The sequence below is a fragment of the Hyperoodon ampullatus genome, assembly GCF_949752795.1.
Source record: "Hyperoodon ampullatus genome assembly, chromosome: 6".
NCBI lineage: Eukaryota > Metazoa > Chordata > Mammalia > Artiodactyla > Ziphiidae > Hyperoodon > Hyperoodon ampullatus.
The window spans coordinates 116,377,528-116,449,616 of NC_136919.1; the positions used below are offsets into that span (position 1 = coordinate 116,377,528).

At 43.4% G+C, this 72,089-nt stretch overlaps 1 long non-coding RNA gene across 1 annotated transcript; it reads right to left on the bottom strand.

Moving 5' to 3' along the window:
- Positions 1-16,520: 16,520 nt before the first annotated feature.
- Positions 16,521-20,091, bottom strand: LOC307055026. The gene is made up of 3 exons (XR_013810965.1): positions 20,048-20,091; positions 17,028-17,087; positions 16,521-16,623 (listed from the first exon to the last, which is right to left on the bottom strand). It is a non-coding gene; the product is annotated as an uncharacterized lncRNA (long non-coding RNA).
- Positions 20,092-72,089: the final 51,998 nt, after the last annotated feature.

Genomic DNA, 72,089 nt, shown 5'->3' on the forward strand with positions numbered 1-72,089 from the left:
AAAAATTTCACAATTTGTATGTAAACACAAAAGACCCTGAATAGCCAAAGCAATCTTGAGAATGAAAAACGGAGCTGGAGGAATCAGGCTCCCTGACTTCAGACTATACTACAAAGCTACAGTAATCAAGACAGTATGGTACTGGCACAGAAACAGGTAGATCAATGGAACAGGATAGAAAGCCCAGAGATAAACCCACGCACATATGGTCACCTTATCTTTGATAAAGGAGGAAGGAATGTACAGTGGAGAAAGGACAGCCTCTTCAATAAGTGGTGCTGGGAAAACTGGACAGGTACATGTAAAAGTATGAGATTAGATCACTCCCTAACACTATACACAAAAATAAGCTCAAAATGGATTAAAGACCTAAATGTAAGGCCAGACACTATCAAATTCTTAGAGGAAAACATGGGCAGAACACTCTATGACATAAATCACAGCAAGATCCTTTTGGACCCACCTCCTAGAGAAATGGAAATAAAAACAAAAAGAAACAAATGGGACCTAATGAAACTTAAAATCTTTTGCGCAGCAAAGGAAACCATAAAGAAGACCAAAAGACAACCCTCCGAATGGGAGAAAATATTTGCAAATGAAGCAACTGACAAAGGATTAATCTCCAAAATTTATAAGCAGCTCATGCAGCTCAATATCAAAAAAACAAACAACCCAATCCAAAAATGGGCAGAAGACCTAAATAGACATTTCTCCAAAGAAGATATACAGACTGCCAACAAACACATGAAAGAATGCTCAACATCATTAATCATTAGAGAAATGCAAGTCAAAACTACAATGAGATATCATCTCACACCAGTCAGAATGGCCATCATCAAAAAATCTAGAAACAATAAATGCTGGAGAGGGTGTGGAGAAAAGGGAACACTCTTGCACTGCTGGTGGGAATGTGAATTGGTACAGCCACTATGGAGAACAGTATGGAGGTTCCTTAAAAAACTACAAATAGAACTACCATATGACCCAGCAATCCCTCTACTGGGCATATACCCTGAGAAAACCATAATTCAAAAAGAGTCATGTACCAAATTGTTCATTGCAGCTCTATTTACAATAGCCCGGAGATGGAAACAATCTAAGTGTCCATCGACAGATGAATGGATAAAGAAGATGTGGCCCATATATACAACGGAATATTACTCAGCCATAAAAAGAAACGAAATTGAGCTATTTGTAATGAGGTGGATAGACCTAGAGTCTGTCATTCAGAGTGAAGTAAGTCAGAAAGAGAAGGACAAATACCATATGCTAACACATATATATGGAATTTAAGGGAAAAAATGTCATGAGGAACCTAGGGGTAAAACAGGAATAAAGACACAGACCTACTAGAGAATGGACTTGAGGATATGGGGAGGGGGAAGGGTAAGCTGTGACAAAGCGAGAGAGAGGCATGGACATATATACACTACCAAACGTAAGGTAGATAGCTAGTGGGAAGCAGCCGCATAGCACAGGGAGATCAGCTCGGTGCTTTGTGACCGCCTGGAGGGGTGGGATAGGGAGGGTGGGTGGGAGGGAGATGCAAGAGGGAAGGGATATGGGAACAAATGTATATGTATAACTGATTCGCTTTGTTATAAAGCAGAAACTAATACACCATTGTGAAGCAATTATACTCCAATGAAGTTGTAAAAAAAATCCAAAATAATAAATAAATAAACAAATAAAGTCTTCAAAGTCTTTAACTGTAATAAATTAATCAAATTAATTAAAATAAAAATTAATAACTCTTGTAATACAAGCTTTTTAGATGCAGGAAATCTTGACTTGAGTTCCAAAACTATGAAAATGTCTATTATCTTAGTCTATGCAGCTCTCCCTAGAGGATAAAAATAAAGTATTTTTTTCCCCTGATTATCTTAGCTCAGAGTTCCAAATATGTAAAATAAAGCCTTTCTTAGCTAGAATATTTCAGTATTGGTTATTCAGTAGTCATAGCAGTAATAACAAAGCCGAACAAGTTAACCATGGGTAGGAGGATAAGAAGCAAGGACCTCAATCCCTGGGAAAGAATTTTTTTTTTTTTTTGCAGTACACGGGCCCCTCACTGCTGTGGCCTCTCCCACTGCAGAGCACAGGCTCCGGACGCGCAGGCTCAGTGGCCATGGCTCACGGGCCCAGCCGCTCTGTGGCATGTGGGATTTTCCCGGACCGGGGCACGAACCCGTGTCGCCTGCATCGGCAGGCGGACTCTCAACCACTGTGCCACCAGGGAAGCCCTGGGAAAGAATTTTTGAAGCAGAGGAGGAGTAGCTGAGTGAAGACCTAACATGTTGAGTTTTATTCTCAGGCTGCAGATTCCCCTGAAAGCATGCAGTCCATGTAGATTCCTGAGTCTGAGCTCAAACCAAGAAGTTTCTTCACCTGGTGTTTTTGGGGGGTTTTGTTTGTTTGTTTTAGGATGACTTACCCATGCTTGAGTTCTTAATTTTGGTTTATCTTTAAGTTGGCAATATGAAGCAATTTTTCTCAAGAAGAATGCATGGATATATTTTGTGAGCTCTACATAGCAAAGAATGTTTTTGTGTTAATTTCTCACACAAACAAAGTTTACTACATAAAAAGTTCTCAAAAGAATGCTAGAGTTGCTGATATTTTATGTTTTTTTGTGACATTCACTTTTGCAAAAGAAAAGTCTGTGGACAGTCTGGTTTTGTTCCCTTTTAGGACACCAGTTTTGAAGCCCAAATTAATGTAGAAGATATTTTTCTTTATCCTTGTCATTCTAAATTTTTCCAGGAAGTGAGATGCTGTTTTCAGAGCCTCACTTTGAAATACGATGATTCTTTTCTATGTACACACAATGCCTTTTTTCAAAAAAGATTGTCTCCATTTCATCCTTGATCATTGCTTCTGTTTGAGGTATTCTGTTTCTTAAAGAGCCCTAGTAAACCGTGGGTTGGATCTCTAAACTCTATCATCCATATTGATTATCTTAATAATCCCTCACACTTGTCTTTTTCTTTCTGTTTCTCTAGAACTTTTCAGATTTTTTCTCATGTCATTGATTTAGCTTATCCACTGTATCAGCTCTATCCTTTGCAGCTTCAAATGAAGGTTTTCATGTTGCTTTGATTACCTTCCTGATCTTAAGCTATCGTTGATGGCAATTAACCAAAAATCCTGAGTCAATTCAACTTACACAGTAAGGAAATCTATTATTTCATGTAACAATGATTTCTCAGACCATCAGCTGGATATTAGCATGACGTACATGGCTCCTGACCCAATTTCTATTATCTTGGAAGTCATCATCTACTCTGTCTTTGCTGGACTTAAATGGAATCCTTACCCCCCTCCACTGCCTATTACTTTGATTTAATTATCCATTGAAATACCTGAAAGGATATAATCCTGGAGACCTGCCTCCAGGACTTCCTGTCCCTGACTTTGCCGATGGTATTTCCTTGAGGGCACTGATTGATTGTTCTTTCTAGGATGCACCAGGATGCAAAGCATGTTCTTCCCCAGCATCATCTCTCTGTCTCTGTCTCCTCTGTCTCTGTCTGTCTGTCTCTCTCTTTTCCTGTTCGTCTCTGGGAGTGGCAGTCACGGTATGGATGTGCTCTGAACTGTAGTGATACCCGGTGAAGATCAAGGGATTGGAATGGTCCTCATGCTGCAGGAACAGGCTACTTCCAGGAACAGCCTTAGAGAGATGGCTTCACCATTCACTGGTTGGTTCGAGTCTTGAGTTTTTGATCCAGGATGAGGACTAAAGAGGCACATGCCCTTATTCCAAGCTGGCAGCAGGCTGAGCAGCCTGCTCATTAATTTACTTTCAACATGATTCCCTCGGCCCTGATCTTAGAAGACCCTCCTCCCAAATTCAGATATTGGGTTGATTGTCAGTATGAACTGATGATGATTGGTAAGTTTTGGTCTTTTTCTGTGTCTATGTAGATACAGATATCTTTATCTGAACTTGCACTAATCAGAAAATATGCTACTTTTTGAAAAAATAGTCACCCAAAATCCACTATCAAAATCTGAACTCAGGGAGGGTGGGAGGGAGGGAGACGCGATGGGGAAGGGATATGGGAACATATGTGTGTGTGTGTGACTGATTCACTTTGTTATGAAGCAGAAACTAGCACACCATTGTAAAACAATCATACTCCAATAAAGATGTAAAAAAAAATTGTAAGACCACAGAAAACAATGCTACATGTTGTTTATGGTTACATATATATGCATTACATGTATGAAAACTGGAAAAAAAATCTGAACTCTACTGCAAGAAATTGGCATGCCTGGACCAGTGAGCACACTCAGTAATCCTGAGCCTGGGTTACAGGGTATAGAGAGCTATCATCTTCCCCACCCTGTCCTAGGGATGAAGCCCTACATGATTTCCATGTTAGGGTCCCCAGGGCACCTGGGGGCACTAACAATCTGGGTCCAGTGTAGACAAAAACTTCAATGCTGTTGACTTGTTATTTCATTATAGACCCACGTTGCTGTACATGTCCACTGCAGGGTGTAGAGGGAACACATAATTGTAACTGCTATGGCTCAGAGATATTGTAAATATATGTCCCACAAAGAGACCTAATAATGAATTCATTAACTGTTATGTAACTGAGGCTTTAAAATGCTTTATTTTTTTTTCAAAAATTCTTAGTGGGTTTTTATGCTTAAGAGTATCATGGTGGGTTTTTTTGTGGTTCTTTGTCTTTTCAGAAAAAAAGTAGTTGAGGTTTTAGGTGACCAGGGAAGCATTATTATGTTTCCCACTTAAAAAAATAAGGCTACCACTCTTTAAAAAATTGTCATTCAACACATTTTCAGGAAAGAGTGAGTTTTAGATATCAAGGGATGACTGTATTTCAGCGGGAAGTAAGAACTGGGTCGGCGCTGCTAGCCAGTGTCATTTTCCTCTCCCTTCTTTTTTTATTTATTTTTTTTTTTGTGGTATGCGGGCCTCTCACTGTTGTGGCCTCTCCCGTTGCGGAGCACAGGCTCCGGACGCGCAGGCTCAGCGGCCATGGCTCACGGGCCCAGCCACTCCGCGGCATGTGGGATCCTCCCGGACCGGGGCACGAACCCGTGTCCCCTGCATCGGCAGGCAGACTCTCAACCACTGCGCCACCAGGGAAGCCCTTCCTCTCCCTTCTTGATCTGCTCTGTTCCCCTCTCCCTTCCTGGTGGTTGCAGGTGGATGGGCCCCAGTTGTTGTCTCTGTAATATCTTGGAACTCTGGAACTATATTACTGTCAACCTTGTCTCTAATGACTGACCCCAGCAGCCGGTGTTACTTCTGGTGGAGGCGTCTACAGGCCAAGCATGAGTAATAACTAATGGTGGTCGGCAGATTGCAGTGAGGAACTGATGCAAAGCAAAGATTGGATCAGTGCCTGTAGGAAAGGAAAGACTCCCCTACCCTCCCCTGCACCTCTTCTTCTCTCCCTCTCTCCCATCTCTCTTTCTCTCTCTCTCACACACACACACACACATGCACACGTGCTGTTCATGCTACAAACAGCAGCATAAGGGGTTAAATAACATTAAAGAAACAAATCCATTTTCCTCTTTTCACATCCTCCAGACCTGGCAGCTGGTAAAGATGGCTCTCACGGACATCATGTGTCAGTGATAACTCAAATGATCTCATTATTTCCTCATCAAAATAGCATTTTCTAACATCACTATTGGCAGAAACCAACTTTAAAGAAAAAAGAATAAATGAATCCAACAACATCTGATTTATTTCTTTTAATCAAATACCCTGACTTAGACCAAAGTGATAACAGATTTTTGCATCCCCTTCCCACCCCAAAAAAACAACCATCTTATTTTTGAAAACTTAGGGATGGAGTAAAGTGCATTTGTTTGTATATTAAGTATTTGCAATTATTTATTAACCCAGGGATTGGCAAACTACAGGCCAAATCTAGCCCACTGACTGTTTTTGTACAACCTGTAGGCTAAAAATAGTTTTTATATTTTTAGATGACTGGGAGAAAGAAACTAAAAGAAGATGGATATTTTGTGACATGTGCCAATTATATAAAATTTAGATTTTGAAAAAACTTCAGATTTTGATGTCTCTAAATAACATTTTATTGGAACCCAGCCATGCTCATGCATTACATATTGTCTATGGCTGTCAACTCAGCTACCTTCTACATCCTCCTCTAGGAGGAGCACACAGGACCATCTAGACCCTTCTCTACCACACAGGAGCCTAGAAACCCATGCAGGGTGGACCTTTCTCTGTCCTCTCTGTCTAGACCTTTCATTCAGCCCTTTCTGACTCACCATGTGGATAGCATCATGTGAGAGGTAGCAGTTCTCTGGGACTTGACATTTCCCCCATCTGTACCTGGAAAGTGAGGAACAAAGCCACTGCTCTGAGATTTCCCAAGCCACCTGGACATGTAGAACATGGTCCCCCTTCAGGGGAAGAAGCCAGGACACAAGTGTCTGATTATTTTCTCTCCTGACTTCCTGTCTGGTCAGCATCTCCCTTATGAAATAACCTGAGTTCTCTACCTAAGGCGTATGTGTCAAAATGCCAGCTCTAACCCCCCAAACATAAAGAGAGCTTTTAAAATTCAGAAAATAAACATTTTCTCTCTCCATAAAGCCTGGCTTTCAAAACTATAATTTCAATATGGAATCAACAAAGTCAGCTTTTGAAAGTCAAAGTTCATCAATGGCCTTTTTATTCCAGGCACTACCCACCCTCACCTGTCCTGCAGTTTACAGCTTAACATCCATGGTGGAAGGCCGTGGGGAGACATGATTTACAGGGGTATGAAAAACATGTCAGTTTAATATTTCAAAATATTATTCCTATTACCTTTGCTAAGTTAAAATCTTTTGTAAACATTTTTAGTCTTTAAAAAAAATTATATTATACCCTAGCAGAACACTTTGAACTCAGCTGTTGTATTAATTTGCTCAGGCTGCCATAACAAAATTCCCCAGTCTGGATGGCTTAAAGAACACACATTTCTTTTCTCACGATTCTGGAGGCTGGAAGTCTAAGATGTGAGCAGGGTTGGTCTTTCCTGAGTCCTCTCTCCTTGGCTTGCAGATGGCTACCTTCTCCCTGTGTCCTCACATGGTCTTCCCTCTGTGTGCACTTATGCCTGTCTCAACCTCCTCTTCTTATAAAAGCACCAGTCCTATTGGATTAGGGCCCACCCTAATGACTTCATTTTAACTTAATCACATATTTAAATGTCCCATTGGGACTTCGCTGGTGGCACAGTGGTTAAGAATCCGCCTGCCAATGCAGGGGACGCGGGTTCAAGCCCTGGTCTGGGAAGATCCTACATGCCACGGAGCAACTAAGCCCGTGCGCCACAGCTACTGAAGCCCGCATGCCTAGAGCCCATGCTCTGCAACAAGAGAAGCCACCGCAATGAGAGGCCCGTGCAGCTCAACAAAGAGTAGCCCCTGCTCACCACAACTAGAGAAAGCCCACGTGCAGCAACAAAGACCCAACACAGCCAAAAATAAATAAATTTATAAAAATAAAGGCCCCATCTCTAAACACAGTCACATTGGGGGTCAAGGCTTCAACTTATAAATGGGGGGAGGGGCACAATTCTATCTGTAACAGTTGTCAAGGCAGTATCAAATGAAGATTTTATATTGTTGCTGCTGGTATGTCTCCTACAAAAGGATTACAGGAAAACAAACTTCAGCTGACAAATGTGGGTTGATCACATGAATTTTCACTCACATGACAGGTTCTGGATGTCGTATAAGCTCAGGGTTCTCCCGGCAATGGTGACACAATTCATTCTGGACCAATGCTTTTCAACCCTGATTGTACATCAGAATCACCTAGAGAGCTTTAAAAGCAATGATTTGTAGCAGGTAGAAAAGCCACTATCTTGACAACTGCCACCGAAGTTCCTCTTAGGGAAGGGAACCTTTCTGTTCAGGAGAGCATGTTGAATACAAAGGATGAGAAGGGGACAGCCTCTGAGAGCTGAGGTTAGAAGACGGGGCAAAGAAAAAGGCCATTGTTTTGCATAAGCAATAAGCTGGAATTGGAGGCACAGGGGAAAGAATACAAGAGAAGGGAGGAGGAGGGAAAAGAGAAAGGTGAGATGACAGGAGTGGAGAGTGGAGCCTGAGGACAAAGCTGGCCAAAGGAGGAAATTCCCGGGGGTAAGTGGATGTGTTCTGCTAGGGCTGCCATAACACAGGCCACACGCTGCATGGCTTAAACAACAGAAATTTATTTCTCACTCTTCTGGAGACTAGAAGTCCAAGACCAAGGTGTTGGGAGGGTTGGTTCCTTCTGAAGGCTATGAGGGAGAATCTGTTCCAGGCCCCTCTCCTTGGCTTGTAGATGTCCATCATCATGTTCACATGGCATTCTCCCTGTATGCCTGCCTGTGTCCAAATTTCCTCTTAAGGATACCAGTCATATCAGATTAGGGCCCACCCTGATGAGACCTTATTTTAAATGATTACCTCTGTAAAGACTATATAAAGTCACATTCGAAAGGGGTTAGGACTCAAGAATATCTTTTGGTGGGGACCACAATTCAACCCGTAATAGTGGGCCAAAAAAGACACAGTGATGTCTAATATTCAAGGCAGAGTTATTTGTGTTCTGGGGGCAAACCTCTATTTCCTCAGAGTAAAAACACAGGGGATTTAGACGTCTGGTAGCCAAAAGCATCCTGCCCATGGCCATCCTCCACAGCCAGCCAGAAGGTGAGGGACAGTGACCAGAAGCAGAGTGAAGCTTCCCACAGTTTAGCCGAGAGCCACCCAAGAAGCGGCTGTGGTGAGGCCTCAAACTTTTTCCCCAAATAGATAATCTCAGAAGGAGGAGAGATTGCTATCAGACCTACTTATAGACACACAGTCAGGACCCCCAGACTTACAGAATCAAAATCCAAGGAAACCAAGGGTTTCTAACCCTACCCCCAATACAAGCCTGATGCCGTGTTTTAGAACCACTGCTGTCACCTAAAGCAGAAAAGGGTCCAGGTCACGTCTGTTCTCTCTGGAATTGTTTAGCCCTAATCTTAGTTAAATTCTTCACCCTTCTTACCTCCCAAGATACAGCATCTCCCAGGAGTGACGACTAATATAGCTGACCCCATTTTCAAAATAGCCCCCTGACTCTCCAAAATTATGGCTGAATTATTTGGGGGAGAGGGTTCCTGTCTTCTGAAATCACACCAGTTTTTTTCTGATTGAATATTTTCTCATAAAGTCTTTCCAGAGGATTTAAGTAGGTTTTAGACACAACTCTTCCACGCTGACAATTTTCACAGTGTTTCGGGTCACTGAGAGGTAACCACGATCTGTGTAACTCACTTTGCTGCAGTCACTGATTTTTTTTAAGGAGGTAGTGCTTGAAAAGAAGTGGGTAAAGCAATACTATAGTGTCAAGATGAACAAAGCTGGCCCGAAGTGGTCAGAAAAGATTTTAATCAGTAATATACTATCGTAGTGGGGAAAAAAAGTGCAGCGGGAACTGAACTCAGCTTCGATTCATATAGAGGTGAGCTGGGCATTTTAATGGGACAGTGAGGGGATAGGGAGGGGATGAGAGGGGGTTCAGTAGAGTCAGGGATGTGAAAAATTATTGGGTTGGCCAAAAAGTTTGTTGGGTTTTTCTGTAAGATAAGGTGAAAATCCGAACGAACTATTTGGCCAACCCAACACTAAAAGCAGGAGTGGGGTTGGTCCCTGTGAAACCCATCTGGGTTGCTAACTGGGACTCCTCCTTCCCACAGAGGCTGGGAGACAGGGCACTGTCTTCAGGTGGCATCTGGAAGAAACAGTAAATTCCTTTAGCAGCCTTGAGTGTTCTCAGGCAGGCACTTTAAGGCAGGTCTAGGGTCATCCTAGGGATGCAGCTTGGAGCTGTTAGAAACTGAGTTAGTGTTTGTTCATATCTTTATAGGCCAAGGTGGAGGGCTCAGAGGAGCCTGGCTGGCGTTTGATCAAGGAGAGAACCTTGGTCAGTCTGCAGCCCTGAGAACTTGCTCGAAGTTTCATGCCTGCCACCATCAGACCCAACAAGACTCTTTTTTTTAACTGACTAAATTGGCAGACAAGTTCTAAAGGGTAATAGGACTTGGTCTTAACCTGTTTGGGTTTTTGGGTTTACATTAAAGAACAAGGCACAGTCAGTTAGGTGAACCATGTGCATGGCCACAGCCATAGGCCGTGGGATGTGACCAGCAGACTCCTGTTGTGCTGATAGCACAGGTTCATTGTCACCATGAATCAGAAGCAGCCTTGACAACAACTGGACATGCTCCCCAAGCCAGGACACTGGCTTGATTATTATAATTAAAGTGTGAGATAAAAATCTGTCTGTTCTACTGTATGATTCCCTGGCTATAACATTCTCAAAATGAAACAAATCGTCGGGATAGAAAAGAGATTGGCTGCCAAAGGTTAGGGACGGTGTGGAGGGTATGAGTATAAAAAGGTGGCATAGGGCTTCCCTGGTGGCGCAGTGGTTGAGAGTCCGCCTGCCGTTGCAGGGGACACGGGTTCGTGCCCCGGTCCGGGAAGATCCCACATGCCGCGGAGCGGCTGGGCCCGTGAGCCATGGCTGCTGAGCCTGCGCGTCCGGAGCCTGTGCTCCGCAACGGGAGAGGCCACAACAGTGAGAGGCCCGCATACCACAAAAAAAAAATAAAATAAAAAAATAAAATAAAAATAAAGCGTATTTTTTTAAAAAGTAATGTACGTGTAACATGAACTGATTCTCTCCTCTTTATTCCAGAAAGTGGGACTCATCCAATAGTGACACAAATACTGGTTGAATGGGTAGGGGATGGGATTCTTTCTTATTTTAATTTATTTTTTATTGAAGTATAGTTGAATTACAATATTATGTTAATTACTGCTGTACAGCAAAATGACTCATTTATACATGTATATACATTGTTTTTCATATTCTTTTGCATTATGGTTTATCACAGGATATTAAATATAGTTCCCAGTGCTATACAGTAGGACCTTGTTGTTTATCCATCCTATATATTCCAGTTTGCATCTGCTAACCCCAAACTCCCATTCCTACCCTCTCTCACGCCTCTCCCCCTTGGCCACCACCAGTCTATTCTCTATGTCTCTGATTCTGTTTGTTTCATAGATAGGTTCATTTGTGTCATATTTTATATTCCACATATAAGTGATATCATATGGTATTTGTCTTTGTCTTGGATGGGATTCTTTTTTTTTTTTTTTTTTGCGGTACGCGGGCCTCTCACTGTTGTGGCCTCTCCCGCTGTGGAGCACAGGCTCCGGATGCGTAGGCTCAGCGGCCATGGCTCATGGGCCTAGCCGCTCCGCGGCATGTGGGATCTTCCCGGACCGGGGCACGAACCCATGTCCCCTGCATCGGCAGGCGGACTCTCAACCACTGCGCCACCAGGGAAGCCCCAGGATTCTTTTTTAATATAAATTTATTTATTTTATTTTTGGCTGCGTTGGGTCTTCATTGCTGCGTGTGGGCTTTCTCTAGCTGCGGCGAGCAGGGGCTACTCTTCGTTGTGGTGCGCAGGCTTCTCATTGTGGTGGCCTCTCTTGTTGTGGAGCACGGGCTCTAGGCTCCCTGGCTTCAGTAGTTGTGGCATGTGGGCTCAGTAGTTGTGGCTCGCGGGTTCTAGAGCGCAGCCTCAGTAGTTGTGGTGCACAGGCTTAGTTGCTCCACAGTGTGTGGGATCTTCCCGGACCAGGGCTCAAACCCGTGTCCCCTGCATTGGCAAGCAGATGCCTAACCACTGCACCACCAGGGAAGCCCTTGGATGGGATTCTTATTCCAACACAAGCTTGAAAGAAGGGGTGATTGGGAGCAGTGGTGTGACTCCAGCCTTCTTGAGTGTGAGTTGGAGCCCACGATTGCTTCTTTCCTGGGCCTCCATTGGTAGAGAAGGAGGCTTACCTTTCCCATCCTCCCAGGACTCAGTATGGGTCACTGCACACAGGCAGGGCCAGCTCCAGGGACGTCCACAAAGGGCTCCTTGCCCAGACCAACCCTGCACTTCGTCTGAAGCTCTGGTGGGGCCGTCTTAAAGTTCTAAATAATTTTGAGCAAGGGCCCTTCCATTTTCATCTGGCACCAAGCCCCAGAAATTGTGAAGCCAGTCGTGCTCCCAGAAAATGTGCAGGCTGGGCTCTAGAGTTCCAAATATTTAGGGTATGACAGAGACTGTACTTTCAACCCTCATGTGAATTAATAATTCACTTCTGCTCTTTAATAAAAGCCAAGCCTTCCCTATCGGCTTCTCCCAATAATTCAAATAATAGTTTATTTTTCTACCCAAGGAAAGAAGAAATAGGTGAAGGAACTAGGCTTTTATACTGTTCAAATATTCTTGGTCTCTTGACATCTTTGAGGACTCCTAATTGAGAAATGGATAAAGTGGTTTTTTTTTAATTTTATTTATTTATTTATGGCTGTGTTGGGTCCTCGTTTCTGTGTGAGGGCTTTCTCTAGTTGTGGCAAGTGGGGGCCACTCCTCATCGCGGTGCACGGGCCTCTCATTATCGTGGCCTCTCTTGTTGCGGAGCACAGGCTCCAGACGCGCAGGCTCAGTAATTGTCGCTCACGGGGCCAGCTGCTCCGCGGCATGTGGGATCTTCCCAGACCAGGGCTCGAACTCGTGTGTCCTGCATCGTCAGGCGGACTCTCAACCACTGTGCCACCAGGGAAGCCCCTGGATAAAGTGTTTTTAAAAACAATATTTGACATCACTACCAGATGTATGGCAGATCCGAAATTTGAGACTTCTATACAACCCACAAGTTGTGCGGGGTTTGCTTGGCTTTTGTTTTTAAATTTTTTTATTTTTTGCCAAGCCACGCAGCATGTGGGATCTGAGTTCCCCGACCAGGGGTGGAACCTGTGGCCCCCGCAGTGGAAGGGCAGAGCCCTAACCACTGAACTGCAAGGGAATTTATTTCCTGCTTGGCTTTTATTACTTTTTTTTTTTTTTTTTACATTTCTGATTGGAGGTGCTATCAAAATTTCAGAAACAAAACATTCCAGATATTGATGGTTCTGCCCCTGAGTGTGTGGTTCAAAGTCCTCACATCTGCACTGTTCTTGGGAAGACCAGCCCTCAAGCCTGCAGCAGCCTGGGAAGCTCAGTGCTTTCTTCCTGCATCTGGACTAGGGTGAAAGAACAGTGGGGAGATATCCAGAGCCAAGGTTGTAGCAATTAACGCTACCAATCAGAATTTTAAAAGCTTTAGGAAAAACTGCCTTTGCATCATTTCATTGGTTACTTCAACACATAATGTGTTGCCAGCTGAGGGATAAAATAGCCAAAGAGTAGCACTTTCCTCCTTCTACGTCAGGGACTGTCTATAACTGAGCTGTCAGACGTGGAAGTTGGGTGGAGTCATCCAGGAAATCACCGGGGCGCTGAGGGCTCCTCAGGCTGGATTCTGAGGCTGTGAGTTTTTTCTAACTTCCTGGATTCCAATGCTCCTCACTTACCACTCAAAAGGAGATTTAGGGGAACATACAGAGTGCATAAGCCCACAAGCTCTGGAACTAAATTCTCTAGCTATACTAGCGGTGTGATCCTGATTTAAGCACACTGCTTTAGTCCTCTTGTTGGCACAAGGTGGGTAATAAAGACACTTAATTCTCCAGGGTTGCTGTGAAGATTAAGTGAACTAACCAATGTAAAACACTTAGAACAGGTCCGGCATGCAGTAAGTGCTCTATAGATGGTAGCTTGAAAATAAGCCTGCGGTTTACCCACATCTCTCTAGGTGCCCAGGAAATACAAGCTATGCTCTCTCTCTTCTAGGAATGTGGTATTTAAATTGTGCTTCTTGGGTCCTCGCAGGTTCCTGTGAAGGGTATGCATATCCATGGTGGCCGTGGGAGATGACGGTGGAGGATGGTGAGCAGGTAGCCCTTTACCCCACTTAAGACAGGAATCTTTACTTATCTAATGTCTATAGACAGTCCCCGATTTAACGATTTTTCGCCCTTACGATGGCGCAAAAGCAATACGCACTCAGTAAGAACCATACTTAAGATTTTGAATTTTGAGCTCTTCCTGGGCTAGGGATGTGTGGCACCATAATTTTCTTTTCTTTCTTTCTTTTTTTAAAATTTATTTATTTATTTATTTATTTATTTATGGCTGCGTTGGGTCTTTGTTTCTGTGCGAGGGCTTTCTCTAGTTGTGGCAAGCAGGGGCCACTCTTCATTGCGGTGCGCGGGCCTCTCACTATCGCAGCCTCTCTTGTTGCGGAGCACAGGTTCTGGATGCGCAGGCTCAGTAATTGTGGCTCATGGGCCCAGTTGCTCCACTGCATGTGGGATCCTCCCAGACCAGGGCTCGAACCCGTGTCCCCTGCATTAGCAGGCAGATTCTCAACCACTGCGCCACCAGGGAAGCCCTCTTTCTTTTTTTTTTTAAACATCTTTATTGGAGTATAATTGCTTTAAAATGGTGTGTTAGCTTCTGCTGTATAACAAAGTGAATCAGCTATATGTATACACATATCCCCATATCCCCTCCCTCTTGGGTCTCCCTCCCACATTGCCTATCCCACCCCTCTAGGTGGAGAGAAAGCACCGAGCTGATGTTCCTGTGCTATGTGGCTGCTTCCCACTAGCTACCTATTTTACATTTGGTAGTGTATATATGCACATGCCACTCTCTCACTTCGTCCCAGCTTAACCTTCCCCCTCCCCATATCCTCAAGTTCATTCTCTACATCTGCGTCTTTATTCCTGTCCTGCCCCTAGGTTCTTCAGAACCTTTTTTTTTTTTTAGATTCCATATATATGTGTTAGCATACAGTATTTGTTTTTCTCTTTCTGACTTACTTCACTCTGTATGACAATCTCTAGGTCCATCCACCTCACTACAAATAACTCAGTTTCATTTCTTTTTATGGCTGAGTAATATTCCATTGTATATACGTGGCACCATACTTTTCTGTGATGCTGGGCAGCCAGCGAGCCACAGCTTTTAGTCAGCCATGCGAACATGAGGGTAAACAACTGATACACTTACAACCATCCTATTTTTCACTTTCAGTGCAGTATTCAATAAATTACATGAGATAGTCAATGCTTTATTATAAAATAGGCTTTGTGTTAGGTGATTCTGCCAAACTGTAGGCTAAGGTAAGTGTTCTGAGCATGTTTAAGGTAGGCTGGGCTAAGCTAGGATGTCTAGTAAGTTAGGTGTATTAAATGCACTTTTGACCTACTATATTTTCAACTTACCATGTGTTTATCAGGATGTAACCATGTTGTAAGTCAAGGAGGGTATGTATGTTGAGTTCTGAGGGAAGATTTCATTTGAAGAAAACATCCCAAGCAAGGCTCTGAAGAGTTTGAAAACCACTGCTCCTGGAAACTGCTATCTAAATGGAGACCCAGGGATGCATCCAGGAAACAAGTAAGCAGTTCTGCACAGCAATGTGATTTAGGTTCCCTGTTAGTCAGGGTCACAGGAGGAACAAGTGACCCACACTCCAATGGGTTATTAGAGCAGAGTATAATGAGGGCACTCTTGGTATACGGAAGTCAGAGAGAGATGATCCATTACCTGGAGCCAGTACCACTCAGAGACCTGAAGAGGGAAGGAGAAGAAATATCTGGATTCTAGAGAAGGTACATGCATGGAGTGGGTGCCTGACAGCAGCTATCACCTTTGTAAAGGGATGCAGCCAATCTGTGGGAAACTGTGAGGGATGGAGCCAGGAGAAAGGATACTCTGACCACGCTCTCTTCTCATCCTTCAATCCCCTGCAGGGGCCTCCCAATTGCCAAACCCAACCAGAAGCCAAAGGGCAAGGGAGTCTATCCGTATTCTGATATAGTCACAGTGGTGTGCTGGTCAATAAACATTTAACAACAAGCTCTGAACTCTGTGTGTGTGTGTGTGTGTGTGCGCGCGCTTATTGGTAGTGTTTGATGATTTCCATGGTGTAAAAACTCCTGCCATGGTCACCAAACATGGAGCTAGGAACAGATGCACATAATCAGCTTTTGAGGCTCCAGCACGCCACTGAAGGAGACCACATGGGTCAACTGCCTCCCCATCCCCGGCCATAGCGCGGGGTAGAGAGTGGATCTAAAAGGGAGATTGGGATTGACATATATACACTGATATGTATAAAATGGATAACTAACAAGAACCTGCTGTATACAAAAAATAAATAAAATAAAATTCAAAAATTCAAAGAAAAAGAAACTATACGATAAAAAATAAATAAATAAAATAAAAGGGCAAACAAAAGACATCCTGGGCTACTGTTGCTGTCCATGCTGAAGATGCCAACATCAGGCCAAGGGTTCTGACATTTGAGGGCAAGGGTACCAGTGCCTCCTTCTTCACCATCAACATGACTGCCATTTGCAATGCTAATAAAGAGTGGTTAAGTCCAATAAGCATTCGGCAGGTCAGGAATGTAGGTGACAGAAGGAATGAAACAGGAAGAGAGAGAGAGAGATGTGAATTCCATTCTAGGCTGGGGAATGTCTGCATTCCTCACAGATAACCATGTTGTATTATAAAGACACAAAGCAGGCAGGGTAGGAAGTTGTCCTTCTCCAGCTTCAATTAACTTCATCTGATAGCTCAACAGCATCCTATGACTGGCTGGGGCTGGGTCCTGTAGAGGGAGGAGGGGTGACACACTAGAAATGGGAGTCCCAGGAGTGGAGCCATCATACACCATCTGGCATGAGCTCCAAATCTTAGAGGTCATAGTATCATCCTGTTGTTTGCTGGCATGGGAGTGGCTGCAGAGCCATTACACTGACTGTTCTGAAGCTGTGTGGGCCCGTCCTGGCTGAGCCATTGCTGGAGGGAGTGGGATTCTGTTATGCTTAGGACCAGCTGTCTGGGTCCCAGTGCTATTCTTCTGTATGAGGAAGGCATAGCCCCAGTTCTCCAGGCAACAATGTGAAATAGGAGATCAGCTACCACCTACCACAAATGGTCTGTCCAGCCACCCCCATTATCCACGCCAATGGCTCACGTTCTCCTTCCAAGAGAGCAGCATCACAAACTTACCAAGTAAAACTGCAGGTATTGAGGCTGGTCTAGACGGAGAGCCAGGCCCAAAGGATGACCCTGTGACAAAAGAAATGGCACAAAATGAAATCTTCCCTTCATGTCCCGCACCAACCTCTATATCAACTGTCTTTATTTCCCCCTCAGACTAAGGTACTGCTAAACCAGTAATGTAAATTTATGTTGACAGGATCCTACCACGAGATTTGAGAGGAGTATTCTAATAGCGTCCATTCTGATTGTTTACGGGAAACTAAGGGCACTGGGCAGACCTCCCACCTTTAATGGGCCATTGAAGAAACTACAAGCTCCACGGTATCTATGAAAATATCCTGAGACATAAAAGATGGAGAGCACGGTACTCCGAGATGCAGAGGAAGGGCAGACTCTGGAGCACTATATAATACAGAGACAGGAGAAAATGCTAGAAAACAGACTGTAAAACAAGATTTTAGCAAAAGTGAAGAGGAATTGAGATGTCAGTGGATCTGGCTAAAAAAAGGCAGAGAAATAGAAAAGGAAATTGATGGGGAGGGAAAAACGAAAAGTTAAATATTCAATTTAAAAGATTAAATCTGCATTAGAATCAGGAAAGAGCAGGCAAAAAGGGAAGAAAACATAATTCAAATATAAATAATGTTTGCCTAAGAGAGTAGGTCTTAAAAGTTAAAAAAAAAAAGCAGAAAATTTGTAACTCTGGTGATGGATGTTAACTACATTTATTATGGCGATCATTTCACAATATATATAAATATAGAATCATTATGTTGTACACCTGTAACATGTTGATTGTATCTCAATCTTAAAATAAGAATCATTTTGCTAAGCTCTATGATAACATAAAAGAAAAGGATGACAAAATGAAAACTAGCAGATATAAAAACTAAACAAGAGAGACCCACTATATGGGCGATTATTATGTCCTATCTCTGAAAAAGAATCAGGAACTGCGGCAACAAAAGCAGAATGCTAGATATTATACAATAAAAGAGGTTTTTTTCCTTTGAAAGAAATTGTATGGTATAGTGACTAAAACCTCAGATCCTGGAGTGAAGTAGACCTAAGTTCCTATCTCAGTTCTGTTGTTGGACCTCTTATGAGCCCTTGAACCTCAGTTTCATCATCTGCAAATTGGGAGGGGTAATAGCTATCTCGTCCTAGGGTTGTCATAATGTCATACCTACAGAGCACTTAGCAGTGTATCTGGCAAAAGTATCAACATTTCAAAGGGGCTCACTGAGTACCAAGCAAAGTTAATGACAAAAAACCCACCTATAGGTACATGTGATAGAATTGGGAACTATCAAGATGGCAGAATAAAGAACTTATAAAGCATTTGAGGAAGAGGGAAATGTAACCTAAAAGCAAAGAAAGCCCATCTACTTCAAACTTTTCCCATAAAACCACCTTAAATGAGAAAGAACCTGTGCCAACTATTACAGTTTTGAGGGAATAAGGTAGTTAATCAAGATTATGGACTCAGTCAAGTCCTGTATCAAAAACAACCAAGACACATTGTCTCAGCTATTCAAGGACTCAGAAAGCGTATCTTCTCTATAGATCTTTCTTAAGTCAGGTACCAAAAGGCTTTTTACAGAAACCAAGACACACAGCGAATAAAGAACTCAACAGGGTTAATTTGTGCTGTGAAAGGACGGCTAGTGAACATTAAAACCTGTTCTGTGTTGAATAAAGCCTAATAATTATTGAAAATGTGATTATAAGATAGAATGCAAATGTCAAAAAAAATAATTAATTATAACCTCAGTGCAATTCCAGATTATACCAACAAAGACAGGTAGGAGTGAAAGTAGATGGAAGTAAAAGCGTGGTGAGTTTTTCATCTTACTTAGGAGGGAATCAATAAGTACTGTTTCATTCTTGTCATTGGTGATAATAGAATTATGAGTGAAGGACATTTTCAGATATATAGGAAGTAGGCACCAGTACTATATTAAAATACCATTTGTAGGGGACTTCCCTAGTGGCTCAGTGGTTAAGAATCCATCTGCCAATTCAGGGGACACAGCTTCGAGCCCTGGTCTGGGAAGATCCCACATGCCGTGAAGCAACTAAGCCTACGAGCCACAACTACTGAGCCTGCATGCCACAACTACTGAAGCCTGCATGCATAGAGCCCATGCTCCACAACAAGAGAAGCCACTGCAATGAGAAGCCCGTGCACCACAACAAAGAGTAGCCCCTGTTCACCGCAACTAGAGAAAGGCCCCGTGCAGCAACAAAGACCCAACACAGCCAAAAAGTTAAAAAAAAAAAAATAGACCATTTGTATTAGAGTAGGCTAACTGCTAAAACAAAGAATCCTTCAATCTGGGAATTCCCTGGTGGTCCAGTGGTTGGGACTTGGTGCTTTCACTGCCGTGGCCTGGGTTCAATCCCTGGCCGAGGAACTAAGATCCACATGTTGGGGCCAAAAAAAAAAGAAAAAATCCCTCAATCTTAGTGATATATCAGAGTAACATGTATTTCTTGCTTATGGCTCCAGTGCAGGCAGTGGGGAGGGAGGAGGGAAGGGTTCTTCTCACAGGGCTCCACCTAGATGCAAGGAAAGTGAGTAATATCGCTTAGCTGTGTGCTCAAGAGAAGAGCACATGTGGATTCTGCTTGGCGCCAGCACTCTGGTCATCAAAATAATTGTGCTTCCTTCTTCCTTCACAGAGAAGGCACACCTTGTCTAGTATCAATACTGTATTAGTCAGGCTTCAGTGAAGAAAACAGAAACTAGTATCTCAAATGAGGAATGCAGTACAGGGAACTGGGTGCTTACAGAATGGTTGGAAGATCTAAGGAAACAGAGGTCAGGGAAAACTGGCTGAGTGTTGGGAAATTCTATGCAGAAGTTGCAGGAAGTTGCCATTCAATCAACTCAGCTCCCTGAAGCACCAAAGCAGGCACCATGTGAGATCTCACTATGAAGCTGCTGCAGCCCTCGTGTGACACAGAAACCAGGATGCCACCATCTGCCCATGTGTCTATCCTGCTGGAGGAGGAAGACGTACCTTCTTCTCTTCCACCGTCTTAATCTCACACAGGTACTTCTCACTGGTAGAACCTAAACTGGAAGCCTGATGGCAAGGGATTCTGAGAAGCAATGTTCAGAAGGGAGTGAAGATGATGATGAGCTGAAGCAAACCTTCTAAATCACTGAAGGAAAACCACAGAAAACATAGTACAGTCAATTCTCATTATATACAATAGTTATAGTCTATAAAGCCCCCCTGAGCACTGAATTACCAAATGCTGAGCCATTGCTCCTATGGGAAATACAGGGTTATGTTCCTTTGAGCTTCTGGACACAACATTTTCATCAACTGATTAATACACAACTTTATTTTATATGTTTTCTGTTTAAAGACACTTTACAAGCACACCTAGGAGATATTGTATGTTCCATTCCAGACCACCATAATAAAGCAATTATCTCAATAAGGCAAGTCACATGAATTTTTTGGTTTCTCAGTGCATATAAAAGTTATGGATACACTCTCCTGTTGTCTATTAAGTGTACAATAGCATAATCTCTAAAAAAACATGTACCCACCTTGATTGAAAAATGTTTTATTGCTAAAAAAATGCTAACTATCATCCAAGCCTTCAACAATATATATTAAATACAGGCATACCTCATTTTATTGTGCTTCATTTTATTGCACTTTTCAGATACTTCAACAAGTTATAGTAGTAACACCAAAGATCACTGATTACAGACCCTCATAACAATTATAATTATAATGAAAAAGTTTGAAATATTTCAAGAATTACCAAAATGTGACATAGAGACACAAAGCGAACAAACGCTGTTGGAAAAATGGCGCCAGTAGACCTGCTCCACTGTGCAAGGTTGCCACAAACCTTCACTTTGTAAAAAAAAACATGGTATCTGCAAAGTGCAATAAAGTGAAGCATAATAAAATGAGGTATACCTGTATTTAATATATACTGTTGATTCACTAACATTGAACTTATAGTCAACAGCACTATATATAGCTCATGCCTGAACAAAGCTTATCTACTGCACATATTTTCTCCAAAAGACACATCACAGCTTCCTTGTGCTTAGAAGAGCTTCAGTAATAGGCTTGGGGACCATTTGAATGATGAAATCACCAACAAAAGGCACAAAAATGCAAAAACTTGATGGCACTAATAGACCACACAAATGGTCTTGTTACAATCAGAGCTGAACCAAGAAGGCAGAGCATTCCCTGGATTGACCTCAGCAAGGAACATGTATTTCGAGCAACTGAAATTCTCCACCGCTTTGCACGTGTCTGTATACGATCGCAAAAATGCCATGTGTGTAGATTTTGAGGTTACAAATAAATTCCAGTTAATGGGTAAATTCACAAATACAGAATCCTCAAATAATGTGGATCAACTCTACATATAACAGAAGACAGAAAGTAAAGGAAAAGAAATAAAGCACTAAAATAGAAAACAAAAAATAAATACACATTTAAGAAACTCAGAGTAATCCAAGGCAAACGAAAATGACAGAGGCAGCATTGGTCATCTATCTAATTGTTGGAACAGATTAGAATGTTGGTAAGCATATAAATGGCTACTAGCTCTCTTGAGAGAGATTTCCTTGTAAATATCAAAAGCCTTAAAATGTTCAGACTCTGACCTAGCATTGCAAACTAGAAATTTTAGCCTGTTAATAGGCCTAGATGTACACCAAAATTTAAATACAATATAAGAATAGTTATCTCGGGCTTCCCTGGCGGCGCAGTGGTTGAGAGTCCGCCTGTCGATGCAGGGGACACGGGTTCGTGCCCCGGTCCGGGAAGATCCCACATGCCACGGAGCAGCTGGGCCCGTGAGCCATGGCCACTGAGCCTGCGCATCCGGAGCTTGTGCTCTGCAACAGGAGAGACCACAACAGTGAGAGGCCCGCGTACCGGAAAAAAAAAGAAAAAAAAAATCTTCATTGTCCTTTATACATACCCAAGGCCCCTGAATGGAAACTATCTCAACATCAGAACCCCCTACTAGACTGTCAACTCCTCATGTTCAGGCAGATGTGAATGTAGTATTCATCATGACATCACCATGCCTACAGCACGGCATGTGGCACAAAACAAATATTGGACAAACATGAGTCATAGCTGCTCTACAGGATGGTTTTAGGGAACAAACAAGATAATAGTGTGAGATGCGTAAGATGGTTCCTGGTGTACAAAGAGCACTCAAGACAGTTCTGTTTCCTTCTTGTCTCTCTTTCCTCCTTAGCTTTTTCCCTTTCTCCTCCCCTGCTTTTGCTCCTCTTGATTCTCATCTCCTCTCCCTGTCCTCCTCATGCTTTTGAAAACAGCAACAGCAGGAAATAAATCAAATTTACTTGGACCCAACCATCACCAGCTTCAAGGTGCTCCAACTCCCAACCTATGACTCAGCCAGGGCTCACCTCGCTGTTGTTCCACCTTATTAAAGAGTTGACCTTTAGTTCACCTGACAAGGGAAGTTGGCCAGAAACAAACAATGTACTCATCGGGCTGTGTCCTTGAATCTTCCTAGGGAGGAACCACTGAGAGCCTAAGTGCCTCACCAGCTCAATCCTCCATAAAGTCCTGACCATGGCAAATAACGGTCATTGAAATCTAGATGCTACTTAACACCGTACCAATGACACATATAGGGAGTTTCAAATTATTCTAGTGATTCAGAAAAGAAGACGGGCTAGAAAGAGAGAAATCACCAGTTTACAGATTTCAGCCAGATCAAAGCCTTCGCCATGATTTTCTTTCTTTCTTTCTTTTTTTTTTTTGCGGTACGCGGGCCTCTCACTGTTGTGGCCTCTCCCGTTGCGGAGCACAGGCTCCAGACGCACAGGCTCAGCGGCCATGGCTCACGGGCCCAGCCGCTCCACGGCATGTGGGATCTTCCCGGACCGGGGCACGAACCCGTGTCCCCTGCATCGGCAGGTGGACTCTCCACCACTGTGCCACCAGGGAAGCCCCGCCATGATTTTCTTGATGTTCATGAAAGAACATGATGTAACAGCATAGCCCCAAAGATCCTATCCTCATATAGAAATGAGGATGACATTGAAGTCTTAACAAGGAAGATAGAAGAGGTAGTAAAGATAGTTCCTGGGGCTTCCCTGGTGGCGCAGTGGTTGAGAGTCTGCCTGCCGATGCAGGGGATGCGGGTTCGTGCCCCGGTTCGGGAGGATCCCACATGCCACGGAGCGGCTGGGCCCGTGGGCCATGGCCGCTGAGCCTGTGCGTCCGGAGCCTGTGCTCTGCAACGGGAGAGGCCACAACAGTGAGAGGCCCGCGTACCGCAAAAAAAAAAAAAAAAAAAAAAAAAAAAGATAATTCCTGTTAGAGGTGAACTAGTAGAGCAGGGCACGAAAGAAATGAAGGAAACAGAGGGAAAGGAAGAGACCTCCTTGCTGTCCTACCCAGCTGCCTCCTATTTTCTAAACTAGAAATAAAAATGATAACAGCTATGCAATTCTATTAATATATGGAGTACACTCTAATTCCCTTTTTTTTTTTTTTTTTTGTGGTACGCGGGCCTCTCACTGCCGTGGCCTCTCCCGTTGCGGAGCACAGGCTCCGGACACGCAGGCTCAGCGGCCATGGCTCACGGGCCCAGTCGCTCCGCGGCATGTGGGATCCTCCCGCACCGGGGCACGAACCCGTGTCCCCTGCATCGGCAGGCGGACTCTCAACCACTGCGCCACCAGGGAAGCCCTCTAATTCCCATTTTACATATTTGAAAACTGAGGCTCAGAGAGATTAAGCAACATGTACAATGTCACACAGGTAGACATGAGTCACATCAAGATTCCAAGCCAGGTTCATCCAACTCCAAAGCCCATGTCATTTCTAATCCTCCAGGCTGTCTCACATAAAGAATACTAAACACATATGAAATTAATCTACCAAGGTGATGGGGTTTATCTAACTTTATTGGTCATAATGTGGCAGAGAAATATTTTAGAACACCAAAACCACAGTTATAGAGACTGGAAGTCCAAGATCAAGGTATCAGCAAGGTTAGTTCCTTCTGAGGGCCATGAAGGAAGCATCTGTTTCAGACTTCTTTCCTTGGCTTGTACATGGTCATTTTCTCCCTGTGTCTTCACATCATCTTCCCTATGTACCGTGTCTGTGTCCAAATTTCCTCTTCCTGTGAGGACACCAGTCACATTGGACCTCATTTTAACTTAATTGCCTCCTTAAGGACTCTATCTCCAAATTCACTCACATTCTGAAGTCCCAGGAATTAGGATTTCAACATATGAATTTTGTTGAGGGGGGGGCGGCGGCAGTGGTGTGATGAATTGGGAGATTGGGATTGACATGTATACACTAATATGTATAAAATGGATAACTAATAAGAACCTGCTGCATAAAAAATAAATAAAATAAAATTCAAAAAAATAAATTAAAAAATTTAAAAATATATGAATTTTGGGAGGACACGATTCAGCCCATAACAAGTATCAAGAGGATTGATGAAGCATTATGTGAGCAATTTACTCTCAGATGGTTCAGGGGAAACAAGTCCTCTGTACAGTATTTCCAACTTTTCTGTAAACTTGTTTTTGTTTAAAACAAAGGGAAAAAATGTACCTGAAAGTTGTTCTTATATTCTTTCCATAATATTCTAACACAAAATGAAGGTAAGAGAGTGATCATGTTTTATAAAGATTCTAATTAAAAAATGTTAATTTTACCCCTGACATGATAACCTTCAGTTATTTTGAAAACGTGCTTCAGTGGAATACTTCATGCCTTGGAGATACCAGATATGTGACATATGGTAAAACAGATCTACTTTAATGCCAAACAACACAATCACAATGGACTCGTCTCTTTCAGGTCTCTACTGGATTTCCTTTACACAGTTAAGCTCAGGCCTTTCGCAGGATCAATGTGTTTATTCCTGAAGTGGCATCTTACATCATTTTATGGCTCCTTCCACAGGCTACCAGCTGTGTGAGCCTCCCTCAGAACCACAAAGTACATTAACTAGGAACAGAAGGAAAGGGAAGGGAAAGGGCTATATAAAGGAGACTTTAATTTCACTTTACTGGGTTTTGCCAAATTGTAGCATCATGCCATGTGGTGTATGTATGATGGTATTGGATCTGGAAAAAGCCAGTAGAGTTAAAGGAAGAAGATGGGAGAGGAGACACATGGGAGATTGGCACATAAATAAAGCAACCGGGGAGAAATGAAGTTCACTGGGGGATACCAAGATAAGACGTAGAGTCATCAATCCCTCCACAGGCCTTGGTCTGCAGCCTCCTATACCTGCTCCCCAAACTCACACCCCCAGACAGAGACCCTCTTCAGTGCTCACTTATCCACTCTGATTATGTGCTCCAACAATGTTCCCTGGTCAAAAGTACATTCCAGGGCTTCCCTGGTGGCACAGTGGTTGAGAGTCCGCCTGCCGATGCCGGGGACACGGGGTTCGTGCCCCGGTCCGGGAAGATCCCACATGCCATGGAGCGGCTAGGCCCGTGAGCCATGGCCGCTGAGGCTGCGCGTCCGGAGCCTGTGCTCTGCAGCGGGAGAGGCCACAACAGTGAGAGGCCCGCGTACCGAAAAAAAAAAAAAAAAAAAAAAGTACGTTCCTTATAGGCGTCTTGCTCAAGGTATAAAATTCCACTGTAAAAGAGCAATTCCAATAAGTGTGTTTTAAAAGTTTTTCTTTTCAATATGTAGCTACACAGTCGGCCCTCCGGATCTGTGGGTTTCACAACACAGATTCAACCAAACCCATTTTGATCTGTGGTTGGTTGAATCCGTGGACATGGAACCCGCGGATACGGAACGCGCGGATACAGAGAGCTGGCTGTACTACGCCATTTTCTCCAAGGGATTGGAGCATGCTCTGATTTTGGTATCCGAGGGAGATCCTAGAACCAATCTCGCGCGGATACTGAGGGACCACTGGATACAGGAAGAGTAGTGAATTAAGACGTTCTCTCTCAGGTCTGCAGGGCAGCTGCCTGAAATCAGTCAGGTCTGAGAGAAAAGCAAAGGGAAGAGGAATCCCATTTAATAAGAGTGGAGACTGCTTCAGGCAGGCATCTATTCTTTCCCATTCTCTCTCTCAGCGACTATGCTTCTTCTACTCTTCCTCACACCAATGGTCAGGGAGGCTGGTTTAGGCACCATTTCTCCAGGATCCTCTGCGTTTTCCAGGTCTTAACTTATTCTCTTCCTTGCATCTGGATTTCCATTCTGCCTACAATCTCCAATTCAGCTAAGATTTTGTCTGCCCTTTAAAATCAAACTAAAATGTCATTTGATCTAAGTCTTCCGCCATCCTCCCAGGCTACCTCTTTCCTACACTTCTCTGCTGACACCTTATTCTGGCATTTATTTGTGTGTTTGTCAATTCTATTATCAGATTGCAAACTCCTTTAGGGGAGGCACCATGTCTTACTCTGCTTCTATTTCCAGCTCCTACTACACTGCCTGGAACATACGAGTGTTTAATACATGTTTGCTGGATTAAGTAAGATGCAGAGTTAATGAGACCTTTCATTTTTCCAGGGGCTTATTTACACATTCTTTTCACACTTCCATGTAGGAAGGCATTAAACAAAAAATGCAAGGGAACAAACCTCTTTGTGCAGTAAAATAAGTTCCAAAAACGCTAATTAAAAAGCATTTCCCATTAAAAGAACAGATTTAAGAACAGTAACTCCATCCTCACATACCTAGTTAGTTAAAACGCATATGCTTTTGTGCCATGGATTTGAAAGTCATGAACTTGAAAATCAGTTCCCCTTCGCTTTGTGAGCTCTGAATTGTGTTTCCTTCCCCGTTTGATTAACATCAATGACACCCAGAACAATGGCAGGAAAGGGTCTGGAGGTGCCCGTGATGTTATCAGTGGCTGCAGGAGGACCAACTTGGGAGCCTGAGCTGGGGCCTGGCCAGAAAAGAAAGTACCTTTCAGAGGATTGAATGTATCATTCTTATTTGTTATTTGAATACAGCTCTGAAAGGTTTGTTTCTGTATTAAAGAGATTTTCAAACCCATACAGTAGAATTTACAAATATAAATGAGTCCTCTCTCCCCTAAAGTCTATAGGCTTATTCCCTTGACATTGCCATTGCTGACAACAAATTTGGAATTTCTCCTTGGGAATTGCTTCTGATTTGAAGCATCCAAGACTTTCTTTTGAATCTAGAATGACATTCTCAAGTTGGGTCACTCACCTCCTTTTATCAGACTTCACTCCAAATTATTTGGAGCTGGTTTCAAAAATGAAATCTGCTCTGAAATGACACACAGCTATGACCCCTGAGGATATGTAAGGAACGTGCCTCTGATACTGACGGCCACAGCCATAGTCACCTCTGGAACAAGCTTGGAGAGTGCCATGCTGATGCTGCAAGAGAGAGGATGCTCATTCAGACATACCAAATTCTGGCAGGTTTATTTAAAGGGCAGGTTCCTCGCCTTCATCTTCTTCTACAGATGATGAGCCTATCTGTAGGAGAAGAACAATGATCTGCAGGGGTGAAAAATATTAATTATGTGAGATGATGGAGGTGATAACTGACTTTATTGTGGTGATCATTTCACAATATATACGTATATCAAATCATCAGTTTGTACACCTTAAATGTACACAATGCTATCTACCTATTATATCTCAATAAAGCTGGAAAAAAATAAAGAGATGTAGGTTATTTTTTCAAAAAAGAAGGAAGGGAGGAAGGAAGGAAATGATCTACAGGGATTAAATAAGGAGAACATAAAGAAGACCAGAGCATCATTTGTTCATTCACTCAACTCACATCTATTAAGCACTGACTCTACAAAAGTGCTGCCCGAGGGGCTAAGACTATAGATGCATGAGGCTCGGTTCTTGCTGTCTCAAAATATTCATACACTGGTTGGGTTGAGAGACAGATAATTTCCATACTATTTCAGTGCTTTCAGGAAAGCAGGCACAGGCTGTGGAGAAAAGGGAACCCTTGTACACTGTTGGTGGGAATGTAAATTGGTGCAGCTGAAATGGAGCAGGGCCCTGTGGTCCTTCCCCTCCACGTCCTCCACCTGCCTTTGGTCTGTGGAAAAACTTTAGCCAAAGAATTAGTTTAATTAGAGAAGTGAGAAAATGCAGAAGCAAAGAAAGCAGTCCAACAAGACTAAATAATAATAGTGTGGTCATTCAGCAAAGTCAAGGACCTTTAGTTCCTCCTCAAGGGCTATAGATAATATTCTGAGCCATGTCCTTTGAGCTGCTTTGTAGATACTGAAGCCCCCACCAGGTAGAAGAAGTTAATTACATGATGACCAGACTGTAGCCATGACATAAGCTGCCACAGTTCTGAGAACTGGCGTCAAAGAAATGGGAACAAACCAACCCTGGAACTAAAGACTAAGTGCACTTAAAACAGTCAAGACGACACTGAGCAGACCACCACACGACCAATTTCAAAATGATTGTCAGAGCTGACTGTGCTGTTTCTGCATGTAACCCCTCCTTCCATCAATAAAAGCTCTTGCCCCCTGATTGTCAGTAGGGGGGAGTCGACCTTTGGACAGGAGTCCACCCTCCCCCACCCCATTGCTGGTATCCAAAATAAAGCAAACTTTCCTTTACACCAAACTTGCCTCTTTACTGGCTTTTGAGCAGCGAGCATTATTTGTGCCCAACGTGGGGCTGCGCTCTCACGACACCTGGCTCCCCAGGGTTTCCCCGAGTAGAGCCATGGCCATGATAATGTGCCAAGATGGTTGCAATGAGCTCACTGCTTGTGGCTCTCTGACCCTGAGAGAGGGATTTGGGGGGACGCTCTTAGCAGCTGCCAAAACCATTTGTTTGGGGGATCCTCCCTGTTTCTCCCCTGCTTGGCACTGGCTGCCAACTTACCCTTTTCCTTGGTAGAATGGAAAGACGCATCTGAACGAGCTGATGAGCTCCAAGACTGAATAGGTCCACATGTGTGCACCCGGGAAAACTTCTCTTTTGAGCACAAAGTGCTATTTGGACATTTTGCCAGTTGGTTCTGATGTGTGTCTGACGTCAAGAACTATTTTGTTGAGGAAGTGTTTGTTTAGGACTCTGTATGGGTAATCCTCTTGGGGGATTTGTGACAGCTCTGTCTTCTGGTGTGTGAGTGTATATTCCACTTGTGTGTTTGGTATCTTTGTTGTCTTTTGTAAAATGGGAAATTCAGGTTCAAGTCATTAGAAAAGTTTTAGCTATGAACCTATGACTAAAGAAAAAGAAAGATTTTAAAAAAAATAATATGTGACAACAGTATTCTTTAGACTCTGGAAAAAATTGGTTAAGATGAAACTCTTGAAACTCCAAAACTGGTTCTTTTTCCATATGCAGTTAGAGAAAGCTAACTTGATAAAATACTGTTTTCAGAATTCTGACCCTGAGAGAACAAAAATATGCCTAGGAGAAAGCTTGAAGTTAACTCGTATCATGTCCTTGAAATACAAACACAGCCCACTTTGCCTGAGACTTCAGCCCTGGCTTAATTAGTAGAACTTTAAAAGATGTTTGGGTTCATTAAACACACATCTTGTACCACAATTAAAGAGAAATTGTGCTATGAGAAAAATGTATGTTTTTAGAGGTTATGGAATATGTTCTTAAGTTTGCCAATCAGAAAATGCTGATACAACAAATAGTTCAATTACTTGTTTCTTGGTTTTGTTAAGGTCTTTTATGGTACGCGGGGCTCTCACTGTTGTGGCCTCTCCCGTTGCGGAGCACAGGCTCCGGACACACAGGCTCAGCGACCATGGCTCACAGGCCTAGCCGCTCCGCGACATGTGGGATCTTCCTGGACCGGGGCACGAACCCGTGTCCCCTGCATCGGCAGGCAGACTCTCAACCACTGTGCCACCAGGGAAGCCCTTGTTAAGGTCTTTTAAATGTTAAAAATTGTAATATGTAAAAATGATAAGGGAAGCATTTTAGTGTGGATATGTGTTATCAACGAAAGAAGGTATAAAAGGCAAAAATATTTCCATTGAGGGACGAAAGAAGAATAATTTAGTCCTAAAGCTAAATGTTTCTGGATGGGAAAATAAAGGGGGGAGACAAATTAATATGGATACAGAAAGTGATAAAAGCTTTGTAAAAAAAGGAACTTTGAGAAAATAATTTTGTACATTGTTAAGACTGATTAAGATTAGATCAAATTTAATTAGGAAAATGAATTTTATTGTTAATAGTAAACTAATGCAAGACTGATTTTGATTTTCTCTCTGTTAAGTGAACAAAGTTTTTCTAAACAAATTAGGATTATTTAGTATGTTAAATTACATATAAAACATTGTCAAAAATAAACATTCTTAGGTTATACTGTATGGGTAAATATCATTAATATGTGTTCTAGAAGTTATATGAAGTTTCTAAAATTTGAATGTTCTGGTATTATGTTGTCAGTCGTGCTTCTAGTTATAAATTGTCTAGTGAAGTTGTCACAGAGTATAACTACTTATGATGTGTATCACTGCTGGCTTTAAGTGTACTGGTTGAAGCACATGTACAATATTTGTGTGACAAATGTGTATAATTGATCAAATGTATAGTCTATAAAATGTTTCCCCGTCAGCATACCTCTGTACTTGTTTGTTATATCTGATTAGTTTTCCCCCAGCATGAATAACTAGGCCAATATATAAAAAATATATATATAGGCCTAGCACTGAGGGACATGAATGGACCCAGAGCAGGCAACTGAGCCACTCTGACAATGTTGGAAAAATATATTAATTATCAATGCTTTCTGTGGAAAGATTTGCAATTAAAAGGGGAAAATGATGGAAGAAATGTTCCCATATTGAGGTTTGGGGAAGTCATTCTGGTTTATACATGATTTAATTTGAACTTTAAGGTAACCAAAACAGTTTACAATTGCCAAGATATGGAAGCAATCTAAGTGTTCATCAACAGATGAATGGATAAAGAAGATGAGATATATATATATAATGGAATACTACTCAGCCATAAAAAAGAATGAAATTTTGCCATTTGCAACAACACGGATGGACTTGGAGGGTATTATGTTAATTGAAATAAGTCAGACAAAGACAAATACTGTATGATAACATGTACATGCATAACCTAAAAAATACAATAAACTAGTGAATATAACAAAAAAGAAGTAGACTCACAGATATAGAGAACAAACTTGTAGTTACCAGTGGGGAGAGGGAAGAGAGGAGGGGCAACATAGGTATAGGGGATCAGGAGGTACAAATTATTATGTATAAAATAAACTACAAGGATATGTTGTACAACACAGCAAATATAGCCAATATTGTGAATCACTATGTTGTACAACTGTAACTTACGTAATATTGTACATCAATTATACTTCAATAAATAAAGTAGAAAAAAAAGAAGATGTTAAAAGATTATGACCGAGAATATGTATAGGAAAGTTTATTGAAAGATTATAGGTAGAATAGGATATATTTTGGCACAAATGTTGACTATTGAAATTCTGTTTACAATAATCACTAAGACTTTTAATCACCTGTCTAATAGATATTTTTAAATTTATAAGAAAGAAGTTGCATCCTCATTCTTTAATTTCCAAGCATTGTAAGAAAAGTTCACAAAATACAATCCTGAAAATGGGATATATAAATAATCATTCCCCATTTAAAAAAAAAAAGGAAGCATGCACAGAGGAGACTTGGGAGCACATAGGAGGGCCACTGACCCTGGAGGTGGCCTCTTGTGTGAGGGAATGGCCCAGGAGGAGCAGGATGGAGCATCTGGAAAAGGGAAAACTTGCTTCGTAAAGATGGGCAGTAGTTTGCTTTAAGGCAGATCACACGGCAACATCCTCATCCCAGGTAAAAATATTCCAACATCCCAGAAAGGCCATATCTAACTTACCCAAAGCCTCACAGAGCAGGAAATATGGCAATCCAAGCAAATAGCTGCATAATTAATGAAAGCACAAGCCACCATTCTATTTAATGTGAGACACTGTAAAACATCTTAAGTTTTCACCATCATAGCAACAAAGAACAAAGATACATACACAAGGATGGCTTCTCACTGGGATCTATTGCTGTTGGGTTAGACTTTCCCTCCCCAACTCCCTTCCTCAGTCCAGCTGCTGCCTTGGTGACGTGGGCAGAATGGGTGTGGTGTCCTTTGAAGGTGAGGCCTGGTCTCTACCTTCTAATCATACTTCCTCCTGGGGAACCACCCATTAGCCCAGCCTGGTTCCCAGCTTCGGCCCACCTCTTCCTCCTTCTGAAGTAGCACCCACCATCCCCACCTCTAGTCCAGAGTCAATCCCACAACTAACCCAGGCCCAAATCTATGGGATTTAAGTCACTTCACAGTGAGTCTGACACTCATCTTGTCCTTGTTCTGGTACCTGGACTCTCAACTTATTCTCTAATCTAACCACCAACTCATAACACATTTAACCTGATACCAGTATTATACTGCCTATCTTATAAATTTTAAAAATCAAGGTTCAGAAAAAATTAAAATATTGTCCAAGACCCCATGGTTAGAAAACTATGGGGCAGGGATTTGAACACATCTCTCATTCCAAATGCCCTCCTTCCCCCCCGCCATTTCCCCTGCCTCCCAAAACTCACTCTGTGACTCCTGAATAAATTGCCTCACCCCTCTCTTTCCTGTTTTCCTCCTCTGTAAAAGGAAGGGACCATGCCAACATTTCTAAAATTATTGTTTCTTCATATGCTTGTGTCCATAAGTTAGTAGTGTGGGGCAAGAAGGTGGGAAAAGATTCCACAGTGAAATACATTTGAAAAAATGGATTCGAACAGGGCTTCCCTGATGGCGCAGTGGTTAAGAATCTGCCTACCAATGCAGGAGACACTGGTTCAAGCCCTAGTCCGGGAAGATCCCACATGCCACAGAGCAACTAAGCCCGTGCGCCACAACTACTGAAGCCTGTGCACCTAGAGCCCGTGCTCCACAACATAAGAAGCCACCACAATGAGAAGCCTGTGCACCACAACTAAGAGTAGCCCCCGCTCGCCGCAACTAGAGAAAGCCTGCACGCAGCAAGGAAGACCCGATGCAGCCAATACGTACATACGTAAATAAAATTTTTTTAAAAATGGATTTGAACAAAGACCAGCATCTATCTCTCCATTAGCATATGTATCTCAGAGACTTTAACATGATATCCTTTGGCAATCTTTGAGACAAGGATATAGTCTTACCTCTTCATTACACCATGGAACTCCATTTTCCCTGGAATACCAGTGTTTCTTGGAACCAGGTTGAGAAACACTGTCCTGGCTGCTACATAGGTGCCCCCAGTTCCTACATCCAGTGCCTGGACCTCAGAGCCTCTGAATTCTTGCTCTAATACTATACTTTTTCAAAATTGAAGTATAGTTGATTTACAATGTTGTGTCAGTTTCAGATGTTCAGCAAAGTGATTCAGCTATATATATACACATATCTACATATATCAAATCTTTTTCAGATGCTTTTCCATTACAGGTTATTACAAGATATTGAATAGAGTTCCCTGTGCTATACAGTAGGTCTTTGTTTTTTATCTGTTTTATGTATAGTCGTGTGTATCTATTAATCCCACTCTCCTAAATTATCCCTGCCCTCCTTTCCCCTTGGTAACCGTAAGTTTGTTTTCTGTGTCTGTGGGTCTATTTCTGTTTTGTAAATAAATTCATTTGTATCATTTTTTTAGATTTCACATATAAGTGATACCATATGATATTTGTCTTTCTCTGTCTGACTTCACTGAGTGTGATAATCTCTATTGTATGTATGTGTATATATATACCTCATATTCTTTATCCATTCATCTGTCAATGGACATTTACGTTGCTTCCACATCTTGTCTACTGTAAATAATATTATTCTCTAATACTATACATTTTTTTTTTTGCGGTACGCGGGCCTCTCACTGTTGTGGCCTCTCCCGTTGCGGAGCACAGGCTCCGGACGCGCAGGCCCAGCGGCCATGGCCCACGGGCCCAGCCGCTCCGCGGCATGTGGGATCCTCCCAGACCGGGGCACGAACCCGCGTCCCCTGCATCGGCAGGCGGACTCCTAACCACTGCGCCACCAGAGAAGCCCTAATACTATATATTTTTAAAGACCTTTAAGGAAGATGAATCCATGATGTTTCTTCATGGCCTACATTGGTGCTGCAGAGAGAATCTGTAAAGCTAGTTAATGGAATCACTCGTTCCTTAGTTAGTACAAATTAGGCTAACTTTCCATTTCCTCAGTAAGGACCAAGCAAAATCAAAGCTGGAGCTGCAAAGCATTGTTTGCACAGACGCTTCTTTTTCCCACACGGCTGTTGTGAATTCACATTGCTGTTTATTCCTGGTCATTTTATTTCCCCCTAAGCGCTTAGACTTGGATTCATTTTCATAAACTTAAATCTGCTATTTGGGGACTTGCTTTTGTGACCACAAATTGATTTAGTTCACAGTGGACTACACTTGGCTGCATCTTTCTAAAAGGATAGCTGCCCATTTATCTTGACTGAGCCTAAGTGCAGTGTTATCTGGGTAGAGGGGCTGGGCTGCAAGGTTTAGGGAGGCTCTTCAAAGCCCAGGATTCTGTGATTCCCTAATTTTTCATCTCATGCCTCATGTATTTCCAACTCTTTTAGAGAACCATAGAATAGAATATTAAAGAAAGAAAAGTTGGGGCTTCCCTGGTGGCACAGTGGTTGAGAGTCCGCCTGCTGATGCAGGGGACAAGGGTTTGAGCCCCGGTCTGGGAAGATCCCACATGCCGCGGAGCGGCTGGGCCCGTGAGCCATGGCCGCTGAGCCTGCGCGTCCGGAGCCTGTGCTCCACAACAGTGAGAGGCCTGCATACCGCAAAAAAAAAAAAAAAAAAAAAAAAAAAAAAAAAAAAGAAAGAAAGGTAGATGAAAGAAAAAGGGAGGGAAGGAGGGAGGGAAGGAAGGAGGGAGGGAGGGAGGGAAAAGGAAGGAAAAGGGAAAGAAAGTTTAAAAAAAAAAAAAACTCTAATTTTCCTTCTTTCCCATTGCTTAATACTTCCTATCCCCCATTCATTAAAAAAAGATGGGATGGGGGGTTGAAGTTGTTGAAGTTAGGGGGCCCTGGCAGCAAAATGAGAATCCTGTTTTCATGGTTAGGAGGCTAGATTCTATTCAAACTCGCCCCTAGTTTTCTACAAACTAATGGACAAGTCGCAACAATTTGGTGTGTTTCCCCAACTATAAAATGGGATAATAATCTCTCTAAACCCTTTCTTCCATCCTTAGATTGCCCCCAAAGATGAATTTAATCCTATAAAATCACTTTGAACACTAAAGTGAAAGGAGGTGCACAAACAAAAGACATAATTACAGAGCTGCTTAGTAAAACAGCTACTGCCTTCTGACTACAGTGAACCCAGACCAAAAATTTTATTGGCTTTTGCTGCTCTGTTTAACCACCACTTAATATATGTTGCTTCCTGTTTCCCACTGAAAGGACCCGGGACTCCTTGGAGAAAGGGCTGATGTCGGATCTGAAGCATCCTGTTATCACAAGACAGCAAGGAAATCAACAAAGACAATGAGAGTCATTTCAGAAGGACCATGGCATAACCTAAATAAGCTCCCATTGTCCAAAAAATGGACCGTTTGAGCTTCAAAAAGAATAAATAACTAAAAATAACTAATTATTCAAAAAGAATAATAACTAAAACGGTTGAAAATAGCAACATATTTAAATTTATCAGCTTATAAAATACTTTTTCCCCGTTGGTGTAGTGGGTAAGACTCCACGCTCCCAATGCAGGGGGCCCAGGTTTGATCCCTGGCCGGGGAACCAGATCCCACATGCATGCTGCAACTAAGAGTCCACATGCTGCAACTAAAGATCCCATATGCTGCAAGGAAGATCCCATGTGCCACAACGAAGACCGGGGGCAGCCAATAAATAAGTAAATATTTAAAATACTTGAAAAGTCTAATTCATGAGTAGTATGCTCATTTTCATAATTGTGACAGTTTCACAGGTACATACATTTGTCAAAACCCATCAAATTAAATGCTTTAATACACGTAGTTTATGTCAATTATACCTCAGTATTAATACTAATATATTAAATAATCAAATTGTTTACTGTTGGATGATGCTATAAAGCCAACTGATTATTTTGAAAATTAGTCAATAAAGGAAGAAAATCAAGCATTTTTCTTTCCAATGCAAACTGTACTTAGAATAACCAAATAGTAGATGAAGATTCTCCTGATAGATATATTCCCATTAATAAACAATGACGTGATCCCTAACAAATTAATATAGACATAAATCATCAACAACTGCTAGCATCACAAAAAAAGACAACCAGACATTATCTGCTTTTTGATGGACAAAAACACCACCATCTATAAACTTGTCAAAAAAAATCAAACCCAGTTCTAATGTAGGCTCTAGGTCCAACTACCAATTTATAGGAAGAACAGAAGAACAAAGAACATGTTAAATGATACATAAACATGTGATCAGAAAAGTCCGGACAGTGGGAACTCTATGAACCTATACATTTAAAAGAAACATAATCTCACCACAAGAAAAATGTTTATAACCATGTGTGGCAATAGGTGTTAACTAGACTTACTGTGGTGATCATTTTGCAATATATACAAATATCAAATCATTAAGTTGTACACCTAAAACTAATATAATGTTATAAATCAATTATATCTCGATTAAAAAAATTTGACTGGATTAATAAAACAAAAAAAAGAGACAAACCTTAAATAAAGATCACTGAGAGGGCTTCCCTGCTGGCGCAGTGGTTGAGAGTCCGCCTGCCGACACAGGGGACACGGGTTCGTGCCCCAGTCCGGGAGGATTCCACATGACGCGGAGCGGCTGGGCCCGTGAGCCATGGCCGCTGAGCCTGCGCGTCTGGAGCCTGTGCTCTGCAACGGGAGAGGCCACAACAGTGAGAGGCCCAGGTACCGCAAAAAAAAAAAAAAAACAAGATCACAGAGAAAAAATGAATAAATAAATAAAAGAGACATAAAAGACATATCAACCAACACAATAGGTGAGCCATTTTTAGATCTTGAGAGTCACAAAATTTGGGGAATTCCTGGTGGTCCAGTGGTTAGGACTCCACACTTCCACCACAGGGGGCAGGGGTTCGATCCCTGGTCCGAGAACTAAGATCCCGCGTGGCACACAGTGCAGCCAAGAAAAAAAAACATAGTCAAAAATTTTTTTTTAAGTTCATGAAGTTTATAGAACAACTGGAAATTAAAAATGGATTGAATACTTGATATTAGGAAATTATTCTTTACTGTCCATGGTGTGATACAGGTATCATGGTTATAGGTTGTTTGTTTGTTTTTTTTTTTGCAGAGTCCTTATCTTTCGGAGATGAAATTTTTATGAATGAAAATGTATGATACCTGAGATTTGCATCAATATAAGATGGGAAAGTAGAAGTGGGTAAGATTGGCCATGAATTCATGGTTGAATGGTAGGTGCATCCATGTTCATTACAGTATTCTCCTTACTTCTGTGTTTAAAATATTCTATAATAAAAAATGTTTTTGAAAAAAATAATAATCTGTAGATCCCTTACCAAGTTAGCTAACTCTCTATCATACATTATCCATCAGAGAAAGGGATCCAGTAACATCAATCCCCTGGGGCTGTTCATGTCTATTAATATTTAGAAAATGCTTTGATGTTTGAAGATGAAACCATATAATTATAAGGTATTATTACTATATTAGAATTAAATAAATTACACCGTAAATTTGGAAATCCAAATATGATCACCACCTAACTTAAAGTTTGGGTCAGGTGGAGAAAGAGCTTCCTGAGAAATGCCCGTAAAGAGCCAATGATCAAATGTTGATTCAAATGACATTCTTTCCCATGGGCGACAACCCCCCAGGCAGAGCAAATCTGAGGCAAAATTGCTAAGAATTAAGTACCCTCCCATATTACTGTTCAAGATACATCTTCTGCCTCTCCTATTCCCTCCTCGATGCTAGTAATAAACCCGTGTTACACCTGAGCCCTCGAAATTACCCTGCCAATCAAGACTTTATTCATTCATTCATTTTATTCAACAAACATTGAGTTTCTACTCTGTGCTGGCAACGCAGATATGAACAAAGTTCACCCTGGCAGAGCTTATAGGCTATTAGGAAAGCAATCTAAATAAATCATTACAAGGCCACCACAGGAGGTGTGGACAAAGTGGGAGCAGAAGAGAGGGAGTTACTAAGTCCCTGTGGGAGGATCTGGGAAAGTGTCAGCAGGCCAGTGACATTTACCCTGCCTCGTAAAGGACGAGGAGCTTACAGGCGGAGTCAAAGGAGAAAGGCACTCAAGATGTATTAGTCAGTGTTCTCCAGAGAAGCAGAACCAGTAGGATGTGTAGAGATACATGGGAGAGGAAATGTATTCTAGGGATTGGCTCTGTGCTTATGGAGGCCAACAAGTCCCACAATTTGCCCTCTGCAAGCTGGAGACCCAGAAGAGCCAAGGGTGTAATTCAGGCCAAGTCCAAAAGCCCAAGAATCAGGACAGGAGAACACGGAGGTCCCAGCTGAAGCAGGGAGAGCGGATTCGCCTTTCCTCATCTTTGTGTTCTATTTGGGCCCTCAGTGGATTAGGTGCTTCCCATCCACCTTGGGGAGGGCACTTGCTTTATTCAGTCTCCTGATTCAAATGCTAGTCTCCTCTGGAAACACCCTCAGAGACACGCCCAGAAATAATGTTTTACCAGCTACCGAGGCATCCCTTAGCCCAGTCAAACTGACACCTAAAATTAATCATCACACAAAGCAAAGGGAGTAACACAAAATCGTCAGAGGGTCTGTAGAAAACTTACTTGTGGATGGAGGAGAAGAGTTTGGAAAGCTGGGTGGATCGGTTCTTGAAAAGCCCTACAGGGAATTCCCTGGTGGTCCAGTGGTTAGGACTCGGACTTTCAGTGCCAGGGGTCTGGGTTCAATCCCCAGTCAGGAAATTAAGATTCTGCAAGCTACGCAGTGTGGCCAAAACAAAAACAAAGAAAAGAAAAGAAAAAAAAAAAAACGAAAAAGAAAAGCCCTGTATACTGTGCTAGAAACTTTATCCCGGGGACCCCTGGAAGCTTTCTAAGGAAAAAAAATGCCTTGTTCAAATCTGTGTTAGACAGAACGTTTACTTGTCTTTGGAACCTGTGAGACTATAAATTCTTTGCCTGGGCTTGTTTTCTCTTGTAACCCCAGTTCCCAGGACAGATTTAGACCTTTTGCAAGGGTCAGACTTAAAGTCAGTCATTTCCATTTTTTTTAGACACAATAGCTACAAACAATGCGTTGGAAAGGAGCCTGTGGAAGAAAAAAATAAAAGAGGCCTCTTTCCCTTAAAATAATTCTAGCCTGGCAACAGGAGCTAGTGTGACCTTCATTCCCAGTCCAAAGTCTCTCCTCCAAAGTGTCCCTTGAAAGAAACTGAAAAGGGATTTAGAAGTCAGAGGTCACATCCCTGGCCATAAGTATTAAGGTTCCTATACGAAGGGGAAGAGAAAAATGTAGGCCCCGAGTCCCATGAAAGGAAGGTAAAGGGAGTTCATCTTAAAAGAAGGACCTGCGTCCTCACTGTGGGACTTGGGTCAGAGAAGGAGCATAGAGCAGTATTTCCCAAGGCGCTTCCTTCCCAGTTCGTGGGAATTTAGTTTCAGTCTGTGGCAAAGGTGGGTGGTTGGATATCTGAAAACTCAGGACTACCACTGGGAATTTGGAAAGGGCTGTAAGCTCTCACAGAGCTCAGGGGCTCGAGTGCCCACAGCCAGCAGGGAGAAATCCCAGCTGGAGGGGTCTCCTTGGCTTGGGTGGAGAGAACTCTGAGTCTCGGTCAGTGGGTTTTCAGGGGCCAGAGAACAGCAGTGACTTGGGGTGTAGCAGGGACTCATAAAGGGAAGCCTAGGGACCCTCAGCCTTCTAGCTGGACCTTTGGTGAGTTGCCCCCGTACTTGGTGGGAAACAGCTCTAGAGGATGCCTGTGGATAAGGAAGCAGTTTCTAGGAGAGCTGGTGAAGTCTTAGCAAAATCAGTTGGGGGACTTCCCTGGCAGTCCAGTGGTTAAGACTTCGTGCTCCCAATGCAGGGGCCATGGGTTTGATCCCTGGTTGGGGAACTAAGATCCCACATGCCCTGCAGCCATAAAAACAAGAATTACTTGGGAATTCCACCTTGAGGATTGGATTTCCTGCCACTGAATCACAGTCTCCTGAAAGCAGTCCTCTGTGATGTCCCTGATTCTGGTCCCTGGCTAGAAGTGGGACCACATAAATGCCAGCTCAGACCTCATTGGGTTATGGACACTTTTTAGTCCTCTGATAATACGACTTTGTCTTAACTCACTCTTTCTCTAACAGACTGTCTGCCTTCGGATTCATCCCCAGTGTCCAACCTTAGCATCTGAAGCTCCTGGGTAAAGCCATACATGAGCGAAGTTTTGTTTTTCCAAGATAATCTACTTAGGTCCTTTGACATAACTTGATTCCTATTTTCTGCCTTTTTCTTCCTCCTTCTTATTCATAGACATTTTTAAGAATGTGTGTGAACTTATGAATTTATTAGCAATTACTAGCCATGGATAATTCATTTTTTTCTATTGTTCCACCACTGACAGCCTGTCATCTACAACCACTGTAGCTTAGTTACCATTGTGTGTGTGACCAACTTGGACTTTTTCATTGAATCCATTTGTGGTCCAGTTGGTCTAAACATCAATCATGATGCACAATCGGGCATGGTAATATCTTATAAGCTAAAGTCACGTTGCACAAAGTCTACAGTGTCTTTAAAAATTCCTTTGTAGGGCTTCCCTGGTGGCGCAGTGGTTGAGAGTCCGCCTGCCGATGCAGGGGACACGGGTTCGTGCCCCGGTCCGGGAAGATCCCACATGCCGTGGAGCGGCTGGGCCCGTGAGCCATGGCCACTGAGTCTGCACGTCCGGAGCCTGTGCTTCTCAACGGGAGAGGCCACAACAGTGAGAGGCCAGCGTACTGCAAAAAAAAAAAAAAAATTCCTTTGTAAATATACTGGAGTATTTATTGTATTTGTTTGTGTTTATTTTTTTAATTTTTAATTTAAAAGTCAAAAGTATTGCTCCAATATTAAAGCAATGATTTTTTTTTCTCCTCACGTGAGGAAGAGGACAGTGAAATAGGAGAAGCCTCCACTTGACTGCCAGCACCCTGCCCAACCTTGCCCAAATATCAGCTTTTATCAAGCCTTGGCCCCCATTACAACTGATCCCTGCCTCTCAGCCATACAGGCCACTTTCCTGCCTTCCCACCCCACACGCCTTGTTTACCCCTGTTTCCATACTGCTCCAGTCACCAGCCTGCTTCCTTGCAGCCTCAGTCCTGCCCCAGCTCCAGAACCCATCCTGACAGAGCCAGAAGGGGCAAAAAAAGACTTTTGTGGCTATAGCCCCTTAGCACAAAGAATACCTCTTATTTTGTAGGCTTGTAGTGTTTCAGAGCTAAGCAAGGTCCAGCTCACACCCTCTAGTGATGGTTTTCATCTTACATCTGAGTTCTTAGCATGATGCTGTTCTCCCCACCCGCATTCCCGATTCCTGCCTAAGCCCCCAACCCTATTAGACTGGACCATGCCTTGCTTTGGCCAGGTCCCCAGCTAGGATGTGCATCCTGGAGGGAGACAGGCTGGATCCCCCTGTGCTGCCCACCTGCTTAATTTTCAAGCGGAGTCTGCTTCCTGCATCCCCCAGGGCTGCTTGGAACAGTGTGCTTGGGACCTCCTGTGCCCACTCCTAATCCACACTTCTTACTGCTGTCCCTGGACTGATGTCTTCAGATTCCTTCACTAACCCTGCGCCCAGCCCTCCAACAAGTGAAGACTCTTTCCTCCCCTTGTGCACTGTTGGTGGGAATGTAAAATAGTACAGCCATTACAGAAAACAGTATGGAGGTTCCTCCAAAAATTAAAAATAAGACTGTCTTATGATCCCACAGTCTCACTTCTGGGTATATATTCAAAAGAAATGAAATCAGTATCTCAGAGAGATGTCTGAACTCTCATGTTCATGGCAGTATTGTTTACAATAGCCAAGACATGGGAACAACCAAAGTGTTCATCAATGGATGAATGGATAAAGAAGATGTTGTGTTGGGAATTCCCTGGCGGTCCAGTGGTTAGGACTCTGCGCTTTCACTGCCCAGGGCCAGGGTTCAATCCCTGGTTGGGAAACTAAGATCCCACAAGCTGCGTGGTGTGGCCAAAAAGAAAAAAGAAAACATGGTCTATATACACAATGGAATATTGTTCAGCCTTTAAAAACATGGAAATCCTGCCTTTTGTGACAATGTGGATGAACCTGGGGGACATATGCTAAATGAAATAAGAAAGAAAACTGCTGCATGAGCTGGAGGGTAGATACGAAGTGTTCTCATCTCACACACACAAAGATAACTATATGAAGTGATGGATACGTTAATTAGCTTGATTGTGGTGATTATTTCACAATGCAGAGGTATTTCAAAACATCCAGGGAATTTCCCGGTGGTTCAGTGGTTGGGACTCCACGCCCTCACTGCCGAGGGACCAGGTTCAATCCTTGGTCAGGGAACTATGATCCCACAAGCCACACAGCTCGGCCAAGAAAAAAAAAAAATCCAGTTGTACACCTTAAATATATACAATTTTATTTTTCAACTGTACCTCAATAAAGCTGGGGGGAAAGACTGTTTCCTCTTTCTAAATTGCCTTCCCCCTTTCTAATCCAGACCTACCCATCTTCCTTTGACTGTCCCCACCCACGAAAATTTCTCCTTCTCTCAACTCCTCCTACACTTAAAAGAAGAACCACAGTTTAGTACATAATTATATCCTTCCTTTATTTGTTCCCTGCCTTGTGTGCGTCACATCTCACCAACTAATTTGTAAACTCATTAAGTGCAGAGACTAAGTCTTTCTACGATGCCGTGTTCTTATTAGCTGACTCATTCATTAATTCAGCAGATATTTCAGTGACTACTCTGTCTCAGGCTTTGCTGTTCTGGACACAGAGTTGCAGGAGGCAAGGTGGCAAAGATAAACAGGATGCTGCTCTCAAAGCAGGAAGACAGGCAGTCAAATAATCACACAAATCAGTATAAAATTACATCAGAGAGCCACTATGGAAAACAATATGGCTGTTCCTCAAAATACTAATAAGCGAATTATCAGATGATCCAGCAATTGCACTTCTGGGTAGTATTTAGTTACAAGGACTGACAGCGGGGGTCTCAAAAAGATATTTGTACACCTGTGTTCATAGCAGCATTATTCACAATGACCAAAAGGTGGAAGCAATCCAAGTGTCCATCAACAGAGGAATGCGAAAACAAAACGTGGTCTCTCCGTACAATGCAATATTATTCAACCTCAAAAAGGAAGGAAATTCTGACACATGCTGCAACATGGATGAATTCTGAGGACATTCTACTAAGTGAAATAAGCTAGTCCCCAAAGGACAAATACTATATGATTCTACTTATATAAGGTACCTAGAGTTGTCACACACATAGAGACAAAGTAGAATGGTAGTTGCCAGGGGCTGAGGGGCAGGGGAGTGGAGATTTGCTATTGGAATGAAAGATGCGAGATGAAAAGAGTTCTGGACATGGATGGGGGTGGCGGTTGCACAACAACGTGAATGTACTCACACTACTGAACCGTGCACTTAAAACTGGTTCAGGTGGTAAATTTTATGTTATGTGTATTTTGGCACAATTAAAAATAATTTTTAGAATGACACACCAGGGGACTTCCCTGGTGGTCCAGGGGTTAAGACTCCATGCTCCCAAATCAGGGGGCATGGGTTTGATCCCTGGTTGGGGAACTAAGATCCTGCATGCCAAATGGTGCAGCAAATAAATAAATAAATAAAGCAGTGGCTATGTAAATCAACCATACTTCAAAAAAAAATAAAAATAAAAAATTTTAAAAAACGACAAACCAAAACAAAATTACAACCAGAGATGAGAGCAACAAAGGCAAGACAAGGCTGCTTGGAGGAAGTGATGGCCGAGCTGAGCTGGGGAGGATGAGTGACAGCTCTCAGGGTTAGCATCTGTCCTTCCCCACCCGCGACGTTGTCAGCCTGCCTAGAGCTCCGGGGTCTTCAGGAGCGATCTTCACTCAGGTTCAAGAACCAGGTATGGAAGTAGGTGAAGGAGACTTCCATACACTATCCTGTGATAACGTCCTGGGATACACGGGGTGCCCTTCAGGTTTTGTGTTGTTTTGTTTTCCAAGGATTAAACCAGGGCCTCTCAAGCTTTAGCATAACATAAGCTTCATCAGACAAGCTTGTTAAAGATGGATTCAGAGGCCTTAGCTCCCCATATTCTGATTCGGTAAGTTTGGCATGCAACCCAGACGTATGTATTTTAAACGATGGCATCCCACCAGTGTCTCTAAAGACCACCTGGAGACCACACTTTTGTGAGACCCTGCTGTGGATCTCTGTGATTTCATAAGCCTGAAACTCCGGACCTAGACCATCCTTATTGTTAATTTGCCACTCAATCGTAGGGTTAGGAAGTGAAGCATTTTACTTCAGAACGGCCTCGCCATCTAAAGAAAACAAATAACACAGGGAAATTCATATATTCACATGATGCCTGTATCTCAAGCTACTTTACAGGCAAAATTACACTCTACAACTTCCCGGGAACCAAGGAAAAACACTTACTCCTAATGCCTCAGTCTATAAATCACTAAATTAAGACAGGCAGAAGGCAGTAGTATGTCTTATCTAAAAGACAAGAAACTTATCATGAAATAGGGCTCTTGACCCACCTGTTATGTATCAGAACTGGTCCAGCCAACCAGTTCTGCAGGCCTTTCATTCCCTAGGAGAAAGACTGTCAAAGCCACTTACTTAGAAGCGTGTACAGGTAATGTTTACTGGCTTACTTGCCTAAGCTATTAAAATGTGTTCCCAGGAATTCTTTTCTTTTCTTTTTTTGGCTGCGCTGTGTGGCTTGCGGGATCTTAGTTCCCCGACCAGGGATCAAACCTGTGCCCCCTGTAATGGAAGCACAGAGTCCTAACCACTGGACTGCCAGGGAATTCTCCCAGCAATTCTTATTAGGTCAGAGCTGGCGTATTTAGCACACCATCACCCTGAAACCATTATTTTCCAATACTGCTATCAAAAACCAAACTCTGCATAGGGAATAAAGTGAAGCAGAAAGATGAGTTAGTTACAAGACTTTTGACCTGCAATTTGGGAAACTCGAGGCTATGGGAGTGACGAGTCCCAAGTTGCTCACAGGCTAAGGGATTTTTATGGGATAAATATGGAATTTATTTGGCTTTTTCAGATGAACGGTTGCTGGGTGGTCTTCTTTCATATTGGGATCAGGGTAGCTGAGTCAGGGAAACAAGTAAGTCCAGAGATGGCGTGAACAGACTTGGCATTTGGAGACTGGCTGGTGTCCTCTGCTGATTTCTGGGAAGAGCTGTAAATCCTTGTAACGTTAGGCCGAGTTTCCTTCCTGCACTTGCATCGACCATCTCCATTTGGTCCCTGACATAAATGACTCCATGTTAGTTTGTTCTACACTGCTTGCAATGGTGAGCCCGGTAGACCTTTGACTCCGCACAGTTCTAGGGGAGAAATCCTGCTCAATCGTCAAAGGAAGATTACTCTGTTCTCTGTGGTTATACCATGAAGTAAACTTCCCTGAGTCTTATTTCTTTAAAAATTGATAATGAGGGCTTCCCTGGTGGCGCAGTGGTTGAGAGTCCGCCTGCCAATGCAGGGGACGTGGGTTCGTGCCCCGGTCCAGGAAGATCCCACGTGCCGTGGAGCGGCTGGGCCCGTGAGCCATGGCCACTGAGCCTGTGCATCCGGAGCCTGTGCTCCGCAACGGGAGAGGCCACAACAGTGAGAGGCCCGCGTACCGCAAAAAAAAAAAAAAAAAATTGATAATGAGATATTATTAAATAACATGTTTCTGTTATAAAGCCGTGTATGCTAACTCCCAGTCATGGCAGGTAGTGGTCCATTTGCCCCTCTGTGCTGCCGAATGGCACTGTTCATTTCACTGCGCTCAGATGGGGCTGGCTGTAAAGTGGAACGAACACTCGGAGTTTGGAAGGAAGAGGTTTCTGTTAATGATCACAGGCCATTTCTTTGTTTTATCTAGATCTTTTACCTTGGCAGAATACCCTTACCCAGATTTATTTAATTTCTACTTCTTTGAGGCTTTGGGAGACATTCATTAGCTTGACCATTCCATTTGTTTGTGTCTTACTATTTCTTACTATTTCATGTGTTTGTGTCTTATTTCCTCGGTGAGTCAGTAAACAACCTAAGGAAGAGTCAGGATGAAACCCTAGGCCTCCTGATTCTTTCAACCACACGGTTCCACATGTAAAAGTCTCCTTACCTCTGAGGAAGCAGCAACTTTTTAATAATTTAATAATACAAGGCAAGATGGTGGCCTGCAAAACATGTCCAGTAGCTCTTAGGGTCTGATAGGCCTGTGTTTGAATCCTAGTGATATCAGCTGGTATGCTTTCATCCACAAATAACAGGAAACCCTAAGTCAAATCCTTAGAAAATAAGTATATCTGTTTTTTCTCATGACAAGGAATCCAGTGGCAGGGTGGCTTCAGGTGGCTGGCTAATTCAGTGGCTCAAGAATATTAGCAATAGGGCTTCCCTGGTGGCACAGTGGTTGAGAGTCCGCCTGCCGATGCAGGGAACACGGGTTCGTGCCCCAGTCCGGGAAGATCCCACATGCCGCGGAGCGGCTGGGCCCGTGAGCCATGGCCGCTGAGCCTGTGCATCCGGAGCCTATGCTCCGCAACGGGAGAGGCCACAACAGTGAGAGGCCCGCGTACCACAAAAAAAAAAAAAAAAAAGAATATTAGCAATAATCCAAGTTCTTTCCCTCTTTCTGCCCTACCTAACTTGAGGCGTTGCATCCAGCCACAATGGCCAGTGGAAGAAGACTATTAATTTCTTTAAGCTTAGCTTTCTTTGTTTGTAAAATAGTCTTATCATCTGTATGTACTTTACAGAGCTGTTGTAACAATTAAACAAGATAAAATACATGATGTCCTTAGTAGAACACTTGGCCTGTGTAGATGCTCAATATATGAAGATTGGATGCTCTGAATCCCAGAGTCTCTCAAGGGTTATAATTCAAGGGAGTAAGGATGTGGGCCCTGGATTTTTTTTTTTAGCGGAATTTATTTTTATTTATTTATTTATTTTTATTGCAGAAACAAAAAATTTTTAAAAATTCTAATTGGAAAAAAATAAAAAAGAAAATAGACTGTGGTGATGGCTGCACATACCTCTGAATATACTGAAAAAACCTTGAATTGTACACTTTAAATGGGAGAATTATATGTTATGTAAATTATATTTCAATAAAGCTGTTTAAAAGACTAAATAAAACAAAATAATTTTTTTAAGCTTTTGAGTAAAAAAGAAAAAAAATCTACGTGGATCTAAAATCTGGCACCACTGCTTACTAGCTGAGTGACCTCGGACAAATTTACATAATGGTCCTAAGCCTGTTTCCTCACCTGTAGCTTGAACATAAAGTTGAGCCTGGTACCCGAGCAGTGCTCAGTAAATACCAACAGTTTTTACCTTTTGACAATCAGTGGGACAGCAAAGAGGACTATAGCTTGATGAAGCAAGTTGAGCCTACTTAAGGACCCTAAGTAGGGAGGGTCCATTTGGGAGGGAGTCTTGCTAGCATAAACAAGGACCTACTGTATAGCACAGGGAACTCTTCTCAATACTCTGTAATGGCCAATATGGGAAAAGAATCTAAAAAAGAGTGGATATATGTATATGTATAACTGAGTCACTTTGCTGTACACCTGAAACTAACACAACATTGTAAAACAACTATTCTCCAATAAAAATTTTAAAAAAAACCTAACAAACAAAAGTGCAGCGCCTCTGATGAGAAGGTTAGCTAGATGAGATTGCTAAAGTGAGAACTGGTTTTTAGTGTGTCTTCAGCTGCCCAGGGGAAGATGAAGCCTTTGTTATGGTAATGAATCAGGAGGCCTCTGCAGGAATCCGGACTCCATCCCTAGGCCAGGCGGGTCCAGCGGAGGCCAGAGCAGGGAAGGAGGCTGAGTTGCCTCCGGAGCTCTGTAGGTGGCAGTGCGCGTGCAGCCACGAGGTGGGAGGCGGGCGTGGCCACCCCGGCGCCTGTACCGGACTGAGACCGGGTCTATATCCTGCACCCGGGAAAATGTCCCTGCAACAATCCCGGAGGCCTTCCAGCCGCCCATCCACCGGCCTCCCCTTCTCCTTCAGTCAACCTGCTGTGCTGGAAACAAAATTTCTAGAGGCTAGTTTGCAATTAAAAAAAAAAAAAAATGCAGCGTGGAAAAGCCTCCGCTGAGTTGGTAAAAAACACCCTCGCTCTCCGAATGGATTCTTAGATTTGTTTTTAAATACTTTATCTGATTCCAGCCTTTGGTTCTGAGAAAACCACTCTGCCGCTGAGAGATTTAAAGGAAAGGGTATGTGGCTTTAAGGACTCAAGGTCAGCCTAATTCTTCCTCAGCGTGTTTGTCAGGCAAGCCGAAGTCACTGTTGTGCTCACCCCACCCCCGACCAGACGACGATTCTAGGCTTAGTGGTGACTTATACCCTCAGGGCACTCCACGAATTATCTCCCGGCACCTCTGAAAAGCAATTGTTTCAGAGACTCAGGGTCCCAGCTGCCTTTGAAGAAGGCAGAGTGTCCCGCTCCTAAATTAGACATCGGTCCCCCAAAACCCAGCAGTTGGCTACATTCTTATGAAAAAAGCACCAACAGTGGGGTTCCGAGTTCAAGTTGCCTCTCTACCATTTACCAGAGTAAATGCTGAGCTCTTTGGAATCACAGTTTAGAACATGGCCCTACCCCAAGGGTATAATGAGAGGATTAGCAGTGCCAGGCCCAGCCTTTTCAGAGCTGAGGCCAAAGAAAAAAATCACTAACACGGATATCCTGTCTTTATTTTAAATCTTGATATTTTTTTCATCGTTGATATTTTTTTCATTAATTCTTATTTTTAAAAATATTGCATTGAAATATTATTTATCTTGACTCCTGAGTTGGGGTGGGGTCTTTGGCACCCCCTTAAATTTTGCACAAGAGGCAAGTACCTCGCTCCCTCACCCTAGTCTGTGACCCTGAGGATTAGATAAAGTAATGCATATAAACTTGACAAGAACCCTATAGATTTTCCAAAATATTTGAAGGGATGCATAGAAAATTGCGGGCTGAGTTTGGGGGCCGAGGGCCACATGTACACGCCATGGTGAACTCCACTGGACCCTTTGGCACAAGTCTGCTGTTTACTACGCGTAACTTTCAGTTAAGTGTTCATTTCCCCATCTTCAGGTGAAAAGGCAATAGAGAGTTTAGTCTTACGCAATACAGCGACTGTAGGAAAATGATGCTCTTTGGTTCTCCCCCGGCCCCCGTTTGCAGGCCCAATAGCCATGATGCTCTGAGTCATTTGAATTCTTCCTCCTGCAGCCCCTTTTCCACACACCCACTTACAAGGGAGACAGCAGGCAGCCTGGTGGGGCCGGCAGCAGTGTGTTCCTTTGGGTGAGTGCCTGGGAGCAGCCAGAGAACCCCTGCGTGGGAGGGAGCCTTAAATGAATGAAGGCAGGTCCAGAGCCCACAGAACCCCCCATTCTTCACCCAGGAGACCCTCGTGTGTAGAGTGGTTACCCTTTCCTTAGAGCTGCCCCTCCTGAACAGGGTGAGATGCCCTGGTGCTACTGCTGGCAGTGAGTATGGAGGGGCCAGATACACAGTGCCCAGTGATCCATTTCAGGACAACAAGCATTTGTTTGTAGTTCAGAGGGCAGTTTTTGGTTATCTGTTATTTTATTTTATTTTATTTATTTATTTATTTATTTTGTGGTACGCGGGCCTCTCACTGTCGTGGCCTCTCCCGTTGCGGAGCACAGGCTCCGGACACACAGGCTCAGCGGCCATGGCTCACGGGCCCAGCCGCTCCGCGGCATATGGGATCCTCCCGGACCAGGGCACGAACCCGTATCCCCTGCATCGGCAGGCGGACTCTCAACCACTGCGCCACCAGGGAGGCCCTATTTTATTTTATTTTAACTGAATGAGAGATTCTTTAAATTTTATAGTGCTTTACAATTTTCAAAAGTTTCACACACATGATTTCACCTAATCCCATAATAACCCCTTTTTTTGCCCCCTACCCCTAGATTAACACTCCCCCTTCCCTCTCCCCACTGGTAACCACTAGTTTGTTCTCTGTATCTGTGAGTCTGCTTCTTTTTTGTTATATTCACTAGTTTGCTGTGTTTAGATTCCACATATAAGCGATATCACACAGTATTTGCCTTTCTCTGTCTGACTTATTTCACTTAGCATAATGCCCAGAGGGCAGTTTTAACATGAGCCCTGTCCATATAAGTGGGAAAGAGAGAGGGAGAGAATGAAACAACACATGAGAAGAGCATGAGCGTGTAGGTGGAAGAATGATCCCATTTCTTCTTTCCTTTTGGCCCAGGATGAAACACAGTAGCGTCATCACTTGTTTCCCTCAGTTTCAGACGTCAAGACATTAATGACAGCTTCTGCGTAGGGTGGGAGAAACACGGAAGGGAAAAACAGCTATGTCTCTTCTCCAGAACGGAAGAGATGAGATGGAATGGCAGTTTGCCTCCCTTAAACCTCCAGTCTCCCTTTCCTCCTTTGTGTTAGAATTCCAGTTTTCAGCTGAGCACATTACTGCCCAGCTGAAACGCTTCATTTTCCAGTCTTTCTTGCAGAGGTGTGGGCGTGTGCCTAATTTCCCACTGAAGAGATGTGGGACTTAGGAAACTCTTTTTAAAAGGGAGAGGATGTTCTTGTCTTCTCCTCATTCTTCCATCTTGCTGCCTGGAACATTGATGTGATGACTGGAGCATCAGCAGCCACCATGGACCAAGAGGCCACCTTAGGGGAAGAGCTGAAAGGGGTGTGGATCTATGATGGTTTTGTGAAGCTGTCACAGGAGTCCTAGAATGGCTAACTCTATTCTTTTACATGAAAAAGAAATGTGGTTTTATCTTACCTAAGACTAAATTAGAAGGGGCGGGGTGAGGGGTGTTTACATTTTATGTAGGTGAACCTGATCCTAACTGATAGGAGAATTTATGTCAAAGCACCATAATCTTATTTTGCTGGGAAGTTTCTTTTCTCGATGTGTAGGAAGAGGCCATGGCCAGAACTGAGAAGCTGTGTGAAGAATCTCTCCTTTACTGCATTATTAAACTGTTACATTCATTCCAGAGGCCAGAACAAATGACTGAATGTATATTTACTCGGCATTATTAATGTGCCAGGCCTAGGAGAGACCCTGCCTGGGGATGTTTTCAGGGCGTCAACATTTGAGACGCTTCCGGCTCCTTGCCTCCCCAGCACTGCAAGAGAGAAGTGAAATAATCAGCTGTCGCTGGCCCTGACTGGGGAGTGGGGGGGTGGGGGGGAGAGGGGCGGAGTTTAAGTGACATTAATACACGCCAGGCTTTCGCATCCTTGCCCTTTTTTACATTTTGTGCCAGTCTGGAAATAGGTGTTATTGTCCTCATTTTATACATGTGTAAACTGAAACGCACAGAGATGGATTTACTGGCCCTTACACAGTGAATACTTGGGATACTGCTCCATAAATACATGTTGAAGGGAAGAATAAAAGCCCATGCTTTGTTTACTACCTTGCTGAGCATAAAAGTAAAAGGCATATGTAAAAGAAAAAAAAGGCTGACAGGGGCTTCCCTGGTGGCGTAGTGGCTGAGAGTCTCCCTGCCGATGCAGGGGACACGGGTTCGTGCCCCGGTCCGGGAAGATCCCACATGCCGCGGAGCGGCTGGGCCCGTGAGCCATGGCCGCTGAGCCTGCGCGTCCGGAGCCTGTGCTCCGCAACGGGAGAGGCCGCAACAGTGAGAGGCCCGCGTACAGCAAAAAAAAAAAAAAAAAAAAAAAAAAGCTGACTGGACTTCCCTTGCCATCCAGTAGTTGAGACTCCGTGCTTCCACTTCAGGGGGCATGAATCAGGGGAACTAAGATCCTGCATGCCACAAGGCATAGCCAAAAAAAAAAAAAGTCTAACAAGTAACATCTTTGAATGAATGAATGAGAATGATTGTGGGTGCTTCCCTGGAGCCAGAATTGGATGAAGGTTTAGCTGCTCCAGACTCCAGGCAAACAGCTTTATCTATCAATCCACTGACTACCTTCTAGATGGACTTCCCTGGTGGTCCAGTGGTTAAGAATCCACTTTCTAATGCTGAGGACACGGGTTTGATCCCTGGTCAGGGAACTAAGATCCCACATGCTGCGGGGCAACTAAGCCCATGCGCTCTAGAACCCACGCACCACAACTAGAGAGAAGCCCATGTGCTGCAACTAAGACCCAGTGCAGCCAAATAAATAAATATTTAAAAAAATTATTATATATATATATATGGCTCTATTACCTTCCTGTGCTTGACCATGGGCTCACCATGGTACCAAACACTTGGGAAAGCATAACACACATCCCTTGCCCTCAAGGCTTTGCTGGCAAGAGCAAAGGCTCAACCCATGGACGCTTTGGCTTTTGGATATAATTTATCTACGAGATGTGTGACCTTAAGCAAGTCACTCAATTACTAGGTCTCAAATGCTTAATCAATAAAGAAGGATGTTATTCAACAAATATAGAGGCTCAGCATTAGGCTAAGTGTGAAGGATGCAGAGAGAAAAGATAAGACACTTAAGAATCTGAGTCCGGGGAGGGAATTTACAGATAAACATAGTACATACAATGGTGCGGTGAATGTATAACCTGCTATAGTGTCCCTAATGTCCCTAATTTTTTTTTCTGGCCATACCCCGCGGCTTGCAAGGATCTTAGTTCCCCAGTTCCCCGGCCAGGGATTGAACCCGAGCCCCGTACATTGGGAGCGCGGAGTCTTAACCACTGGACCACCAGGGAAGTCATTGAAGTCCCTAATTGGGGGGCATGAAAGCACTCCAACCTGACTCAGAAGCCAGGGTGCAAGTTTCTCTTTGCCCTACCCCACCCACCAGTACTACCTTCCTGCTGGATTTCCGGTCGCCTAGTGGCTTATGAATCAATCTCCTGGTGTCACAGGGCGGTGCCTTCTCAAAGCGCCCTCATTCTCTTAGCACTTAGTGGTGTCCCGACAGTGGCTCTTTTCCGGGATGCTGGCACTTCCTAGCCCATGAGAGCCCAGGAACAGGGGCCAAACACCTGGCAGAGCTAGAGTCCCCTCTCCTGGTCCAGCTCCTCCAAACCATCGTGGTTTCTATGCACGGCCCAGTCAGTCCTCACTCCCCAAAGGCCTAATTTTACTTCTTTTTTTCAAATGACAGGCTTGCATGGCCCATAGCAAAAGACACTAGGACAGAATCCAAACCTTCAGTAACGCGAAATGGAGAATCCAGATTTGAGAAACAGATGGTCTTCCTTCCCAATAAGGGAGAGCAAATGATTTTACACAGGTTGGAGTGGAACCAGTGGAGACTTGCCACGGTAGGTAACATTCCAACTAAACTTTGAGGCTATGAGTTATTCTCAGATAAGAAGAGATTTCTAACATTTTTTTTTTTTTAGCAATTCCAGCACTTTGTGCCAGTCACTGAGTTAAATACTTTACAGCTAAGCACTTTAACCCTCCCTCTAACAACCCTACAATAGAACCTAGTATTAACTGCATTTTATGGATTTGAAAACAAAGCAGTCACATGACTTTCCCAAGGTGGAGTTGACTTGAGTCCAGCTCTTTTGACTCCAGGGCCCACACTCCTAACCACCATTGTAGATTAGATTATGAGCCTTTTATCTGTTGCTTTGAGGATCCAACCAGATGCTCTTTCCTCTATTTTTTTTTTTTTTCCTCTGTTTAGAATGTGCTCCTGCCACCCCTTGGTCTCACCAGCCTCTACTTACTCCTGGGCCCCAAGTTGCATTCGTTTGCTCTGGCTGATGTAACAAAATACCATAGACTGGGTGACTTAAACAACAGACATTTATGTTCTCACAGTTCTGGAGGCTGGAAGTTCATGATCAAGGTGCTGGCAGGACTGGCTCTCCTTGGCTTCCAGAAGGCCATCTTCCCACTGTGTCTTCACATGGTCTTTCCTCTGCATGCACATCCCTGGTGTTTCTGTGTGATCAAATTTCCTTTTTCTGTGTGTGTGTTTTTTGTGGGGTTTTTTGGTCGTGTCTTGTGGTTTGTGGGAACTTAGTTCCCCAACCAGGGATTGAACCTGGGCCCTCAGCAGTGAGAGCATGGGGTCTTAAAGACTGGACCACCAGGGAATTCCCAAATTTCCTCTTCTTATAAGGACACAAGTCAGATTGAATTCAGGTCCACCCTAAAGACTCGTTTTAAAGTAATCACCTCTGTAAAGAGCTTGTCTCTAAATACAGTCACTTTCTGAAGTGCTGGGGGTTAGGGCTGTAACACATGAATTTGCGGGGAGGGAGGGGTGAGAAATTTAGCCCATAATCCAGGTTAAATGTCATTTCCCAAGATAAGTCTTCTGTAATCTCCTGGGTGAGGTTAGTTTCTCCTGTAGTGCCTTATATATGTTCCTGCTATCAGTTAGAACTACTATAAATTAATTACTTAAATGATTATTTGTTCAAGGTCTATCTCCCCCCAATAATCCTGGGGATTATGTTGTTTTCTCATAATAATGAGATTGCCGGAAAAAGATGTTTAGGAAAATTGACGCTGGCACATTGTGCTTTGTCTTTTGCTGGTTTGGTTTGGGGGAGTGTGGGGGGGAGTTTCTTAAGCTTTTATTTTCTTTTAAAGCAGTGCTGGAATCAGTTCATACCAGCTCACAAGAGCTGATTTTCAGTCTTCAGGAAGTTTTCAAGTCAGCTGTTAAGCATAGCCATTATTGCAACCACTATGGAAAACAGTATAGAGGTTCCTCAAAAACTTAAAAATAGAACATGCCATACAATCCAGCAATTCCGCTTCTGGGTATTTTTTCCAAAGAAAACAAAAACACTAATTGGAAAAGATATATGCACTCCTGTGCTCGTTGCAGCATTATTTACAATAGCCAAGATATGGAAGCAACCCAAGTGTTCATCCATAGATGAATGGATAAAAAAGATGTGGTGTATAAATAAAATGGTTTATGACTCAGCCTACAAAAAACCATAGCCATTATTAAAACTTAAATTTTATAAACATATAATTCAATAAATGGTATTAAAAACAAAGAAATACTCAAACTTCATTGCTTCCTAATTATTATTATTATTTTAAAGCAGTCTATTAATTAATTAATTTATTTTTTCTGTGTTGGGTCTTCGTTTCTGTGCGAGGGCTTTCTCTAGTTGTGGCAAGCGGGAGCCACTCTTCATCGCGGTGCGTGGGCCTCTCACTATCGCGGCCTCTCTTGTTGCGGAGCACAGGCTCCAGACACGCAGGCTCAGTAGCTGTGGCTCACGGGCCTAGTTGCTACGCGGCATGTGGGATCCTCCCAGACCAGGGCTCGAACCCGTGTCCCCTGCACCTGCAGGCAGATTCTCAACCACTGTGCCACCAGGGAAGTCCCCTGCTTCCTAATTATTTTACTACATTCATTATGGACTGAATTGTGTCCCCTCTCAAAACTCATATACTGAAGTCCTAACCCCCAGCACCTGAGAATGTGACTGTATTTGGAGATGGGACCTTTACAGAAGTAATTAAGGTAAAATGAAGCCACTAGAGTGGGCCCTAATCCAATCTGAGTGGTGTCTTCTGCAAGGCAAGGAGAGACCTCAGAGGAAACCAGCCCTGCTGACACCTTGATCTTGGACTTCCAGCCTCCAGGGTTATGAGACAAAAAATTTCTGTTGTTGGAGCCTCCCATCTGTGGTATTTTATTATGGCAGCCCCATCAAACCAACACAGCATTTCCCCACTATCTAGCATCTTGAGGCCATTACTCCTGTCCTACCTGTCTGGTGGAAATACGCTGTGATGGTACTATTGCAAATCTCTTGCCATCTTCGTGCTCAGTGGCATCATGTTGGTAGCTCGAAACCCACTGAAGTGGGAATATTTATATCACAGAAACTGGCAAACATTATAAACCAGAGCTTTTCCCCCCAGATAGCCACATGGGAACCATTTATCAGGACACCACTGCTTTTAAGTTAGCAAGGAAAGAACAGTGGGAAGGAGGGACTTAATAGAGAGAAATGTGAGAATGGTTTTGACTTTTTTTCCTTTATTTATTCACTTCAACAGACTCTGCTAGTTTCCCACCCAATATTCATCTCTGTTTCTTCCTTACCAGCAATACCCTGATTTTGATTAGGATAATATCGCCCTCAACTAAAAATACTCGCCTTCCCAAACTCCCTGGTAGCTGGGAGCAGGGTTCTCTGCTGCTGACTACCTAAAGACAGTTCTTTTTTTTGTTTTAAGATTTTTTTAAATGTGGACCATATTTTTTAAAGTCTTTATTGAATTTGTTACAATATTGCTTCTGTTTTATGTTTTTTGGTCTTCTGGCCACGAGGCATGTGGGATCTTAGCTCCCCAACCAGGGACCGAACCCTCACAATTGCCTCTGCATTGGAAGGTGAAGTCTTAACCACTGGACCACTGGGGAAGTCCCTCAAGCCATTTCTAAGTGCTTTATCTACACACTCACTACAGGAAACTGAAAACCACTGCCTTTGGGGGTAGTAGATAAGCACTAGGGAAAGAGAAAACATTCAAAAAGAACAAATGAACCATGCTCTGGATGCCCACAAATCATCCTGGCTAAGTGTCAAAATCCTAGTTTTCAAGAATTGGAAAAACTTTAAAAGCCCAAAACGTCTATAAGAAGGGTGAGATAGAAGTTGGAATTTGCAATATTAACCTAAGGGAGATAAATTCTTTATGCTTCTTATACCACTATAAAGCCAAGGCAAATATATACATTGAGTCCAAACCAAACTACAAAATCGATAGTACTTACCATCATCAGTTTAGTATGCTGGGTCATGTTTTGCCAAATTAACTCACACATGTTGTGTTTCATAATAAGGTCCCATAGCCTCAGGTCCAGCCCTGTATTTAAACTGTTCTATATTTTGTCTTCGGTACGGCAGAGCATCTGTTTGTATACTATGTTGTACAAAATGGCATTAGTAATTTCAAAGCTTTGTTTCAAGAGAATCCGACCCCATGCGTACCCAAAACTCTGCCAGTGGGCAGTCTTCAATGCCATTTTAATGTGGTGTCATTTGATCTCTACAAAGCAGTTTTGTTTCCTTGAACATGAAATTAATATTGCAGCTTTATTGAAATCTGCACTAAATAAGTATCTAATCCAATTAAGACTGGAATTGGTTACAGAAAATTTCTTCATGGTGCACTTATGACTTACACGTAGAGCTAATAAACTCTTGCCAAGCTGGCACGGTCTTGAGTGGCACGGGTGCACACAGAACATCTGAGCGCTCTGCCAACACAGGACTGATGTCAAGCCCGCGGATTTTTGAGGGTGCAGGTGATGGTTTAAGCCTCTCCACTTTCTCTATTTGAACTCCTAAGTCCTGATTCTATCCAAACAGTTTCAGCTTCCTGTCCTTGGATGTCATTTATTAATTCCTTGGTTTGGGGGACAGAGATAGCAGCGTGTGGATTTTCTACTCTGTGTGTTGGGTGTTCGGGGGAGGTGTGGGCGCCCCAACCCTCTCGTTGTTCAAAGGTCAACTGTATATTATCAACGGTTGAGATAATAGCTCTAGAGTCAGAATGCCTTGAGTTCCATCTTGACTCCACATCTTACTAGCCCTTTGGTCTTTAGCAAGTGACTTAACCTCCCTGTGCCTCAGTCTTCTCATCTGATAAAAGGGTATGAAGAGTACAATCCTCATGAAGTTGCTGTCAGAATTACATGAGATCGTACATGGGTTTAGAAGAACGCCTGGCCCCTGGGACGTGCTCTGCGAAAACTTGCTGCTGCTCTTTTTGTTATCACTGTTTGGCCTTTACTTGACCTGAATTCAATCTTTTTTTTTTTGCGGTACGCGGGCCTCTCACTGTCGTGGCCTCTCCCGCTGCGGAGCACAGGCTCCGGATGCGCAGGCTCAGTGGCCGTGGCTCACCGGCCCAGCCGCTCCGCGGCATGTGGGATCCTCCCGGACTGGGGCACAAACCCATGTCCCTTGCATCGGCAGGTGGACTCTCAACCACTGCGCCACCAGGGAAGCCCCTGAATTCAATCTTAAATGCAAATTCAAACATGGACACTTCTGATGATTAAACTCCAGTGCCAGCATCTTCCTGAAGCCTTTCCTTATATATTCACTCCTGTATTGCATAGAATTAACCACTCTCCTCTGCATCCGACTGTGCTCCGTGCGATCTTCTACCACTGAAGAGGTAAACATTTACTGCCTTCCTATGTTGCTCTCCACGAGCTAAACCACAGGTTCTTACTGTCAGAGGTGAAGCCTGACTAGTCTTTGCATCCCAGGGTCTGGCACAATGACCAGCAGAGTTGTCATGGGCAAATTCTCAAAGAGAGGAAAGTGAGAAGAAGAGCAAGAGGACGAGGGGGAGGAGAACACACCCCCAGCTTTTTCAGAGAGACTTCTCTTTTGAAGGGAGTCCAAACCTTATAAATAAGACACTGCTGGTGGGCTAGTAGCTGCATCTGGCCGGAAGGGGCGTCTGGGGGTGGAGTGGGCCCAGCAGGCGCATGTGCCCTGGAGCCAGCCACTCTAGCTCCCAAGAGCGCACTGTACACGGCTCTTCCCGACTCGTTCCCATCTGGGGAGCTTGAAAATCTTCCGTGGCGCGGGAGCCTTCATACCACTGAAACTTTCTCAAGAGCCAACTTTCCCAGCACACCACCGGCAGCAAGGTTTCTCTGTGACTCCGAAAGCAATGAAATTTTACATCCCGAGGGATAGAGGACTAGGTGGGGCACAGAGGGACTCTGAAAGCAAAGCCACCGTCTGCCAGGGCTGAGGCTGTCCCTGGGTGGGTGCCAGCCCTCTGAGCATTCCCAACATCACAGCCCTGGCCCCAGGATGCCTCTGGGGACCACATCTTTATCACCCTTATCAAAGTCGTCAGGGAAGCATCCAGGGAGATTTTTGTCTCATTACTGTTGATTGCTTGGAATCTGTTAACAGTAGGCTAATAATAAAATTCATCATGTTAATGACTTACTAGTCATAACACCAAACAATTGAATGGACTATTTGCTTAATATTTTCATGAGAGAATGTGCACGTGACCTTGCAGCTTGGTGCCAGTTACATTTCTATTTACATGGAGATTGGGGACAATTAGAACATTTATCTCACTTAGTCACTAGTCACCCTTTCTCCCAACTTTCCCCTCCCTCTTCCCCAAAGAAATGAAAAAACGTTTTCATTATAAACTGCTATCTGTTGGTGAAAGCAGCTATTTTAAAAAAATGATGTCACAGCGGCTAGAATGCTACATTGTTCTAGTTTCAGAAAACACTCAATGGATTCTTTAGTTCTAGCTGTTTCCACATGTTAAGTGAACACGAAGTAACCTCCCTTCTTTATCTCCTATCTTCTTTTATTTATTTTCAGAACTGTCCATTGACACCTAGGGAAACTTCTTTAAGTTTATATTTTTCCCACCCTTAAAATAATGTATGTTTTCATATATTGTATATGGACACAACCATCCCCATTCTTTATAGGACTTCAAATTTCCACCTTTATGACTCCAATTCACAACTTTCCTGTTACATAAGCATATATTTATACATTTAAGCAGCTTTTACGTGTTCTACAAAACCTGAATAAGTCCCAAACACTGAATTATTTTCTATAGGAAATCTTCAGGAATAGAAAGTGCATTTTAAAAGTTTTTACAAAAAGAAATAGAATAACCCCTGCAACCAAACATAGACACCAACCATGTAGCAACAAATACTTCTTATCTACCTGTATAGAATTGGAAAAATGTCTTTAGAGGTCTGTTTTCTAGCTATATTCTTTCAAACAATGTGAAGAATAAATTGCACTTTTGCAATAACAATATTTTATGTGCAAAAAATAAACTTCAAGTTTAATCTTAGCTGAGAAAATAGTCTCAGTGTCTTGAATGAGTGTGACTCAAACGCCATGTTTAACATGCAGAGCCTCTGCGTTTCTGAGACTCCAGCCATGCGCATATGATAGGCATGAACTACTGATAAATTGAATTAGTGCTGTGACGAGGACTGGAGGGATAGCCTAAAAACTCACAAGCCGGGCAATTAACCTTGCCTGAATCCTTCTGAATGTGCTTCAGCTTTAATTCACGCTTCCTCCTCAGTCCTACACGCATGCGCGCACGCACACGCAAACACACACCCTCCCCTGCTCGCTTCCTTCCCAAACCATTTACTGTACCTCTCCGCGTTCCCACGCCATGGTTAAGGTACCTTCCTACATTTGTACTCTTAGCGGCTTACTCGAGTGGATCCCCAGCTCTTGGCTTTAAGTATAACGTAGCTACTTCCAAGTCTCTCCTAAGTGCAGAGCTCATGCTGCCATACCACGAGGACCCGGAATCCAGAGAGAGACTGGGGTCCTCCTCACTAGCTTATGTTGCTTTCAAATCATGAATCCCCCAGTTTTCTGTAAAGATTCGTGCTTGTGCCGTCTGCCCCCAGCTCACTGACGTCGTCTTCCCACATCCCCTGCTCATTCAAGACCTAGCCTGTGCTTCACGGTGTTTTCCTTTTTCTTTTTCTTTCTTCTTCTTCTTATTTTTTTTTTGCCATGCGACGCGCGGGATCTTAGTTCCCCAACCAAGGATCAAACCCGTGCCCCCTGCAGTGGAAGTGCAGAGTTTTAACCACTGGACCCACCAGGGAAGTTCCATAGTCTTTTTCTTTAAATAGAGTTCAGCCTTTATTTGGATAACTTCAGTACGTATTCAGATAGCCTGGCCAACATCTCAGTTTCTTGGAATTCTCAGCCTCAGTGTCCACCCTTCTCATCCCCTTCAGACATCCATTGCCATGAACCCCCAACCGTTCCACCTCTGAAGTCTGACACTCACACACAGTACTATCCTTTCTCATCCTCCTAGTTTTCAGCGACCATATCTACGGCAGCAAAACCAATTACCCGAAAACTAGCAGCTTAAAACAACACAAATGTATTAATTTACACAGTTTTTAAGAGTCAGGAATCCAGAAGCAGCTTAGTGGCGTGGTCCTGGATTAAAGTCTCTCTGGAGGTTGCAGTCAAGATACCCAGCAGAGCTGCAGGCGTCTATCTAGCTCCTCGGGAATTCACTTACTTGCCAGGCAGGTTCATGTGCATGGTTGGCAGGGACCTCCGTTCCTCACCACGTGGCCCTCTCCGTAGGGATTCTTTTTTCTTTTTCTTTTTTTAAATAGCTCTTGTGTGTGTGTGTGTGTGTGTGTGTTTAAATCAATTAATTAATTAATTTTCGGCTGTGTTGGGTCTTTGCTGCGCGCGGGACTTTCTCTAGCTGCGGCGAGCAGGGGCTACACTTCCGTGTGGTGCGCGGGCTTCTCATTGCGGTGGCTTCTCTTTGCTGTGGAGCACAGGCTCTAGGCGCGCGGGCTTCAGTGGTTGTGGCTCGCGGGCTGTAGAGCGCAGGCTCAGTAGTTGTGGCCCACGGGCTTAGCTGCTCCGAGGCATGTGGGATCTTCCCGGACCAGGGCTCGAACCAGTGTCCCCTACATTGGCAGGTGGATTCTTAACCACTGTGCCACCAGGGAAGTCCCTCTTTTTGTTTCTTTTTGTTTCTTGTTTTTGTATTTATTTTTCAATAGGGATTCTTTTTTTTTCATTCAGTGTTTTATTACAGTCAACTTTTACTCTCACACTATTGTATTTTTTATTATTCATTGTGGCCTTGTTATGAGTGTGTGTGTGTGTATATATATATATATATATATATAAAATGCCTTTGAGAAATTGATCTTTCTTTTAAAATTTTTATTGGAGTATAGTTGATGTAGTGTTGTGTTAGTTTCAGGTGTACAGCAAAGTGAGTCAGTTATACATATACATATATCCACTCTTTTTTAGATTCTTTTCCCATACAGGCCGTTACAGAGTACTGAGTAGAGTTCCCTGTGCTATACAGTAAGTCCTTATTAGTTATCTGTTTTATATATAGTCGTGTGTATATGTCAGTCCCAATCTCCCAATTTATCCCTCCCCAACCCCCTTTATCCCCTGGTAACCATAAGTTTTTTCCTACATCCATGACTCTACTTCTGTTTTGTAAATAAGTTCATTTGTACCCTTCAATAGGGATTCTTGAGTGTCCTTAAGACACAGCAACTTAGTTCCCCAGACCAAGTGAGCCATGAGAGGGCAAGCAGGAAGCCACAGCGCCTTTTGTAACTTAGCACCTTCTCCTTTTTAATTTTTTTCTATGTGTTAGAAGAGACTCATTGGGTCCAGCCCACACTCAATAAGAGGGGAATTAGGCTCCCCATTTTGGGGGGAGTTTTGTTTGTTTGTTTGTGATACGCGGTCCTCTCACTGTTGCGGCCTCTCCCGTTGCGGAGCACAGGCTCCGGACGCGCAGGCTCAGCGGTCATGGCTCACGGGCCCAGCCGCTCCGCGGCATGTGGGATCTTCCCGGACCGGGGCACGAACCCGTGTCCCCTGCATCGGCAGGCGGACTCTCAACCACTGCGCCACCAGGGAAGCCCCGTACTGAGGATTCTTGAACGAGGGATAGAGGGCTCTGCCCCTCCCCACTCCTCCCTTCCCTTCCCTTCCCTTCCGGGGCCCACTCAGCACCGCACTGACTCGGCTCGTGCAGAGGCCGCTTCCACGGTGCTGACACCATCCGCTCACCCCCTCACCTTCCTCAAGGTCCTCCCGGCACCGACACAGGCGGCCACACACCCCTAAAACGCCTCCCGTCCTCTCCTCAGCGTCCCACGTCTTCCCGTGTCCAGCCCCTGCTGCAGGCAGGCTCCTCGTCCACGGGCCTGCGGATTGGGCTTCCTCAGACTTCTGCCCACCGTCCTCTTTTCTTAGCCTGCACGGCTTAGTCACCTCCGTGGCTTTAAATATAATCTCCAAGCTGAGAAGTCACAAGCCTGCATTTCCAGCTCATGTTTCTCACCTGAGCTTCAGTCTTAAGACTCCAACTATATACCTCTGGACACACTGTCTTGGGGAACCCGGAGGCCCTGAACACTCAACATGGAAGCAATCTGGTCACTGAATAAAAGCAAGGGCCCTGCCACAGACTGGTCCTAGTGTTAAGTATGAGCTGTGGGGCTTGGATACATTATTTAATCTCTCTGAAACTCAGTCTCTTCATGGGTAAAATGGGAGATCATCATAGCCCAACTCTTCTTTCTTTTTTCGTATGTAGGTATAGTTGTTTTACAATGTTGTGTTAGTTTCTACTGTACAGTGAAGTGGAGTTCCCTGTGCTATACAGCAGGTTTTTATTAGTTATCTATTTTATGCATATTAGTGTATGTATAAATCCCAATCTCCCAATTTATCCCATCCCCCCACCCCCCCTACCCCCGCTTTCCCCCCTTGGTGTCCATACGTTTGTTCTCTACATCTGTGTCTCTATTTCTGCCTTGCAAACAGGTTCCTCTGTACCATTTTTCTAGATTCCATATATATACGTTAATAAACGGCATTTGTTTTTCTCTTTCTGACTTACTTCACTCTGTAGGACAGTCTCTAGGTCCATCCACGTCTCTACAAATGACCCAGTTTCGTTCCTTTTTATGGCTGAGTAATATTCCATTGTATCTATGTACCACATCTTCTTTATCTATTTGTCTGTCAATGGGCATTTAGGTTGCTTCCATGACCTGGCTATTGTAAATAGTGCTGCAGTGGACATTGGGGTGCATGTGTCTTTTTGAATTATGATAACCCAACTCTTAAGGTAACCATGAATAAGTCAGTTCAGGTAAAGTCCTTGGCATGGTGCCTGGTATATGGTACCAGGGCTCAGGAATGGGCGTTATTATTGTGAGGAATTAATGAGACAATACATGCACAGCATATGGTTCACAGTTAAGGGCTGAAGAAATACCATCTGGTATGATTATAGCCCAACCTGAATGTATCTCTCCATCCTTCTCTGTCTCACTCTGACAAGTCTGTCCCTCCTCTAGCGAGCATTTCCTCCCTCAGCCCATGGGGCCTTTATCTCCCAGCTCCCTCCACTCCATACCCAAGCAACCACCAGTTCTAGCAGTTCCACCATATTATTCCCTAATTGCTCTCTAATCAGTCCACTTCTTCCACCCTGTTCAATCCCATCAGTGTCTCTTCTCCGGATGACTGCAAAGCCTCCCACCTGGGCTCCCTGCCTCCGGTCCTACCCCTGGCCAATCCATTCTCCACATTGCAGCCAGAGCGATCAGTCCAAGGTGTGCGTCCAATCATGTAATTTCCCTGAGGGCTTTGCATTGTCCTCAGGCTAAAGTCCAAGGCTCTTAATTGGATGTACAAAGCCATTTAGAGTATGAACTTTGCTTTCCTCTCTGAAGTCAACTCCCAAGCTCACGTGACTTTCAGTTTCTCTGCTTTCTCTAGCCTCTGTGTCCTGTATTTTCTTCTAAAACCTGCTCACCTGGTGGGGCCTCTCGTGCTTGCCCTGTAGCTCTTAACGTGGATGACACTTCTGCAGGAAGTGTATCCAACTGTCTCCAAGCTAGATTAGGTGTTTGCCCCAATGTACTCTGCCGAAAGCATAGACTCTTCAAACTTACAATTATCATACTGTTATAATTGCCTTTTTTTTTTTTTTTTTTTTTTTTTTTTGCAGTACGTGGGCCTCTCACTGTCGTGGCCTGTCCCGTTGCGGAGCACAGGCTCCGGACGCACCGGCTCAGCGGCCATGGCTCACAGGCCCAGCCTCTCCGCGGCATGTGGGATCTTCCCGGACCGGGGCACGAACCCGTGTCCCCTGCATCGGCAGGCGGACTCTCAACCACTGCGCCACCAGGGAAGCCCTGTGAAGCCTTTTTTAGCATACCACCAAGTAGGCACCCACCTCCAACCACATCCTAGGAGGAGTGCAGATGTCTGCCCTTTAACAGTAAGCATAGAGGGCAATTAAAGTATAACACTTACAGGGAGAGATCACTATGGCTGATTTTCAGGGAAAAGCCTTTTGGAAGAAGGTCTCTTGAAGGAGGAGCTAGGTAGAATTTGCATAATGGAGAGGAGAGAGTGGTTAAAAGAGGAAGATTGCCTGGAGAAGTGGGCTGACAAACAGACACCAAACTGACACTGAATTCAGCTTCTAACAAGGTGGGATGGGATGCTGTCCAAAACTGAACTAAAATTATCTCGTCTTTCACACTCCCACCAAAATCATTCCTAGCTCTCTGAAAGCTTTGCAAACCTTGATGAACAGGGTCCACGTGTATCTTTAGGAATAGAATGTGGGCTCAGCATCTGTTTGACCGGCACTCTCTGAATTTTTCTCCATGGAAACACAAGCCGGTACATAGAAACTAGAAAGCTGAATGTCTGGGTTCTTTTCCCATCTCTCTAACTTCCTTGCTTGGTAACATCAGGCAAGTTAGCTCACTGCTCAATTTCCCCACTTTAAATGGATCAATTCACATTCTTCACTCATTGGTAGATAAAGATGTACAACATTATCTTTGGGAAATAGTCTAAGCTCTTTTAAGAAAGACATAAAGAGTGACATGCTTATGAGAAGTGAAATCATTTTCTTTTTATTCCAAATATGAATAGAAACATCCTCGAAAAGCTCAAAAGGGAGAAAAATCTCTAGTAAATGTTTCCGTTGCTAGGAAAGCATTTTTCTCTCAAAGTGCTCCTCCTCCAGACCATAAATTTACAAAAGGAATTCCCACACCAGGCTGTGGTTAAACTGGCCTCCAATGGCTTGTTCAGAATATCAGGCTATGCAGTAGTAGAAATAATATGGTGTGAAGAGAGTGTCCTGCTCAGGTGCCTTGGTTCAGTGTGACATTCACTGTCTCTTAAATTCTCTCATCAGCTCAGCACCATTCTTCTTCTGTGACACCCAACCCTAGATGAATCCAGCAATTTGCTTTCTTTCAACTTACACTGGAGAAAAAATGGTGGGAAAAAGATCACACCGCTTAGCAGATTGATTGCCCTTTAAATCCTTTTTCTTCCTTCCTTTCTTTCTCTTTCTTTCTTTCTTTCTTTCTTTCTTTCTTTCTTTCTTTCTTTCTTTCTTTCTTTCTTTCTTTCTATTTTTGGCTGCATTGGGTCTTTGTTGCTGCATGCAGGCTTTCTCTAGTTGTGGCAAGCTGGGGCTACTGTTGGTTGCAGTGCGTGGGCTTCTCATTGGGGTGGCTTCTCTTGCTGCGGAGCACGGGCGCTAGGCGTGCAGGCTTCAGTAGTCGTGGCTCACGGGCTCTAGAGCACAGGCTCAGTAGTTGTGGCTCGCAGGCTTAGTTGCTCCGTGGCATGTGGGATCTTCCCGGACTAGGGCTCGAACCCATGTCCCCTGCATTGACAGGCGGATTCTTAACCACTGCACGACTAGGGAAGCCCGTGCTCTTTAAATTCTTGATCAGCAACAACAAACGGGCATTCAAGACCCACTCGACCAGGTTACTATCCTTTTCTAATGTGATTTTGATCCTCCTCACCACAAAAACTACATCTTCTCCACATCTCCCTTCACCCTCAGCTAATAACTGTCTTAGTCAATTTGTACTGCTGCAACAAAAATACCATAGACTGGGTGGCTTAAATAGCAAATACCTATTTCTCACAGTTCCGAAGGCTGAGAAGTCCACAATCAAGGTGTTGGCAGATTCCATGTCTGGTGAGGACCCTCTTCCTGGTTTGTAGATGGCTGGCTTCTGGCTGTGTCCTAACACAGAGGAAGGAGAGAGGAAGCAAGCTCTCTGCTGTCTCATCTTATAAGGGCACTAATCCTATCATGCGGGTTCTAGCCTCATGACTTAATCACCTCCTCAAAGCCCCATTACCTAATACCATCACACTGGGGCTTAAACTTCAACCCATGAGTTTGGAGGGGACACAAACATTCAGTAAATAGCACTAACCTTGCCTTACTCCTAAGTTATAACATTGAAGTCACCAGACAAAACTTACCTCACTTTCCCACTGCTAAATCCCCAGACCTACCTGCCACTACATCCATTTCTTTACTTTTCTTGCAAACAAGAGTCCCTTCTCCCAGAACCCAATTCCTCCAGGTAAGTTTATTCCATCTCCTCTAACCACTGGACTCCAGACCATTGTTTATCATCTCTTTCCTTAATCTTCAATCTCTTCTCTTGACTTAATTATTCCTGTGAAGATCCTAGGATGCACTAGTAACTGCTATGCTAAAATAATGTGTGTGAGTGAACATGTATGCATGTGTGTGTATGGAGGGAGAAACAGGGGAGTAGAGAGAGAGAGAAAGCACGTGTGCAAAATGTTAAAAGTTGTTACATCTGTCAAGCAAAATGATCAAGTCATTTATAGGGGAGAGAAATCAGGCTGGTCTCAGAGTTCTCTACAGCAATATTCAGTGCCAGAAGATTGTGGTACAATACTTAAAGATCTCCAAGGGAAAAAAAGTGTTACCCAAGTATTTTATATCCAGCCAAATTATCTTTCAACTATAAAGATTACAGATAGTCTTGAACATGAAAGAATTCAGGGAATATCCATTACATGAACCTTTCCTTGAGGAAACTACCAGAGGATAAATGTCAGCCAACCAAGAGATAATTGGGAAAATTATGAAAAAAAAATTGGCAGCAAGATTTGAATACATTTACTGTAAACTAAAATGAATTCTACACATTAGAGTGATTTAAAAGGATGTGACAGTTATGTGTCCTGACAATATATAAATAAAGTAATTAACAACTACTGGGAAAGGAAGAGAGAAAGTAGAATATGAGAGGTAGAATATGTTTATTGATTGCTACATCTGTAATAACTGGAAGACAAAAAACATTCCTCCAAGCAGACAAACCATGTAATAACTTAAGCATTTTTAAGATTTTTTAAAAAAATTTTGAATCCAGGTAAAGCATATATTGGAGTTCTGTGCCATTCTTACAACTTTTCTCAAAGTCTGAGATCATTTCAAATGCCACTTCCTCTGAGAGGGCTTCCAAACTACCAAATCTCATGTAGTTACCTAATATTAATTTCTCCCCTAGTAACCTGTCCTTTATAGAATTTACTATATCTTGGAATTCTATATGTACAATGGCCATCTCAGCTGTGTTTAATCCATGACTCAGACATGATTAAATGTTTCTGAAGACTGATGGGAGTGGACCCAGGGCCAGGGCTAAGATGAGACAAGGGAGACACTCTCCTTGGGCACAGAATTTTCAGGGGCACCAAAACCTCAGAAATCAAGATAAATAATGTTTTCATATAATATATTAAAAAGACAAGAAACAATGCAAAAAAAGTGATGAACAAAAATTACAATTTTTTTTTTCAGCTGCACCACAAGGCATGTGGGATCTTAGTTCCCTCACCAGGGATCGAGCCTGTGCCCCCTGCAGTGGAAGCGTAGCATCTTAACCACTGGACCGCCAGGGAAGTCCCACAATTTTAAATAAAGATCCAAACCTTTACTTTCATGACACTGCCTCACTCACCTTACCCTAATCCTGATGTTTCCAATAAAACTTTATTTATAAAACCAGGCAGCTGACTTATGGGCCATAATTTGCCGTTATTTTTTTTTTAACATGAATCTCAATTTCTGAAGATTTTGATGACCCCTTAAAATTTGCCTCACACTACTCCCGGCCCTGGGGGCACCCCTCTACCACTATCGTGAAGGTCTGCTAGGGAGCCTCCAGGATATGAGTGAGGGTGCACATTTGTTTGCAGGTGATGATCTAGCCTTGGAGAGGAGGCTCATTTCTGAACTCAGCAGAGAGTCTGTCACTCAGATTGTTGCTTCACATGGTTGATTGCACTCCTCCTTTGTTGTTCCTCAGCACCGAGGTACAATTTGCAAGCTGCATATGCATGTGTTACATTTCAGTGAAACTATTTATAGACTGTGTGCTCCTTGAAGGCCAGACTGCCTCTTGATCCTTAAGTCTAGTGCCTGAGGTATCGTCGATGCCTGGGGTGCCTGGGGATTCAGAACCTCACATTTTTATCCATGTGACAGGTGGTCAACCAGTGGGCTGAATGGTTTCGGTTCCACTGCCTACCCCTCAATCTGCAGAGCTGTTTGGTGGTTGTTCTGGTTTGGAGGGGGGTAAGAGGAGATGAAATGAATGCATCTGCAAAGCATTCAAAGGCCCTTCTGGAGCACTGCAGCAAGCAAATGGATTCAGACCCCAATTCTTTTCTTTTCTAATTTATTTATTTATTTATTTCTCATTTTGGCTGCGCCGGGTCTTAGTTGTGGCACTTGGGATCTTTAGTTGCAGCATGCAGGCTTCTTAGTTGCGGCATGCAGGCTTCTTAATTGCAGCATGCATGCAGGATCTAGTTCCCCGACCAGGGATCGAACCCAGGCCCCCTGCATGGGGAGTGCAGAGTCTTACCCACTGGACCACCAGGGAAGTCCCCCAATTCTTCTCCTTTTGAAGTTCAGCATTATTTTTTGTTTATAAATTTATTTATTTATTTATTTTTGGCTGCACTGGGCCTTCGTTGCTGCATGTGGGCTTTCTCTAGTTGCGGCGAGCGGGGGCTACTCTTTGTTGTGGTGTGCAGGCTTCTCATTGCGGTGGCTTCTCTTGTTGTGGGGCACGGGCTCTAGGCATGCGGGCTTCAGTAGTTGTGGCTCGCAGGCTCTAGAGCGCAGGCTCTGGAGCACAGGCTCAGTAGTTGTGGCGCACGGGCTTAGTTGCCCCACGACATGTGGGATCTTCCCAGACCAAGGCTCGAACCCGTGCCCCCTGTCTTGGCAGGCGGATCCTTAACCACTGCACCACCAGGGAAGTCCTGAAGTTCAACATTATTAGAAACTCTCTGATGAAGTGGATGCTGGCAGGAAAATTCCCAGAGGTACACTGCCACAGGGAGAAGAATCTCAACTAGTGGCCTGGACCTATGTTCCTGGGGAGAGCTGGATCCTAGAAGGGTGGCGATGCTCTGAAATGCTTCCAGAACCAACCTCCTTGGCATCAGGGTGATAATGCCTGATCATGTAAGTGTGAGTTAAAAGAGTGTTAAACTTAGAGTCCAAAGTTGAAGCACCACTACCACTCATGAGGGGGTCTCAACAAGCAACATATCATCAACATAATGGGCAAGCATCCAGAGTTGCGAATGGGACCAATTTTTAGAGCAATAGCGAGATTGTGGAAGAAGCAACATCAGCCGTCCGCTGATTCAACTACTGTTCTCTGCCTGGCAGAGCAAGGATTAGCCTAGCATTTGGGGCTGAATGGGTGTCTGAGGCTCTTAGACAAATCAGAGACGCCTCAAAAGGGAGAAGCTGTATTTCCTGCTAAGTTGGGCATGTGGAATCTTGAATGATTAATCAGAAAAATAGAAAAGATGTGATCACATTTGCACACCCAAGTTGCTGACCCAGGTCATGATAGCTTCAGTAGATATTCCATGGAAGTTTGATGAATGAATGCATGTTGTAATCTCTTCTGCCCCATTGTCTGTGTCCACCTTTTACCCTAGAGGATACCAATTCTTCGAGGAGAAGGGGCTGGGTAATGAGGAGGAAGGAGTTCTCTTGGAACCATGATGACTCAATCCACCAGCGACTAACATCCATTCGATGAAAAAATTTCCTCTTTTTCAGTAGGGCCTATGTATTTACATACCATCTTTCCTCAAATCAGCAAATATTTATTGCGTACTTATGCGAAGTGCACCTTTGCTCCAAAAAAAATTGCCTATTAAAGAGTTTGGAATTCATTCTCAGTCAAGCTTATTACTATGCAGGATGAATCATAGATCTGCATCTCTCTGTGGAATCAAGTAAAGAGGTTACAGTAGAATACAACCCACACATTTGAATATCCAGATTTTCTTCTTTGTTTAGACACACAAAGGTTCTTTCACACCAATAATGTTCCTGGGACCAAAAAGATGTAAGGATCTAAGAGGGGTAGATCCAGGTTTTATGGAGTCTCAAGCTTATACGATTTAGGGGATTCAGAACCTCACATTTTAATACATGTGATAGAGAAAAAGTATAGAAATAAAATTAGGTATGAAAATAAATATTTAATCCAAATAAGAAAAGAAATCACAACAAATAGCAGTTTTTTAAAGCTGATACACCTAGGAAAGTGAACCAAAAAATCCAGAAAAGGTAATACAATATTTTTATCAATTTGCTGCCCTTGATAATACATTTTTCCTACATTTTTTACTGCATTATCTTTGATCACATCTTTACCTGCCAATGATTTTGTAATATAATTTACAGAGAAAATAGAAAGATAAATTCCTCTTTTTTCTTAGCATGGTTCTTTGAATGTTTTTATTATTGATAATTCTCATTTCTAGAGCTGTTATTAAATTTTAAAAGTCTTTTAGGAAAAAAGTAAAAAATAAAAGTCCTTTATGAAATTTCTCTCATATAAGCAATAGAATTTGGAATCATTTGCCAGACTTAAATTTGACTCTGCCCTTCAAGGCTTGTTTCTCCTCCACCGTCCTCATGCTTTGGGCCTGAGTGTGGTGGGACACACTTATATCATAAGTCCTCTGGCCCCAGACCTGCACTTCACCATACCTGGATGGCCCGCAGTAACTTAAGTAGACATGAAAGTGGTTGTGAGCCAGAGAAATATATCCCACTCAACCCAGATTTAATCCCATTACATCTGAAAATCAATGTCCCTTTAACTGGATCCCAAAAACGCCCATGGCCATTCCAACATCACCAACGTGAGGGGACATTGACAGAGGGCAAGACCAAAGGAATGGACAGCAGTCCTAATCAACTATGGTGAAGATGTCTCAATTTTGAAAATTTTACTAAAGCAGACGACCACATGAATGCATTGGGAGGGCGGACCAACCTGTCTTGCAAGGGAGCAGCGTGAGTAAGAGGCCCTGAAGCTTAATCTCCTTTAGTTTGA